This window comes from Oppia nitens, unplaced genomic scaffold (assembly GCF_028296485.1).
Source record: "Oppia nitens isolate AA-2021 unplaced genomic scaffold, nextdenovo-longstitch-racon4-pilon3 scaffold9_pilon_pilon_pilon, whole genome shotgun sequence".
NCBI lineage: Eukaryota > Metazoa > Arthropoda > Arachnida > Sarcoptiformes > Oppiidae > Oppia > Oppia nitens.
Genome location: NW_026533253.1, coordinates 3,060,702 through 3,126,992, shown reverse-complemented (window position 1 = coordinate 3,126,992; position 66,291 = coordinate 3,060,702). Strand labels below are relative to the sequence as shown.

The window sequence follows — 66,291 nt, the reverse complement described above, 5'->3', positions numbered from 1 at the left end:
CGGTGCTAGTGGTAAGTGTGTATGTCTCGCGTCAATGAATTCCTTGAGGTACAATCAATGGTTATGATAATAAAATTGAAACAAACAATACTGTAGTGTAAATACAGTATCAAATTGATATTTTACTATATATTCTCATATATAATATATAAATTAATATATGTATATATTTATATCACACTTGTACTACACTATACATCAATATTACTCTCTCTCTCTCTCTCTCTCTCTCTCTCTCTCTCTCTCTCTCTCTCTCTCTCTCTCTCTCTCTCTCTCCATCCCTCTAACATAAGCTTCAATATATAATAATACACAATAACTATAAAAATAATATAATATAATAATATATTTTATTATAAACTCAATTCAAATATTGAGAAATATCAGTAAATCTCTCTTTGCTTCTCTCACCCTCACTATATCCCTGTCCTCTCGGGCCAGTCGTGCACAATGACGCGAGTGTTTAGATATACTAACCGTAATGCATACTATAATGTCATTGTGTATACAATGTTTGATTGATTATTGGCATCGTTTAAACAAAGCTTTAATATTACTATTGTGTGTTCACTTATTGTTGACATATAATACAATTTGTAGAGTTGTTAAAAAGGAAATTTCTAGAAAGTTTATGAAATAAATTTTAGTTATGAAATTCTCATCTTAAATTTGTTTTCTTGATATTTGTTATCATGTAATAATCTATAATTATTAATATCAACTAAATATTATTACTCGTATTTTAATTAATTAATATTATAATTTGAAAAATTATTAAATATATATATTATATTTTTAAAAATTAAATTTATTCAAAAACTAAAATTTATATTTATAATAAAAATAATTTATATTAGTTTTACATTATATAATTTAGTATATCAATAATATAGTAGTTTACTGTTTAATATATACCCATAGAAAATAAAATTTTTATAGAAATTTAAATTTAAAATTTAAAAAGAATTTCTATTTGCCATTTCTCTAACTAAATGACATATTTTAATATTTTTTTTCGATTTATTGATTTAAATGACATTTTGTATGTTATATATTATACAATAATAACAATACCAAAAAATGTTAATTAATATAACGCTTAATCAGTCATATAATCATTTAATTACATTTCGATTTTCTAAACTCTAGTCATATATTTTCTAATTATATATTATATGATATTAATGCCGACATAAGCTGTGGCTAATGAAAGTGCTCGACAGTGGCTTTAATATTGTAGATAATGTGATAAAATAGTGATTAATTAAAAGACAAATTGCCACCAATGTATGTCCGATATACTGTATATACAGTATATACACTATAAAACCAAGATATTCACCAATACCTTAAATAAAGTTGTCATATCTTAAAATCTACATAATTATTGAATAATTATTAATTTTATTTTCTATATTAAATTAAATAGTAAACCAAATTAAAATATAGTATAAACAAAAATTAATAAATTAAAGTTTTTAAAACAAAGATAATTTTTAAATTTAATATTAGCTCAAATATATTTATTCAAAAATAATTTATACATTCATATAATAAAAGGCAAATATTAGGTTTAGTAAAAGCAATAAAATGAATATTTATTTGTATTTATAATAATATTAAGTTAATTATTTAAAATTACATAATTTATAAAAAGCAGAAAATACTTAAAACAAACTAAACATATTTAATATTATAATATTAATGATTTTCAGCATCAATAGATAATTTATATAATTAATTAAATAATAAGAGATTTTATATAAAAATTTCATTTTTGCTAACAATTTAGTTGACGTTATCATAATATTGTGCAAAACAAATGTGTTTTTATGTTTTGTCAAATAACAGCCGCCTATTCACTACACATTTAATTGACTTTTATTATAGGGTTGGACTAAAAACACCTATTTTCTTAAACAATTTAATTACAAATACTTTATATATCATATAACTTATGGTAACACTGATCTTACTTTTTATGATATCTTTTATTATTTGATATTCAGAGATGAAATGTTTTGATTTAGTCTTAAGTCAATTGTGAATGACTTTTATATTGTATGCAAACGCGTGTCTCTTTTAATATATATGTTATAACACATCGGACTAAAAGTATTTCAATAATAGAAGCACTCAATGGATACAACAATTTAGGGTTCACTTTGTATATATAAACTAAGTTTATAGCCCTGTATTGCCATAAAACCATTTACTAGAGTTAGCCACTCCTGTGCTACACAATTATTGTCATTTATTCCCTGTATTTTAAGTAAATGTTAGTTAAGTGGTGCCCAAAATTGTTTGATATTTTTATTGCAATTACCATCGCATTTATGTCAATCGCTATTATACTCTATTGTATATACAGTATATGTAAAGCATATATATATATATATAACTCATTTTTGTAGACTAATAGTTATTTTGAATGTATAGTTATCAATATTGTGTCCGCAAATATGAATTGCGGTATCATATCATTTGAGGCTTGTTTTGAGGTAAGGGCTGAGGTTTGACCACAAAATTCTGCAAAACTTAAATATAATATATTTCTCGACCCATTATCTCTTGTGTTGTATCGGTTATGACTGAAAAGCAAGAGAGCCGTCGGCAACATATTTATTAGTGGTTTTGACTTGAAAACCAAAAATTGTTAATATATTATATTTTGGTTATAACTATGCTATTAAAATGTTGTCATATTTGAAAAATGTCATCCAATCTCCTTACATATACTATATTTATTATAGAGTATACATTGTGTTATTATAACTGCAATAACAATAGAAAATACAATTATTTTGAGTGAACAACACTAACATAAATATGACTTATTCTCGCATTTGATGTTTCAAATCAATCCTCTATTGACATCGTTTTTATCTAATATAACTCATATTATCGTTTCATTGACAGCCAAAATGTCATATAAAATGTCAACAAAATTATTGAATTTTAAATATAGTTTTCAATTTTGTTTTGAAAATAATAAAATAAACTATGAATTAAAATTAACATCAAACTTTCAAACTTACAAATCAATAGCAATATACAGTATTTATAATATTACTGTATTTATATATATATTACTTATTGATTTGTATTTTAAAAATGATTGCGGATATTTTATTTTCGGTAATGTTAATGTTATTGGAAAACTTGAATTTTATAGTATTTAGTATTTATTGATAATATAATATTAAATACGCAAAAAAAATCGTGGATTTACTATTAATGATAAAGTATTAAATTAATTATGCAAACATTGTAGTGTTAGTGGTAGTACAGCTTTCACTGATCATTAAATATCTATTAAAGTCTATTAAACGATTATATTATAGTAATTTACACTAAAAACGTTAGCTAAATATGTTTACAACAAAACCTGTCAATTGATTAATGGGTTCATTCATTAATTAATTACCAAATTAATCTTAATTAATAATTTGCAATTATTTCATTAAAAATAATCTTTTTTTTTCATTACATAATTAAATTATACAATAAAACATTTATATAAGAATGTTGTATAAAACTATAAAAATGTTTAGTTTATATCACATATTCAATAGATTCTATTATTTACTTATATTATAAAATAATAGAAAAATATTCAATTTATTTTTAAAAAATTAATTTATTTATCTTGTTTACAATAAATATATGATTTATTTACATCATTAAAATTTTATAAATTTTTACATAACAAACTTTTAAAAATAGTTTAAAATATGATTAGGAATCAATTAAATGGTTTGTATTAACAGTTTGATTGACAGAATATATTCATTAAAATAAAGATCTTTTTCTCTTTGAAGAGCCGTCTGTCGTATCATAGATCTCATTGATGATGACAACTAGTTTTTAAGTTAATCAAAATAATTACAAATTATTTTTATACATATTTACTTGAATATGTTGTTTATTTTGACTATTTTAGTAATAAATTATTTAATAAATAAATAATATTGTTAAATGTTTGTATTGAAACAAAAAATTTGTTGCTTTATAATTGTAATCTAAAAAAATTGTAAAAAAACTAAACTTGTTTACCAACCATTCATTTTGTTTTTGTTTTTTATTATTACAATTGCAGTATTTTTTGGTAGCAATTCAGATATTAGGCCACAATAGTTGTCTTGTAAATGGTAACTATAATATACATATCGATAATTGATTTTTGAATAATGATTGAGTCTATTAGTATAAATTATCATCGATTGTTTGAATAAAATTAAATAAGTTTTTACATTTGTATGATTGATTTGTTTGCAATGTACAGTATTATGTAATAGAAAACATTTTGCTAATTTTTATATTAAAGTAAATTGTTATTTAACGCGATAAAAAATAAAGCATGAATTTTATCTGCTAACAATTGACTAATATATATATATATAATTCAAATTAAAAAACCAATTAATAAAATTACTATCAATTATTTAGATAGCATTTAATTTATGTTTGTTTGTCATATGTGATGTATAAATATTTGCCAATAATCACACATTAAATATATTATATTTATATACAATAATTTATACATTTGTGTATTTGTTTGGAGACAACCAGTGGTGATATAGTGATGGGTATGTGTTCCGTACCGGTAGTCTTCATCGACACCTATATGTTCTTATTTGCTTTGATTGTCTACTTTCTGGTTGGCGTTTATCTGCTCTTCATTGACCGTCAAAAACCTAAGACAACAAATAAACAAAAATTTGCTTAAAATGTTTAGTTTAGTCTATCAACTATAGTATCAATAAAAATTAGAAATCAATTAAATTCTATAAATTTGTTATTATTATCAGTAAATCATTTTCAAAAAACTTATATTAATTTTATTTTATGTGTAAAAAATCTTTAAATAAATAAAACAATTAAGATATTTACGATTTAATTAATTAATTAATTAAACTTTTTGTGTCTTTTCATTTATAGTATTTACTAAATATACAGATTTTATTGTTTAAAAGTTGCGTTTTTACTATTGATAAATAAAACCAAAATTTATATAAATAAAGAAATCTTATATCTATATTATAATAAATATTGTATAAATAAAATCCGTATAACACTTATGATTGAAATTCACGACAATATCCTCTCAACAAATCGTAGTCAAAATAAAATAAAAAATTTTGTGATATTATTATTATTATAAATATTGTATTATAAGAGTAAAACTCCGTTAAATGTTATACATAAACATTTATATTAATAAAAATATTTGTGATTATAATATACATCATTATTATTACAAACAGTATGTGTCGCAAACAATATTTATCTCATTTATATCATATAAAACCATTAGTATCTATTTTCAAATATAATATCAAATACCTCTAACGTAAGATTATAGAAATGCATTAAATATTATTGTATGGCTAATATAGCAGTAATATTTATAAGATATGTAATAAAAACAATGCCTAAATTTAATATATATTTTTGTTACCATTTATTACATTTATTTATAACAAATATAAATGTATAAAATTTATACTATAAAAACTAATACACTACATTATTGCACACAAACACACACACACACACACACACACACACACACACACACACACACACACACACACACACACACACAATGTTAACACAAGGCTTTCGGGGTATAGCATTAATATGATGATGTGTCGGTGCGCTTATGTATACGAGAAGACTACCGATTCATTTATAATATAGTTTTTTGTAAGAACTTCCGAATTGTGATAAATGAGTCGTTTTTATCCCAAACCAGTAAAAAATGTCTTCAAAAATACATAAATATAATATAATATAATATTATATTATATATATGGCAACAAAATTATTTTGAGGAGGAGTGAGTCTAACATGAGTAGTATTTACTAAAAAAGTTAATATAAAACTTATAGTAATTCAGTCCCTAATCTGTTTGTCACATACACTGTCTCTCCCTTTAATATAAAGCATATTATATTCAATATTATATTACAGTATATACTATGGATGTGTTGATGTGATGTTCGCTAACTATTTACCAGTTATTTTATTTTTCATAATAAGATCCCATTTTATATAAAAGTTAAAACACGACGGGACATCACCATATGCTACACCACTATATATATACTACCAGTCCTTCTAAGTATTGTTTATATTGATATTTAAGTAATATGTTTCTACATTGTATAATGTATTTATTAAATTTAATTTTTAAATATATAACTTATATCAGCTAACATTTTTACAGGTGGTAAAAATATGATATTTAAATTTAATATATTTTATATTAATGTTAAGGAAAATATAAATACAATTCTATTTATAAAAGATAAATGACTGTATAATATTAAATAAAAAATCTACTAAAAATTTTAATATAAAATGAATTATTTATTTATAAGATTTTAATGTCATATAATGTTTATATACTGTAAATACCGTATAATATTATAATGTTAAAAATTATTAATTTTAAACAGTATTTATTTATTTTCAAGTTGTTTAAAATCGTTTAGCGTATATTAAATAGTATTAAATTAAAAATTTAATGCTTTTTATATTGAATTATTAAATATAAATATCCAAAAGCAGTTTATATGTTTAGTTAATATTAATTAGTAAATATTAAACATATTATAAGTTCAGTTTTTGTAAAAATAATATATAATTTGTATTATAAATTTATATACTCTTTGTATACTCTATGATATTTATATAATATTCATATATTATTGTATTTAATTACATTGTATTAACTAAAAAGCAAATAACAAGAATTAAATTTTATATGAAATGAGAGGGAATGGGGGGATATATATGTAGTATTTGAATAGTGATATAATATAGTGTAAAATAAGCACAGAATTAATTATTGAACCCAAGTTTTCATTAGCTTTGGTGATACATAAACTATAGTCATTGTATATCTTATATGTGGAGCACTAGTAGTATATGTGCTAATAAAGCGCCCTATAGTGAAGTGCCACTGAATATGAGCTCAAATTTATCCGAAAGCTTGATATCGCATCCGCGACCTCATAAATGGCTCCGTTATTAAAGTCAATTTGTTGGGCACACCCGCTGTGCCGGGTATATATATATATATATATATATATATATATATATATATATATATATATATATATATGACTAGCAATGGTTTATTATATGGTAAAAGTTGATCGCCAGAAGTTTGTCCGTTTTCTAATAGACTGGGATCAAGACGTGAGTATCAAAACTTCCTTTCCTTAGCAACTGATCTCTCGTGAAAATTCAGTGAATATGACTGTCCACACAACACAAGTCTCACTGGAATAATGAATAAAAAAGGAAAGATCAACAAAATTATATTTATATCAAACTTTAAGTATTTTTCGCTTCTGTTTTCCATTAAATTACTATTACTATTATCATTGCTTTCAAAAACACTTTTTCTTATATAAAACTGAATTCTCATTTCATAATAGTCTAACGTATAGAGTATTAGTGGATGAAAACAAATATAGTAGTCATTACAATGGCTTAAGAAATAGCAAATAAAAAACAATTTTATTATTAGTTCGGTGTTTAATAATTGAAATCCAAAAAAGTGATAATACATTTAGTTAGAAATCTCGGAAAATTTTTAAACATTTATAAGTCATACATCACATCATATTATTTTATAATAGAGAGGAAATCAAAAAGATATTAAAAGCTTATTATATTTAATGGTTAGCCGACTAAACAAATAAAATATATAACAAATCATTGCAAAATATAGTATTAAATTATTTGGATTTTGTAACAAAAAATTATTTTTTATTGAAAAATGTATTATAAATAAAAAAAAAGTTTTTATTGTTTCAATCATTAAAATATCGGTTTTTCTTTATATTTTCTGAGAATTTCAAATTAATGTCTGATTTTAGATGTGTTTGTTGTCTATGGGAGGTCTATCATGCCATAGCACCGGCACTTTCTATGTATGAATATCATAGAAGAGAGGACTGACTGCCAACGCACTCATCATACTGTATATAAAGTCAATAAAATCGTGAATTGAATGCCTTATTAGTGGCAAAAAACATGATTTTATTTTAACACAAAAATAAACTAAGAATCGCTACCAAAGATATTAATAAAATAAAGTGATTATTAGTACTGAAAATACATTAAATAAAATTTTAAAATATAGTTTTGGGCTAAATTGGAGAAAAACAAAAAATCTAAACATATATTATACGACACAAGTGTGTGTGTGTTTAAGTTAAATGCATTAAATATACGGTAAATATAATACATAGACAGGCATTAAACGGCAAATTAGTTTCACTTTATAACTGGTAATTGAGATTATATTCCTCTTTTCCTAAGCAATGCTCTTCTAAATAATTTTACTGATATATCATATAATTTATATATAAAGTTAATTAAATAATTAAAATAGAGAGAAGAGACTGAATGAAAGATTGATTTTTTTGTGCTGATAAGCCAAACGGCAATTAAATCAATTTGCGCTCAAATGAAAACAATGAATTGTAATAATTAGCCTCATTTTAGGGTAAAATCAATGAAAACAGAGCTTTTGTTATTCAGACATCACATACCATTGAAAGTGATATTAGAAGCAAATGAAGAAAAATATATGTTTATATAGAAAAAGAAAGAGAGAAACGAAGGGATCAACTTAGCAATGAGTGAGACAAACATTGAAAAGACAATTATAGTAGCAATTAAAAGATACCATTAAGTCTACTAAAGATAAGGACACACATCCAATATATTCTGATCTATCCGTCCAACAGTTAATTTATTGTAAGGATAATTTTGCTTTCATCTCTCTCTCTCTCTCTCTCTCTCTCTCTCTCTYTCTTTCTTTCTCTTTCTCTTTCTCTCTATTTTTTCTCGATTGCTGTCTATATTAGCAACCAATGAATAGTTGCCAAAAATTAATTGAAGCGCACAATAATCAAGATTAGACAGCATTGGTGAGGCCACACACAAAAAATAGAAATGACTAAAATTGACTTTTATCTCATAAGGATATCACTGCCACACACTGTATATACATCCGACTCAGTAGGTCTCTCCCTATTTTCACTATATTTATTTATACAGTATATTGATATATATATATAGTATATATTTATGTCATTGTGAACACACTTTAAGTCCAATACGTTTAGTCCAATTGTCACTCTCTATCTTTCCTCTCTATTACCAACTGATAGGAACTCCTCACTCACTCATTCTCTCTCCGACTGACAAACGGTTTGTCAAAGTAATCGAAAATTTTTCATTTGTCTGATTGTGTGCTCATATATTCAGAATTATATGCGATTATATCTATTGATTATTGTATTGTATGTCTTACCAAAAATAAACCATTTTTATTTAATATATATATAGTGTATGTGTATATATGTGTGTGTTTTGTCAAATATGATAACTTATGGTATAATGCCATTAAACTGCCGATCCTTCATACTGTACACAAATCCAATACTATAATGTTGTCCATTATTTTAGTAGTTCTTTACGTAAGTCAAACACTCAGCAAAAAAATCAAAGGCATCACAAATAATATTATATTAGTAGACATATCGATAAATGGGATTAACAGTAATTTTAGTTTTGTTACCGACACTGACTGGCCTTAACTCTGTGGGTATTATTTAAGTCCTAACAGAAAAATAATAGTTGTATAGTATTGGTGGCATTGATTGTGAGCGATAGTAAAGAGGACATGAAATGCATTTTATTAAGTGATATCATATGTGATATTAGGATAAGTGATATTCAATATACAGTATACTTTATGTCTGTTACACATCGGTTAGAGATAATATTGTTTTCAATAATAAAGTGAAAGTGAGAATTGACTCCTAGTCTACAAACTTATGAGTTTAAGTCATTGAATGGATAACAAACTATGAGTGGTCTGTCAATGCTTAAGAAATATGAGACACTAAGAAAATGGTGTAATATATTATAACAATTTATAGATGTGATGGCAGGTATCTAAAGAAACACTAAATTGCTTTTCTTTGACATCATAACACATCCAATCATCACTATTATATACAAACCACTATATAGACTGTCATTAACTATCATAAGTTTCACTCATCCACTGAATTAATAATACTTTCTATTTTTATTGATAACTAATGTTTTTATCAATCAAACAATTGTTTGAACTGAAAGTAACCAAAAAAGGAGTGGCATACTGTATAAGTCAAATAAGTCATGGAGACTAGTCAGACAACATCATGAGAGAGAGAGAGAGAGAGAGAGATGTCATTTTTTGGATAAAGTTATCATTATTTTTTATATAAACCTCAACTCAATTCAAGTATTGTACGCCTAAACAACTTTGCCAACAACAGGACATGTGAGCACATATACCTCTATGAGCTCTGGAGCAACACTAGTATAGTGTCGGACAATGGTTGACAATATTTATCGCTATTATATTATTAGAGCTGTCTTTTGCCGGTATTGATGGTGCAAAACATAACATTATAATAACTTCTTATAGACAGCTCCGGGGGGAACACCACTGAATGACACTTTTCATAAATAATAATAAAATAAAACGCTTTTTATAGCTGATAACAAACATTAATTTAATTAATAATCTAAATGTATATACTCTTTAATCTTAGAATAAAATATTTTCAAATTAATATTATAAAAAACACCATTAAATTAATGACAGCTTAGAGTTTTTGTCAACCAATGAATGCATAAATCATTAGATACCGTGAATTATATCACAAATGACTTACTAAAAGATTATGTTTGTCTTTGAATGAATGAGTTTTAAAGAAAATATATATATAAGAGAAAAATAACATTTAATTTGCGATTCAAAATATTATTAATATTATGGTTTGAGATAAGACATGAATACATTTATTCATATTTTTAATATATTATTATTATTATTGCTATTATTAGTGGTGTTTATTATCAGCGCTTAAAAATCAATTTAAAATTTTTAATAATATTCTTAATAAATAGAAATTTTGAAAAAATTTTTATAACAAAAATTAATAATTGGAATTTTAAAATATTATTTATTCAAAAAGATAAACATATAATACTATATTTGTTATTATAGTTATATAAGGGTTAAACAAGGTTTTCGATTCTAAGGGGAGTATTGAGTAAAGTATAGTAAAGTATAATCATTATATGTATTGTGATATATACCGGTAATGGCAAAATTATTAAAAATGTTGGTGTGGGATATTGAGTGAGTATAGATTTATATTGAATTTTTAAACGATATTTTTTAAGATTTTCAAATTCAAAGGGAATTTATGTTTAGTTATATAAGAAAACCATTAGTAATAATACAAAAAAGGGGACAGGGTCTCCTAAAAGTGTACTATACATATATGTGACGTGCACTTTAAATCCTTATCCTTTTTTAAGATAACCAATATAAATCAATTAAAAATGTTAGATTTGACCAAAAAAAAACTAGAATTGACAAATTAATTGAGAACAGTATTTTGAATTTTGTTATAAAATGAAAAACAAAAATGCATATCTTATTATGTAATATTATACTTGATTTTGAATAAACTTTAAATGTTAACATAAAGTCTTTACCAAAAAAAAAATTAATACAATTTAATTAAATATTTATTTAAAAATTGTCAGTGAAAAATGTAAAAACATAGCTTAATACAAAATGCTAAATTTTTATTATTTTTATATAAGAGTTGAGTGTTACTAATTGATTAGTATTTTATGACTATTAATTGAATGCTAAATTTCAATCAATTATTGAATTAAATCAAATTTCTTTAGTTTAATTTCAGAGAATGTCTTTGCATTAGTAGTTAGTTAACATGTAATGTATTGAAATAAATAAATGATTAAATGATTTAAATGGCATTTAAATATATATGCAAAATGTTTGCTATTATTTGTCACTAATCACTGGTGACGGAAGTCAACCAGAATATCAAAATAGTGATATAGTCTGTCAATGTCTTCAAATGGTTGTCTGCAATAATACCGGTGCTATATATCTACATATTATATGAGATAAGTTGGTGTGCGCTCTCTTTCAATAAATTATAGATAATGTACTCGTGAGGGTTGGCAGGACACGTGTTGGTACCGAAAGTGTCGTTATTATTATTATTATTATTTACGGGTATTACTATCAATAATATAGTAAACTCAAAGTATGATTGTCCAGTAATACCATTGCAATCATCAGTTGACGTGACGTCACCGTAATTCCGGTCGTGTTATGCGATAGTAATCGGTTTTTTAGAGCAAGAATAGGGTGCATATAAGTGTATGAAAGCATTGATATAAGTAACACATATTTGATCTCTATTTAAGCCTATTTGGTGAGGCGTTTATCATATTATTTGGGGATCACTTGAATTCAATCCAAACCACATAATAAACTGCTAAAAGTGTGATTTTGGATAACTTTCGGTGCGCTAACAATGAATTGTTGCCAATAAAGGCTGCAAACTGTTTAGTAGTCATTCACTGTGATCCCAGTGCTCGGCATTGATTTGGTAGTTGTAATAGCAATCATACACTGACTATTCATATCAGAGAAAATTTTACTGATTATAGTGATTAGGATATACTCTCATAACTGTTTAGAGTTAGGATATTATAACAAAAATTATTGAATATTCACTCAACAATGACAATAGAGAGACAGTGTTAACATTTGAGAGAAAAAGTTAGTGAGTGAGTGAGTGAGTGAGTGAGAGAGAGAGAGAGAGAGAGAGAGAGAGAGAGAGAGAGAGAGAGAGAGAGAGAGAGAGAGAGAGAGAGAGAGAGAGAGAGAGAGAGAGAGAGAGAGAGAGAGAGAGAGAGAGAGAGAGAGAGAGAGAGAGAGAGAGAGAGAGAGAGAGAGAGAGAGAGAGAGAGAGAGAGAGAGACCTGATGGCTACATATAGTATTATATTATGGTTTTGTATAGTACAGTAGATTCAGTAGTTTATTGTATAGTTTATAATATGTGCAAAACAGGAGTTACTGTTTAAAATGATTGCATTTTGAATAGTAGTGAGTTTAGTATGTTATAGTATAGTATGGAGAGTGACTGCAATGATGTTTGGCTTTTGGAGAGTTGGTATTGATGTCCACTGAGACGAAAATACAATCACTGAATCGGTGACATATGCGAGATGTCAACACAATTGTGAACAGACTTTCCAATAGAGTGTATGTGCCATAAGTAGAGTCACTTTACTATCAATTCAAATGTTGAATACATGCAAAGTAAGCGCATAACAAGTTGACTGTTTAGTAAAGAGCAGTCACTGTTAGCTCACTATTTAGTTGACTTTTACACCTCTTTTTCATGTGTTTCCAGGCATTCATAGTTCTGACCAAAGGTACAAAAGGAACCGACAGAATAAGCAATGACTTTACAAACGCTTTATATGAACTTCAGAGTCAACTTCACTGACCAAAAGAGTGTCACCAATCATACAATACTAATGAAAAGGCAGTGCAACTCCTTTTATATGAGTGGCGCCTGTATTTGTCCACAAAACTACTTCTCCATTAATACTGTGGATCTAAACAATTGTTAACAATCCCGGCGACACTACAACTATAGTCTCATACCATTACACAGACATCACATCAGACAATAAAATAGTTTTTATTAATCGATTTTCATTGCCATTCAAATGCCAAACATTTTTCAAGATTATTGTATCACTCATTCAGTAAATTTTTTCAGTGAATAACAATTATTTATATCATTAGCTAATAGTTTCTTTTAATCTATATATCCGATAAATTCAAATAAAAATTTGAATCCAAATAATACTTTTATAAAAAAAATATTTCATAAAAATTGTATGAATCAAAAACATTAATATCATATCAAATGAATTACAATTTAGTCTTCGCTTTCATATAATAGCTAATGGTGTTATAATCCCAGTCTTATATCATCAATCATAATAAATATTATTATTATATTACATTATACTGTATATATGCTTGTAAAATATATTATATATAATATATATACTATGTATACATAGTTAAAATACAGTATATATATAAATGTATAATATTTATTAAAGTATATTAAAAGGCATTGCATGTGTTCTTAACAATTGACACGTTATATAACAAGTAATAAAATTAAACTCAAAATACTATCCAATAAAGCTATCGTAGACATACAATAAACTTATACAGTATATATATACTGTATTATTACTATAATTTTTGTTTATTATTAATATGTATTATTAGTGTACAATAAGGCACACATTAAAAACAGTTTAGACTCTGGGATTGTGGTCGCGGCCGTCACCCGCTGATAGCCTTCAAAAGAGTCACATAAATTGTATTATAAGAAAGTTTATTATGAAATAAAAGTTTTATGAAATAAAATCACTGACGGATAATGAAAGCCTAATGCTAATGATGGTGACTATAAACACATTGCTATAATACTAATTGATTGTTGTGTTAATTATATCATCAATTTCAGTCATATATTGTATTATATTCAATGACCTAACGCTTCCCAAACAATTAAACTGAAAGATATTTTCTAAATCTATTTTCTTCTATTTTTGAGTCAATCCTCTTATTAATTATGAATTAATCGCAAAAACATTTGCAAATAATTATAAGTCTTTTTTAAATTCATTTCTCGGCAAAATACCAAAGAATAGACCAATTTATTTAAAAACAAAATTAATTCATTAATACTGTAATTGTGTAAAATACTGTAAAAACTGTTTGTAAATTAAAAAATTTGTAAATTAAATTAAAATATATTTTTTAATGTGAAAAAATGTTTAATAAAAATAAATTGAATTATCGGCAGTTGTTTGATTGGTTGCTAAACTTCTATTTTATATCATAATTGTATTTGTTTTTGTTTGAAATATAATTTTATAAAAATTAATTGTTTGGTAAATTGATAAATTAATATACATTTATTGGATTAAATTATTGAATAGAAAATGTTTTTTTACATTGATTTTCAATATAATGTAATAAAACAGTACTTTTTAGTAACTATTTTATTAAAAATGCAGTAGTTATCTAATTTATATAGATTTACAAATATATTAAAAGCTTGAAATACATTTAGTAGTTTGACTACTAATTTAATATAAATCGTTGTACAGTATTATAATATTTGTGCAACAATTTAATTTTATTATTATTATTATGGATAACATTTGTTGAAAAGTGCATCCAATGACTGAAAATGACAGGACTTTTATTGAAGTGATTTCTAACTAACGATTTGGTCCATCGGTCAAGCGATACATGCATTACAATCATAATATGATTTGATATGTACTCAATACAGTACTCTCTCTCTCTCTCTCTCTCTCTCTCTCTCTCTCATCCTGATTCTGCCAATTGGTCTATTATGTTATATGTTAACCAGCATTTAAATGGTATAACTGGCGACAAATATAAGAGTTACTGAAAATTGTTATAAATGTTATGAAAGAAGAGAGAGAGAGAGAGAGAGAGAGAGAGAGAGAGAGAGAGAGAGAGAGAGAGAGAGAGAGAGAGAGAGAGAGAGAGAGTATACAATAGTTTTGGCAACAGTTTAGTTATCGGTTGACTGATTTGCGAATAAATTATGCGAAAAACGACACATTTTGGTCATTGAAATGAAGAGTGAGAAATATATTTGACAAAACACTACCACTTAATAGTCTATTTCACACTATTTTTCTATTATAATAGACACTCATTCTTCAGACGCATATTTTACTTATGAATTGCTGAAAAAATGACATTTTATTCAACGAAAATGCATACAAAGTAAATACATATCTAAATACAATTTTAAAATAGACATCACTTTTATAATATTCAATCTAAGTTTAAATATAGTCAAAAACAGTTTAATAATAGTAATCTAAGTTAATAAATAACAATCAGTTTTTTTTTGTTTTTTTCTCACTTTTGATCACTAATTTAAACGATAAGTTTCTAATACTTATTTATTTTTTAAAAAATACAATAATTGCAAATTTAATAGCGTTTGATAGCAAAAAATAGTAAAAAAAGAAATAAATATATATCGAATTCTTATTTTAACTATTATTGTCAAAAACCTATTAAATTATAGCCCAAATTGTATTACTAAAACAAGCATTTGATATATTATAGGCAATCATTTAAAAGGAAATAAAATAATTGTTTCTTTTTTAAACAAAATCAAAGGCAAAAAACAAATAAATAATTTTGTTGAGACAAATGTTTTGATATTTTAATTTAAAATAAAGAAATTAAGATTAATATAAATCAAATATTTATTTTACATGTTTAGTTTAAAATCAAATAAAATTAACGTTATTAAATATTTAAAAGAGTTAAGATCATTAATAAAATTATACCCAATTTTGGTCAGAATTACATATTTTTATAAACATAATTAAAAAATTATATTATTATTATAAATATTTAGTTTTTATTGTTGGTAAAAGAGATACAATAACATAAAAATAGTCTATAAATAATAGTTTTTATTTATTTTTTTATAAAAGTCCTGTTAAATTTTTTTATTTGCATTTATGTGTTATATTTTTAATGCAAAATACAATATATTGACTAAAATGAAAAATAGACATTTAAAATAGTTTATATCACTGAGAAAAATGGTTATATTAGATCTCAAATCAGATGAAACGGCAATAGTAATAATATTAAAGATGAAAAATCCATTTTTACGCATATTTAGATATTGAGCTCATGGATGCATCAATTTAGTACTAAAATATAAATACATTATATAATATACCAATAGTTTTCTCATTTTTAAAATCGTTATTTCTCTCTCTCTCTCTTTCTCTCTCTCTCTCTCTCTCTCTCTCTCTCTCTCTCTCTCTCTATTCTTTCTTTCTTAATCTCCTCCCGTCACCAAAAGATGCATTTTCTACTGTCTATTCAATTTTATTATAGTATTCATAAACAGAATTCACAGTTAGTTGATAGATATTATAGCTATATTTTTATTCAAAAATGCATAAAATCATAACAAACATGTTATATGACACCTACTATTTTATATATTTATATTAAAATAGAGAACTATTGACTTCACTGAGCTTTATAACCAATGGTTGTGACTGTAATTGAATATGCATTTAATGTTTTGATACTAAAAGTCATTTAGTACTGTTTTTTCAACAAAAGTGTATATATATAAAACTAGCTCCCCTTTTATTGAAGTGTAGATAAAGTTAATCGGAACTCTATAACGTTGTCTAACACTATGACTTTCCATCAAACAAACTATACTATAGTCATATATACTAAATATTATATAAATTATATTGTATATAATATTATATATATATAACGCCAAACCATTTACTTTTCTATTATAATAATGTTTAAATAACCGTCTATTTTTAAGTTTAATGTTATACAATTTAATATATATATATATATATATAGTAAATATATTCTAGTTTCTTATAAACAATTTTGTGTAATAATATCTCTATAGCCCCTTCTCTGTCATACCGTTCCCCTCAAAGAATAAAAAATGTCACTAAATGGGAACAGAAGTGATCAGAAAATGATTGCCATTATTACAAAAAAAAAGTTAAATTTAAAAAAAATATTTATATACAATAATCTAAATCACAATCTTTTTTTTCAATGTATTGCTTATAAATCTCTGTTTTTGTTAAACTGCAAACAATTTAATAGATTTTTTTGCTGAATAAAAGTGAAAATTCATTTGATTTAAATGACAACTAAATTTCAATATAAATATTTTAAACTAAAAATAAATTGCAAATGTATTATACGATAATATATTTAAAAGTAATTTTACATTATTTTTATTGAATGAATTCCAAGTTTTCAATTATTATCATATTTAGCTTTTATTTAATGTGTTTAAAGAAATGTAATTTAAATTTTAAATAAAATAATGACCGATAAGAAACAATAAAATAAAATGTAAATTATTTTAAAATATAATATATAAAAACACTTTTTCACAGTATATTAAACAGTGATTTTTGCAAATGTTTTAAATTGTAGTAAAACAAAGATATAGACTGTATTTACAGTATAATCTTAAGTATATAAATATATTCTTTTATTGTAAATATATAAGAAAAATAGCATATTATTAATGGCATAGGATTTACATAAACATACTCACAAAACGGTAAAATAATAATATTAAAGAATATTCAATGCAAATGCAAAATAGTGACATTAATTTGCTTTACCATCACTTTGACTACCCGTCCACTATATTGTCAAAAATAGATACTTATAAATGATTATATTGAAAGTGTCAGCATTTTGGGCAACCAAAACATTGACATTCATTAATATTCATAGGATTTATATAAGCGCTTTTGAATACTGGAGTTAAATAGTACCGGTAAATATTATCATATGTTATTATTATTATTTATTAAGCGCTATTATTATATTATAGTATGCTATATATTTATAGTACTGTATATACTGCTAGAAATATTATAATTTAATGATTGCCTGATGGATAGCATATTTCATAAAATGCATACAATCTTTATATCACATTTCTCAACTAAATTTATAGTTTATATGCATATATAATCATTTCTTATTTGACTACTTTAAACAAAATTTGCATAAAATCGATGGCATGCAAAACAATTTAAAACTGAAAAGCAGTGCCACATAGGAAATGCATTTTGTGCCGGAATTTAAGGCAAAATTACCATTTATTATATACACAAAAATGTAATTTTTAATATTTAATATGTTAAATATATTGGTATCAGTAATTCATTTTATATGTCATTTTCATATAAATACTTTTATAAAATGTATTTATTATACATGTATACTGAATATTCAATTAATTTTGCGATTCGTTTTCAATTATAATAAAATTATATCTTTAATCTCATATTCAACACTAAAAATATATAATAATTATAGTAATCTAATATCAATTAACACTGATTTTTATGAATATTTTATATTTGTATGTATTGTAATATTATTATTATTATTAAATTAAAATAAACTGTTTTAATGTGCATTTTATTATGCGATAAATTTGACTAAACGTTAAAAAATGTCAACCAAATGAGATTTGCAATGAAAAAGGTTTGTTTGTATTGTATAAAATCACCGGTATATACAGTACTAATCATAATATAAATTATACTATATATAAATATATATATATAGAGTAAATATAACTTTTAATATAACTAATACTGACTACCAATGAATTTTAATGGTATGTTGTTATCAGTTGATGATCTGATTGAGCAAAACGTCTCATCCATACGTAAATTACTTAAGCATTAGAGTTGACTAAAGAATGAAAAAATAGTGGCAAACATAGTATGTGTTTGACGGAAGTGCGGAAATTTGGAGGACCTCTACATTATATTACATACATTGGACTTAACTTCATGCATAAAACATAGGTTTCATGTCATCATTGCCTACCAGTGCAACCAATTTACATACAGTATTCACTTTTTTGCGCTTATATTTTGTTGCCGACTTAGAGTAGTACTCCGTTGACAACAACTCATTGARCGCTAAGATTGACGATTAAGTAAAGTCAGTGAATGAGAGAAATAGACATTTTCTATCCACTCCTTTACCACTCATATATTGGTTAGTTTTTTTTGCAGACATACAGACACTGTAAGTGATGATTGTGTTTTGGCTGTCAAATACATGTTTATATTTTTGCATAAATATATAACACATTAAATAACAGCTGAAAATCCTTTTATGTTAAAGAGGTGTTCAAAATCATTTCGCAAGAAATATATGAACTCTCTGTGTATTTCCTTCACTCTTAAACCATGTCTTAAAGTCCAACAAACAAAAATAAATACTAAAAAATGATACACTTTTAGCACATCAACTGCTACTTTACAAATGTCATAAATAATATAAGCAATAATTTATATTTGAATAAGTGTTATATTTATATATGAATATAATATATAGAATTTTGCGAAACTACTTGTTTATATAGTTTTCAATATACAGTATAACATTTTGAATACAAGTGTGACTGTAATTACTTTAAAAAAGGTATCATTTTTACACAGACTTAAAAAACTATTTTACTCTCTGTTTGTCTAACAAATAGATAGTTTGAGAAATACAAGTCAATGCTATAATATTTTATGAAATAAATATTATATCAATTATTTAGTTTCATAGCTTTGAGTCATCTGTTTCTTGTTTTGGTATTAATAGTTGTGTTGTCCAACACATCAGCTCTTTCTCTCTTTCTTTCTATTTTGAAAAGAGCTATCATTAATGACATTAACATTAATTATTAGTATTTTTGAATCCATCACATCATTTATAGTGACGGATATTATTATAGAGTGAGTGTATCAGAGACGACGACACCCACAGAGAGTTATAATGCATTTGTTGGATAGTTTTGCCGTCAACTCATTATTTGATGATTAAACTAACAATAAAAACAATGAGTTTCGGGTCAATTTGTTTTGTATATCTATTATATAATTTTATAGTAAATGACCATTAATTTTAAATGACTATAAATGCATTCATTTTGTAATGTTTTTTATAATTTAGTGTATTTAAAAAATAATACATCAAAAATAGTTTAATTACTCAATTTATGACAAAATAATTTTAAGCAACAATAAAAAATCTATTAGTATTACTTTTAATTAAAATTTAATTTGGATTGATATTGCAATTATTATTTGTTTAATATAGTTACTTTTATGATAAACTTTTAAATAATTATTGATTGTTAATGTGATAAAATAGTTGATATCTTAAAAAATAAACTATAATTTAAAATTATAAACATCAATATAATGAAAATTATTATAAAATGTTATATTTATATTAAAACTAATTTTCAATAAGTGTTTCATTTACAATCCAACCGATGGCTAAACTGATTTATAACCGGGTGTTTGGACTAATGTTTTGGGCTATTATTAAATTTCTGATCTGACGTCAAATAAAGTGGTGCCTAAACACAACCGATCCTCACTATGACTCTCAATCACTGCTGGAGATTATTACACAACTGATTCATTTCATATTAAATTAGATATTATTATATGATTTCGTATTAACAAAACAGTTAGTCAGTCAAACTACAAGTGATATACAAAACTTTATTTAATTCAATTGACTGACTCATAGACTTCTCACTGTTAACTTATTTCATATTGTAATGTAATTGTGTTTCATAACAGCAAATCAATAAAAACAGTAACCGTTTATATGCAATATTATATGTGTTATAATAACATTGTTATTATACATAATAGCATATATTCTTCTCTCAATTCATGTGACGGCAAACCTCTCAGTTTGATACCAGCGCTTAGTTTTCAGAGGCCGACTGTCGGTACATTGCCAAAGATGCCAAATATCAAATCCCCTATTTTTGGTATACATTTATTAATAATTATATATATATATGAGAGAGAGAGAGAGAGAGAGAGAGAGAGAGAGAGAGAGAGAGAGAGCACAGGGATCTTATCAAAATATGTGATCTTTATATGACATTAGAGTTTTGCATTGACAGACAGTTTGTCCGATAAATAAATTGTTGCAAATGGTGTGCAAAAACATATTAAGTCATATAAAAGATAATGAAAAGGGTTTTCATATTTATATTAAATATCAATATATGATAAACTAGTACTGTATATAAATACTGAGTCATTCACACATAACTCTCTATTATGTTAAGAGAAAAATCTCATTCAACTCTAATGTTATACACAATCATAACATATCTAATGTTAAACTAAAAAAATATTGATAATAATAATGATATGATAGTCTAACAACCCATTGAATAAAGTGTTTTGAAGGCAACGAATTTTAGTCAATCTTTTCACTTAAACTTAATGTTTTGATAATTTTCTTTATTGATATCATATTATGATTTTTAAGACACATTATATTTTGTTATATATTATAGTGCTTTATATTTATATTTACGATATTTATATAATTTTTTTAATGTCTCAAAAATATAGATATACTAAAATAATTTTCTAATTATTATTGCCTTACAGTATATCTAACTCATTAACAACAGGAAATTAGAGGCAAAATCCAATTAATTTGCCGCAAGATTTGCCTTTAATGCCATAAAAGTTTTGCTACAAAGAGTCATATAAGGGTAGTTGTGTTGGGATACATACTGTACGGTATGTTACGGTTTCATTAGAGATGGGCAAATAGAAAGTTTCTAGAAAGTTTCTCATGAATAAATTTCTATAGAACTTTAACTTTATTGTTATACTGTCCCATATCTATAGCTACTATAATGCTATAGTAATGAGACATAATAATACATATAATATTCTACTATACAAAATGGGATACCTTTATATATATAAAATAATTATTTAATAATAATCAGTTTTGTAAAGTTTTATTCATCATTTATATATATCATAGTTTAATATAATTAATTAATTAAATAAATAAATAAATAAATTTTTACTTTAAAATACTGATACTAATAATATTTAATTATTACTTGTAAAAACAATGTAATATTATAAGATAACAAATATCGAGAGAGAGTAAAATTAACACTTTCTAGAAATTTCTCTATTATTTTAAAAATTTTCTCTTTTTTGCCAACACTAGGTTTCATACAAGTTGTATGAATATAGGAATTGAAAGGTCTTTAGACTCAGATATAAAGTATTTTCTATATAATAAAAATATATAACCAATTGTAACCAAACTTATATACCGGGATTTATTAAACATAATAAAAAAGCAAACATTAAAAATGTTTAGCTCTTTTATTTTAATATAACTATTAAATAATATTTATAATAAATACTTTTAAGATTATATAAAATTAATGTGTTTAATATGTGTTGTTATTTTTTAATAAAACACAAAAACTAAAAAAGATCACAAATCTATGAGCATATAATTTTAATTTTGTAGTAACCTTTCATTATATTATCATTTCATTATATAACATATTATATAATTACTAATACACTGTTATTTATAAAGTTTTTGTCAATTTAACTTTTAAATATATAATGAATGAATTAAATAAACCTTACATTATGTATATTTTTCCCCTATCAATATATTTGTCATTTAAATGGAAAATTATGCAAATTATCTTAATTTTCACTGCTTTGCCATTGAGTTTACAAAAAAAATTATATTATTAAATAATATATGGTAATATAATTAATAAGTCTGATTTATTATTTAGATTATTTAATTTGTAAAGATATAAATATTAAAATATTAAAGTTTATAAATGTATTGTTAAATAAATAAGTTTTATAAAAAAATTTCAGCCTTTGATAAAAATAATATTTAACATTTTATTATTATTATAATAGAAGAGTAAACTAAACTCATGGCAAGTATATGTAATGGTCTTATGATTTGTAATAAATAATAATAATAGCAATGCTTATTGTACAGTAGTATTGCTGTTATTATTATATATTGTATTATTATTGTCATCAATGTTTGTGTGTTGTATTAGTGACCAAATCGTTGCTATTGAAGAATTGGCGTAAAAATTTAGTCATCACTCGAGTGAATACAACTTAATATTACATTTTCAGAGCTTTTATCTGCACTTCCAGTCAAATAAATCCACTTCGGAGTCGACGGTCCGGTCATTGGGAGTCCATTTTTGAGGGAAATTGCTATAAACGCTAATATAAATTGTATTTTCATCTAAAAAGCTAACCTCCCGAAGGGATACCAATGAATTAAATATATATATAATAAAAAGTCTTATATATCTGTATATACATAAATATATACGGTTTGTATTAGTAAGAGTAGTTCATCTCTCATCTCTATACGAATTACTGATTCCCTGACATCTCTTTTCTCTATTCGTCGCTCAGTTAGTCTATTATGTGAAGTACTCGCTTATCAGTTGACTTTCTCCCGTTTTCTCCCGTTTTCTCCTATTTTTCTCTCATATTCATCCAATTCTTACGTCAATACTATTGGATTATTCGCCAAAATATACACCGAAAGGCAATATCCTATCTCTTCTCTACTATTTCTTTGATGGCATTTTGTCTGCCAAACAACTAATAGTTAAACAGTTGACAAAATCATATCATCACATACTGTACTGACAAAAATATTGTTCATCTCATATATTGTATACTCAAATATTAACAAATATACGTTTCATGTGATAGAAGTAATAATATAATAATATATAATAAAAAATAATATAATAGAAGAGAGAAATAGTCTATTGAATTGGTGGACAATCATGAGTACAGTGAGAGTGACTTATATTTATATATTGAGGCAGTAATGGTGGGGATATCAACACTATAATATTGCCAATACTATTGCCCACTAATACCAGATTATTTGGTGTTTATTATATAAACGTTACTAAAGACATATTGCCAGTGCCTCTGATGCCTTCCAGTGCCGTAAGCATAGAGAGAAAAAAGAGTATTGGATTTTCCGGAAATGATGCTAACGGTGACTGGCATTCACAATGTATTTGTACACTACATATACACCAAACTGTCAGTCTTTCATTTTTGGTCTCCTTTTATCACAAAACGAGTGTTTGACTACCAGTGCCTCAACAAAACCAGTCAATGTCTCAAACAAAACGCTTTATTTATTATCATTAAAAGATTTTTGACTTCTATGCCATTATAAGAAGTGTTATTTTATGGTCATTTAATGTACAGTATATATATAAAACAAACATTTATAATAATATAATAAATTATTACTATGTATATAAATAATATATACTGTATTACTTTTTAATATACACAATATATAATAATTTTGTTTATGTAAAAAAAATTTAGCATATAATGCGTTAGTAAATACTGTAGAATATAGTGACATATAACCAGAAAACAACTCAAATATATTTAGTTTCCGTTTGAAGGATAACTCTATTACACTCACTATTTTCTATACATTATTTTTTCAGCTAAAATGATGATATAAATAATTTTTTCCAAATGAAAAAGCAATTGTAATGTTTTGGGTCTCAACCAGTCATAGCTTTCATCCTCACTTTCTTTCTTTCTCTCTCTCTCTCTCTCTCTCTCTCTCTCTCTTCTCTCTCTCTCTCTCTCTCTCTCTCATAACAATAAATAGTGTTATCAGCAAACATATTAGCAAATGTTGGCTATATTTAATGCCAACACTTTTTACGGACGGATAAACATAACGAACGGAAGCTTTACGGCTGAGCTCTGAATCTTTATCACAACCATTAACTCCCAATCAGAGTGAATGTAATTTTCTTTGGCAGATAAGGCGACTCCTAAATAGCTATTTGGCCTCATATTGAGCTCAATTGCCAGCAATCAATGTCTTTTACTTAAGTAATAATGTCTCACATAATTATATACTATACTACAGTCACACCATATCACTGACTGTCACTTTTCATACCATTACAATAGAGTTGCCAATAGAGACAACACATCACATCATAAATGAATGCAAGTGTTTGTGTGGATAGAGAGTCAGTCAGTGAGTAAAAAACAATTAATTTTAAATTACAACTAATTATGCACTAAAAAATCAATTTATAAATAATAATAATAATTGTAATAATAACAGAACGGCACTGGTAGTAATAAGCATCGTTGTCTATACTTTATCAGTGAATTTTGTTTTCATTAAGCAATTTTTATAAAATTAATTTTTTTATTCAAATACGATATGCTTATATGCTGTGAGCATAAAAAACAAATGAATAGAAAATATACATTTATATTAATTAATTAAATGAAAAAAATTGAATAAATTAGACAAAAATGTGTAATTAAGTGTAAATGAATTTATGTTAATATAGCACATATCTTATTTAACGATTATAATATGTTATATAATTTTTATGTAGATAAAGTTGAATTGTGTTTAAACTAAAAAATTATTATCACAAATTTTATAATAACAAATGAACAGTTTATAAATTCATATGCATTATTTATTTAGCTATTAAATTATTAAATTTGCAATTATATATACAGTATATATTGTATAAAGTGTATATTATAATATAAAGTTAAATTAGATTAAAAAATTAAGTTACATATTTGGTTAAACAATATTTATTTTGTATGTTTTAATCACTTTTAAACAGTGATTAAAGTGAAACACTCAGTATTTATTAGAGTTTTTGTTAAGAAATTGTTCGCTATTTCTTGGAAACGATCATTGATTTGAAGTGAAAACTACTTTTCAGTTGATATAAGTTTAGAGAAGTATACCTTTTATTAGGTACCTCTCAGTCTATAGTATACATAGCAGTTGCCTTATATACACCCGAAGCGATACCAATAATTTTAAACTGTTTTCAAGTGGTTTCTGCCTCCTTAAGGGTAGACAAAAATAGAGATAAGGGGCAGTTGTGATACCTAACTATCGCAATGAAAGCGCCGTTTTGAGTGTCGATGCAATTTTAAAGGCAACACAAGGCGTGACCAATGGTTACTCTTTTTGACGGACAATAACCGCACTAACAAAAAGTCAAATAAATTAACAAATGCTAAGATCTCTGCTTACTGTCGCTTAATTAGACACAAACACACAAAACTTGCGATCATTGCATAGATTGACAATGAAAACTACATAAGCCATTAAAAAGGTCTATGAGTTAGAGGCCCGACTACTGATCAAGACCTGTAACGAGAGGGTCCTCAGCATTGAGTGCAACCTATGATCACTTTACGAGTAGTTATTAAAGGCTCTCTTTCTTTATATATTTATCTTAAGAAAACATAATACGAAAGTAATTGAAGCGACAAAAAAGTGTATCTTAAAAGAGACTCACAGTTTGTATGTATCAATGTATGTATATATATGACAGACCAGACCTTAATTATAGCGTAAAGAGAGCTACGATTTTGTCAGCCAAAGACATTAAATGCCTGAACACAACACATAATAATGCAGTTTTGAATGTTTCAACCAAAACTAATCGTGAATTAGCCCTAAAGGTGTGCGCAAACAAAAATATATATCAATCTATAAAAAAAACTTCAACTATTTTTTCATCTGTTTTTTACTTTTTGATGGAAATTTGTTTATATATACATTATATATATATATTTGAAAGTCATTTAAATAGTTTATTTATTTATAGATTATGATTCTTACACCGCTTTTTTCTTCACATTACTAAATACTTAACAAAATTGTTTTAATGAAATCAAATTATTCACTCACTTGTCATGAGATACATGACATTGATTGCAAACAATGTAAGTAAGAATTGCTATTTGAAAAAAATATCGGTTCTCAACATACAAACAACAAATTAAAACTAGAATTTATTTTAAATATACAATATATTTATCATATATACTGTACAACATTTATAATTATAATTTATGTATTATACAATACTTTTTATTTATTTTCAATAAATCATATAATACTCTAAACAATTGTTTAAAAATACAAAAACAAAATTAACTTAAAAATAAGTAAAAATATTGTAATTAAAAATAACGGACACAAAGTCAAAGTCAAATCCAATATAAAATGTTTTTTCATTATTATAAACTATAATAAAAGTTTCGCAAATTTTTTTTATTTTGTTTTACAATATATTAATAATTTATATACAGTTAAATAGTTTTATCAATTGATATCAATAGTATTGAAATAAAATTCTATTTTACAATATATTTATAGTACTCTTAAAATCATATGAAAAAGCAAGAGTTAATCACATGACCAGTCAATCAGTCAAATAGTAGTGTATATAACAGTTAATTGAAAGACATAACACATTGATTGATTGATTGTCAGTCTCACTGTTTTCAAAGATAAGATACTCTTAAAAATGTTGTATTAAATTATAATTGAAAACTAAGAGTTTGTATTTAATTTTTTTTTCTCTATCGTAATATAATTGTTACGAATTATTTATTAATTGCTTTACTATATTTTTAGATGTATTTTGAGTAATAAATCATTGGATATCTTATCAAACTTCAAGCAAACGTCTATTTTATATATGTATAACTTTCTACTGTATATGTTTTATATACAGTACAATATGCTTTAGAGTATAAATTTATATCAATGGCAAATAGTCAGTTACCTTATATAATATAATATGTATAGTTTTTTGTATTAATAAGCAATAAAACCCAACTAAAAATAAATTGATAACTATTTAAAGAATTTTTTAATAAGATTTATATATATATATATATATATCTTAATTTAATTAAACAAATAAATCTCTATTTATAGTTTTACTAATTTTAGACAAATTTTAATTAAATGAATTAATACCATATTCTTGTGGTATTTGTTTATGTTTGTGATTACCAGTAATTATGAAATATATACATATATTATGCATTTTGAAATAATTAAAAATAAAACTTTTATAAATATTATATTTAAATTAGTTATAAATATTATCATATTTTTCTTGTAAACTATAATTGATATCAATGTGTGTGTAAACTATTGCCTTTAACACCATTTAAATTGCGTAAAATGAAGAGTTGATAAAATAGTTAAACAACACGTCTTTGTTGAAGTATATCACAGACTCTTTATCTCTAATTTCAAACAATTGGATCCAATTTTTTATCGGATTAAACAATACTTTAATAAAGATGTAACGCATACGCCATCTCTGGCCTCCTGAAGGATAGTTGCAATACATTTGCCGACAGTTAGTGTCGATAATGTTAAGTGTTTGCTACCATTTATAGGACAAATCTTTACTATAAAATCATAAATATAAACTAATTTTCAATCAACTTAGATGTTTCGTTATATGAAATCTATATGTGCGTCTGTCTGTCTGTCTGTCCGAGCAGTTTATTTTTTTACTTCGGATTCGGTTAGAACATCAAAAATGAAGTATAGTATAGGAGATTAACATAAAAATTAATTGATTGATAAAAATATCTAATCAGGAATATGAAGAAAATAGCAGACAAAGTATAAAAATTACAATTTATGTATTTTTTGACTTTGTATTCATAGAGCATTAAAATATAAAATATGTTTCTCTGAAAAAAGTATTGTCTTGTTATGAAAATGATATAAATGTCGGATAAATTATTTTATAGTTGGGAATTGATTTTAAGATGTTTATGTAAAATATACTATTAATCATAAATACAAATAATTAATAGCAATATTTTTTTCATATTGACTAATGAAAACTTATTAATGTTAGTAATGAATATTTAGGGATCAAAGGTTGGATGTAAACTTTTATTGCAATTATTATTTTTATTGCATTATTTTTAAACAGCACTTTTTTTAATCCAAAATCAAGGAGAGGGACTTAAGGGAAAATTTCATTAAATTCCCGAATATTCCCATGTAAATTCCATAGGGTTTCCAAAAGATCCCATGCAAATAGGTAAATTTCCCCAAAATATAAATATTTTTTTTTATTTTTTAAAAATTAATAAAAACTTAAATAATGTATTTAAAATTTAAAAATAGTTGATAAAAGCATTAATGATTCACTATGAGTTATATTTAATATTTTAATAATTTATAACTTTTAACATAATTAATTATATAAATAATAATTAATGTTTATAGTTTATAGATACATAATTTTATTTTTTAAATGTTATTTTTATATAAAAATTGACTGAATACTAATTATTTAACTTAATTTTTTGTTAAAGTTTTAGTTATAGTAATTATAAAATTGAATTTTTTTTTAACTTTATTTATCTTAAACTTCTATTTAAATTGTAATATGATTACTGTCTTTTCAACAAATAGGTAATTATTATTTGTGTTGTTTAATATTTTAATTATAATAATGTTATTTTCAGATGGGTTTTAACGTGATTTTAACTATTTTACTTATTAATCAATAATTATTCATATAAATTTTAAAAACATAATAACATTTACTAAAATAGTATCAATTAAAATAAAAATTTTTAAACTTCAAAAAATTTCTGTGCCTTCGGTCATTTCTCTTGGTTTTTAAGCCACAATTTTTTCATTTTGTCAAAAAGTCTCAAATCCCAAAATCTCGATCTTAGGAGGGGGTCATTTGTCTTGACCCCACCCTACCCCCCTTTTGCTTAACCTATATATATATAGCTGTATACAGAACCTGTATATAAAATATTTATTTAATATTAATAATTAATATTAAATGTAATTTTTTTAATAATAAACATTTGAAATAAAAATATATTATTAAATAAAATTTATAACAATTTGAATGTTTGTTCAATACATTTGAAATATAAATTATTAATACATTTAGTGATTACTAGATGTCAGTCACCAATCAATGTGTTGTTTACACACATTTGCGTTAATATGAAAACTGTTTGTTTGTATTGACTTTTTGTCATCAAATCAATTGTTTGTCAATAAATGTTTACTAAAGATGTTATTAACGACAACTAATCAGCTGTTAATCAGTCAATTGCGGTCACAATCACTGACCCGACAACGCATACAATTGTTGAACAATAGACCGATATATGGATATCAAGTGTTTAGTCGACAACACTGGTCAACAACAATCACAAACAGTGGCCACTTCTGGAACTCGTTTCGGGACACACTTTACGAAAGAGTGGATATCTTTGTCCGACTATTGAGACAACAGTCCAACGTTTATATGAGTTTAAGATTAAGAAGAATGGCTCAAATCTGCGGTCTTTATAATAGGATTTATTCGGAATCAACTGTCCATAAAATGATGTCCCAAATGCTGATCCGATTACGGATTCGGGCTTTAAGTACCTTAAGATGTCGTCTAAATAACTATAAGTCCAATGATTCAGTCAAATACTTGATGTCCGCCGTATGCGGACTATTCTGTTGGGATAATCAACGGATCACTGATTTTGATTTGAAACAAACTATTAATGACTTTGAATGCATTCAGAAGAATGAATTGAAGAGTTTTGCCAATAAGTTTAGTCATGACTTGAATAAAGATAATTGCGGTAAAAGTAATACATTTTCGGTTTCGGCCGAAACGAGTGAAGATAAGGAAAGTGATGGTCAGTGGGAACCCGTCATTATGAGAGACAACTTTAAACTGTGGCGAAGATCTTATCCAAACACTTCTCTATATCAGTACAAAGGTTTGTGATATTTGTTAAACTTATTATTTTTAAATATTTAATTTCTTTTTGGTATAGTTTACGGTACTTTTGATGACATACCGGCGCGAACTTTCTTTAGAGTTCAAATGGATACCGAGTATCGCAAGAAATGGGATAAATTGGTTATTAAATTAGATATTGTCGACAAAGAATCGTTTATTAAAGATAAAGATCACATGAATAACGAAGACTCAGGCAATGAAGTGTTGCATTGGATTATGAAATATCCAGTAAATGATTTATTTTTAATTAAATCGCATTATTTTAATTAATTATTTTATTTGTTAGTATCCGATGAGTACTAGAGATTACGTGTATTTACGGCGATCTCGAGTGGACGTCAAGAACAATGTAATGGTATTGATGTCCAAATCGATTGAATATCCGAAACTACCGGAAACATCACAACACGTACGTGTGGTTAACTATTCTTCGCAAATGGTTATCAAACCTCACACGACATTTGATGAATGCGGGTTTGATTATTTGCTCACTTATTTTGATGACCCGAGAGCTGCCTTTCCGATGCCGGCCTATAACTGGATGGCCGTCAGTGGTGTTCCCGAATTTGTAAACAAATTACATTCAGCAGCCTTTCAGTTGTTTCAATCTAATAATTATAAGTCAAACAAATACCAGAAACAGAATTGTTTTAATACAACAACTCATTCGACGGAATTATACGCCTAAACTGTAAACTAAGTTTTTTTTTTTAATTTTAGATCAAATTGACTGACATTCAGTCTATTGGTTGACAACTCATTTATTTTAATAAAGTTTAAGATCTAATTATTGCTAACATTATTAATATCTTATTTATTCAATTACCGGTAAAATAAACTGCAATTTCTATAAAACCATACTTAATATTATTGTTAACATATTAATGACAATTTATTGTGTAATTAAAGGCAAATATATATATTTATGTTAGGGTACATTATTTTTATTTTAAAATAGCTATATTTAAGTATAAAAATCTTTATACTGTATAAATAATCTTTTAAAAAAATATAATATAAATTGTATCGGTTTTTATTTCTATTATCGATAATTTTTTATTATACATTATGTAGTAATAAATTAGTAAAGTAAAACAGCATTTCTAGTTAGTGTAATTAAATTTCCATATTTAACTAATCCTATAATCATTTATAAAATATGACAAATGATCTTATTATGCATTTGGCATTACGTCCAGAATCGGCACATAACTTACCAAAACTTATTGTTTGTGACTGAAACCCAATTTGTTAGCAAATACTCCACTTATATGAATGGTATTGCCGTTAGTGGTGTCTCCGCACCAACTCATCAACACTTCTTCTTTAACCTCATCTTCACATTTCAATGATTTGATCCGAAAGACATATATTCTGTAATCAAATAAATTGATGACAAATACAAATGGTTTTTTCAAACTTCATATCTAACCTCATTTGGTCTTAAGTTCCAAGTCTTGGGAATCGATATAAAACACGACTTTCTGGCCGTAAACTTAATTTCCGAGACGTCAACAAAAGTCATTGTCGATTACCAAATGATTGTCCAATGAGTAAACGGGTGGCAATTGTCATCATAAATCGGTGACATTTAGCTAATTATTGTTTCTAATATTTTGTCCAAAAATTTACAAAAAAAATGTATACAATGAATGAAATATACATATACTTAATTTATATACTGTATATACATCTATTATTAATATAGTAATAGTAATCTCTAATAGTACTAATACAGTATTTATCGGTAAGTTTAACCATTTTTTTCCCCTATCTCGCCATACATTCTGATGAGTCGTCCTGCGTAACAATAGAGGACGAAATAGTGTTATTAGTATTAATTGTACCGCAGTTTGCGGTCAGGTGTCGTAAATGTTTGCCGATTAAGCAGCAAAAACATAGAGGAAATGGCAATCATCAGAAAATTTTATAATAATTATAAATTATATATAATTATTATATTATTAAGTGTCTGATCACAGGTCATGTGTCACCAATAGATATATTAATATTAATATACTGGTATAATACACACTGTATTAAAAAAAAAAAATTCTGTAATTTAGTATATTATATATAGTAGTTATAATTGTATAATTGTCATTTAACATATACTATAATACTATGTTTTATACTACATAACAATTATCTTAAATTATCAAAGTTGACAAATAATTGTAATAACAATCCAATTGTTATGTCAAACAATCAGTTATGACTTTTAGTTATACTTCTTGTGGTAAATGAGTGAACACTAACTCATTGATTACTTCACAGACATTTTGATAGTTTGTGTAAAAAGTTTTTGAAAAAATCAAATTCATATTAGATTTTAAATATCAAATGACTTTTAGTTTAAAACTTTAATAAATTATTTATCTATTTATTTATTCATAAAATAACTTTAAATAACAATTAATTTAATATTCAAATATTTTCATTTATATTTTCATTTGTATTATTTTTTTAATTACCAATTTATTAATTTTTTAGAATAAAAAGATTAAAAATATAAACTAAAAATTAATAAAAATTATTTAATGAAAAATATTTATATTATTTTAAATGAAATTTAGTCATTAAATAAATGCATTTTTAAATAATTATTAAATAATCAATTAAATTATTATATTATATTTTATTTATATGTATTTTTAAAAAATTATTTTTCATTTTATTGTTTTGTAAATCAATAAGTATTTAATTAGAAAATATGATTTGTTAGTTTAATTAATAACAAAATTTATTTTTACTTTTAATATTATAAATTTATGAATAATTATAACATTTTTTAGTTTATTGTCAACTAAATTATTGCTAACTAGTTTAATAACTATAATAATAAAACAAAATAATTTTAATCTTATAATTTATAACTCAAAATAATAAATTTTTTCGAAATTATTATACCAATCATGATGACAAACTAATTAAATAGTTTACTCAATTTTTGCATTACATTTTTTGCATAATTATAATTTAACTTAATAATAAGATGATAATTTTTTCAATTTGATTTTAATTTAATATTTTAATTAAAAATAGTAATAATTATAACATTAAAAATAAAGCTTTGATTGATATTTATTATTGAAAATAGTTTTTGACCATTATATTTGTAGACACTATAAACTAATTACTGTATTATATGATTTGCTATTAATTAAGAAAAAACAATTAAATTATAATAATAAAATTTTTAATAAAAAAATAATATTAAATTAATCAATTTAATATTAAAACAATTTTATCAAAAATAGTGAATTTTATTACCGGTATTTGATAATTATTTTAAACATAACAAAATTATTATTTTAATGCAATTAATGTAAAAATTATAAATTACTATAATGTATATTCAAAAATAACAATTACTATAAAATTTATTTATATAAATCATTACTTAGTAATTGATTACAAAAATGAAAATAATTAATTTTCATGATTTGTTTAAATAATTTTGAATTTATCATCTCAACCGAGTTTCGGGTCTCTATCTAATATTATATATGCTTTCAATATATTATAAAATTAAAAATAATTTAATACATTTTTCTTAGTTTATTGTTAACTAATAATTATATTAAATATAAAACTTTAAATAATAAATTTTATAAAAATTATTTTACCAATCATGATGACAAACTAATTAAAGCTAAATTGTTTAATCAATTTTTGTATTACATTTTCTACATAATTATAATTTAACCTAAAAATATAATATTTTTTACAATTCAATTTACATTTTATTTATAAATATTAATAATTGGGTTATCAATAACTAGAGGTCTTTTGAAACTTTTTATTGAAAATTGTTTTATAGTTATTTTTATAGACATCACAAACAATTCAATTATTATGTGATTATTTCTTAATTAACTGATAATTAAAAGAATGACAATTAAATAATTATAATTAAATTATCAATAAAAAGTTTAATTAAGAAATTTAATATTAAATAATTTTATCGAAAATAATGAATAGATATTATTATAATTTAATAATTATTCTGACATTTTATATATTATAATTATTTTATACAAAATACATTTATTATTTTAATGTAATTAATGTAATAATCATAAAATTAATCACATAACTATAAGACAGCAAATATTTATAAAATTTGTATACTGTTTATTTAAAAATAACAATTACTATTATATAAAAATTGTTTTAATATAAATCATTACTTTGTAATTGATTATAAAAATGAAAATCATTATTTTCAACATTTTGTTAATAACATTTTGAATTTATTGCTTTATTTATTTTATTTATATTTTTATTTTATATGATTCACGTAATGAATGTTTGCAATAAAGTGATTATAATAGTGGCATAAGTTTATCAACAAAATAAAAAATAAAACAAACTTATAATTTAATTAATTATAACTTTGAATCAATAGCACAAGTTTATATATATTATATTGTATAAATATATTACATAAATATAAAACTAAATGACTATTAAACTAAAAATTAATGCATAATAAATTGGATAAATTGTTTTTATGCTTTTAGATAATGATTATTATTGTTATTACTTATAAGTTTTATACCGTATATATAATTATTATTATACAATAATACCATCGAAATAATCAATTTTGTCATAAAGTGTTGGTTTCAAAATGTTAGACATTTGTTTCTTAAGGAAATACATGAAATAATCGACAATTTCTAAAGATTTTTATCGATTAATATTATTATTTTATTCATATATTATATAATATATATATACTATATAGAATTTTTCAAAGTATATATTTTTATGATTTACTTTATTGATATTATAGTGGTTAATAATCGATAGATTAATGCTTAGAGATTTTTTGTTAAATTATAGATAATTAACGTTTTTATGTTAATTTGTGTTCCCAAAAATGTTTTCAATATAAATGTTTTAGTATATTTTGCACATATTTTTCATATATAAATAAAGACTACAAATTTTATGCAGATATCAATATATATATATATATAGTAAAACGAGAATTTATAGTACAAACATTCACAAAATATTTGAAAAATTAAAAAATATATATATTTAAGTTTATATTACTTTAACATGATTTTAGACTATGTAATACCTGTAATATATAAATATATCAACAAATATAATAAAACAAATAATTAATAAACATTTGATAGTAGTTTTTGATTCAATAAAATTTAATGTTAGTATTTTACATACAAATTTAGAGAGTGATTTTATAGTTATTTTTATTATATAGTCATATAATATATTCTTCTAATTTTATATATTTAATAATAAATATTGCAATAATAATTTATTATTATAGTTATTATTTAATAAAAAATAAGTTTATGCCAGAGTTGACTATTATCATAACTGTCAATCAGTTTTACAATAATAACAATTTCTAATACAATTAGATTACTTTATTGATTATTTTAGTGTATTTTTATTATTGCTATAAATATTTCTAATACAGTGCTTATTATCAAATCAATAGCAATATAATAGAAAAAAATAAGAGAGTAATTAATTCAATTCATTTCTTATTATAATTAAGTTTTATATAAAGTATATTATATTAATAATATGATTAATTAAATAATGATTAATTATTTTTTAAAATAATAATTTAATGATATTTTATATTTAATACAGTACTGTATTTTGTTTAAACAAATTTGTTTGTTTTGTCACTAATTTTAAGCTACAAATTGAATGCAAGTATTGATAAATAGAGTAAATTTGAGGATTAAATAAAAAATTTGTTGTCATTTCTTCATTTGATTTTTTTGAAGGCCGAGTTGTGTCCACCAATTGTAAGACTAGCGCCACCACTAGTGGCGACTGAGGTCAAGTTGTCGACGTGTCTGCGTGTCGGTGACGGTGAGCCATGTGGTGTACCGCTTCGGGAACTATGATTACTGGTCAAAGTGTGGTGTTTGTCCGATGAGATCGTGTCAAACGAGTCACGGGATGCACACGAATCCCTTGAGTCCATGTCAATGGTCGGCGAGTCAGCCGAGTCTCGGGAACCAATCATAGAATACTTTGAACTGTTCGAGTGGGACATCCTCTGGTGTCGGCGCCATTTTGCCCGTCGGTTACTAAACCATACCTAAAATATTAATTTAAAAATTAAATATTTTTTTTTATAAATGATGTAATTATTGAAAACATATGCTTATTATTCATATAATTTCTTTTAGCTTTTTAAACCAAAACTAATTAATGTTTTGATTATTAGATTATATTAGTGTCGCCAGTAATATAAAAACCAAATGCTTTGAGACTATATTAGAGGCGATAGAAAATTATCACTAAATTGTGTCTAAACTTCAAGAGTCAAATCAAATGCATAACAATTCTTTACAAAACCTATAATTTGTTTATGAAATTCAATGTTTTTAATGTATAATCGTTAGCTTTAGTGCACTCTTGTAATGCTATAATTTATATCATATACCGTACATACAAACTATAATATTAACTAAATTATGTTTTTATTTTATTGATATTCAATTGAATGTCATTAAGCGTTTTGTGGTAACCGTTTGCACAAAATGTTAACTATATATATATTTCCCACTCGTTTAATGACATTAATACTGTACAGTATATATAATAGCAATGGCATTAGTATTGAGCTATTAGTTGTGTATGTATTTATAGACACAAAGTCACTGTATATTCATTAAACAAGTTTTTATGGACTCAAAGAGAGAAAGAGAGCACTGGTAGTCAACACTAATGTTTTTGCGGGTAAACGATCTGTTAGTCACACAATCAATGGCTAACAAAAATCAAATCGATTTTATTAATAATTATCATAAAAATATATAAAGTTATATAACTTTTTTTTAATCACACGTTGCTATTATAAACATATTTAAAAACATTCATTAGTTGCAATGCAATGACTTTAGTGTATGTGTTAGTGATAATTATTTACAGAAAAATTGTATTATCATAATAACATAAAAGACAGTTATCATTGTATGTCATATTAAGTTACTGTATATGAGTACATAAAAAGTTAACTTTTTATATTGTATAGGATTAACGTTTTACATAAAAATTATTAAATAATAATAATAATTGTTTTTATGTTTCTATTCCTGTTCTGAACATATTTATATAAAACAGCAACAAATTTAAACAAATAAAATATAATAATATATTGACGTAATTGTAAATAAATGAATTTATTAATTCATTTTTTCAATTAAAAACTAATTAAATAACACAAATGCTGTTAAATATCATGTTTACTAAATTATCATAAATATAAATTTAATTAATTAGCATTAAAAAAATAAATTAAGTAAATGATTAATTTTGTATCTAATTGTTGATATTTTATAACCTATATATTAAATTAATTATTTGTTTTATTATATAAAATGATTACAATTTTAATAATGATTATTATAAAGTAAATAAATCAATTAAATGATCGAACAGAAAAAATATATAAATATATAATTTTTTTTATTAAAATCACATAAAATATGTTATATGAAAATCTTTATATCAATATATATCAGGTATATTAAAATTTCAATTAAAGTGCCGCTAAATTATTTTGTAATACATACTATTACATGAATTGCTAAATGTTAAATATATTATAAATCTATATTATATATATATATATAATATTTTATTTAACAAACAATTTAAGCTAAATTTGAATTTTCATTTCCTTTCATTTCTCTCTCTCTCTCTCTCTCTCTCTCTCTCTCTCTTTCATTCAGTAAATCGATTTTTAATGAAAACTTGAATTTCATTTATTAAATAATAATATAATTATAAATACAAAAGATTGTTGTTGTTATTCATTAATGAAATCTACTTGAAATAAACACGATATCGAATACAAATTTTTGTTGTATATTAAAAGTATAGTATTTATAAATAAATTGCATTAATATTGTATAGAATTAACAATTATTAGAAATTCAAGTAATTTATTCAATCAATAAATACTGCAAACAATGGCTTAATTGAAGAAATATATATTATATGTAGTATTTCAAACAGAAAAATATATATTTTATTAATATATACACACATAAAAAATATGTTTTATATAAAAAGCAAATTATTTGTATTATTATTAAATTTTTTATTTGTCTAATTTTTATGGTGAATGAAATTGCATGAATGGCACCAACAAATAGTTTAGAAGTGAACAAAAAAAAACTAATAATGATTTGTATGTCTACACTATTATTTATATTAAACATATTTATTTTAAATATATATATTGTAGATTAATTTTTTTTTCAAAAATTGATTTGTTTATCTATCATATAACCAATTGCTTACATTTTTATGTGATACCTAAGCAGACACCGGCTGATAGACACACCACACATACAGACACACACACGCGTTGCCATTAAATGCCAAATGAAGAGACACCGATCAGAGAGTGGTAGGTATTGTCGCCCTATCTCTCACTTTGCTAAACAGCAAAAAACATTGAGGGACTGGTATTTTAAGTCTCTTTTGCATAACATTATTGTCACGCAAATGCTATTTTAATAGCAAAATTTATATAACTTGGTATTAGTGTATTATATATTTATTACTAGTATAACAACTCATAACTAGAAACTCAATAATACTGTATTAATCAAAATTACAATAATATCGTAGTTGTAATAATAAAACTGCTATAAAATATATGGCAATTGTCTATATCAGGCAACCTTACTATTGACTGCTTGTGATAGCGAGCTACTGGTGCAATGTTGTAGAAATATTATATATATAAACTTTATTATACACCAACAGTAGTGAACATTTGTGAGCAAACCGACCAACCAATGCATAGCCAATTAATTTGTTAGACTTTGTATTGATTTTGCAATCAATGCTTTTTCATTGCTTCCCATATTTTTATAAATATATATACAATCTATAGATTATAAATATATAACAGAATTATAATTTTTTTCCAATGCATTCATTATTATTACATAATATTTAATATTCTTTTCTTTAATAATGAATTAATAAGTAATAAATTGTCGGCAAAGCAATTGTGCTTTTATTTTGATTATTATTATCAATACTATTACTACAAACAACTACTTTATTATTATTTATTAGTTATGATTGCATAACATTTTTTTGAAGTAATCAAATGACAAACCACTCATTGCCAGTTCATTTGCATCATTCAAATCAATTCAAAGCTTATCATTATTACAATTATTGAAAAAAATCAATTCAATTGGTAACATATATAACATTTTTACTTCAATTCAATGATCATATCGCATGTGATGATCAATTGGGATATTATTTTTCTTTTTATACAATAATACTACTATCGGACTATTATTTTCAAAATAGATTTGTAGTTTAGAAACCTTTATAAATATGCAATTATTTTCACCACATTATAATATACAGTAATCACTATAAGTAAATGTTATATATTAGTAAAATTTACTGTATTTTATAGTACAGATATTTTCTTAGTAAAACAAAATAAATTTATTTACCAAAGTTTTTATGTAAAAATAAAATTAAGTAAAACTTATATTTTATGCATTATTTTACAATACATTGGAGTCTAAATTGAAAATATATTTATAAATATTGTATTACATGTCGTTAGCTTAAAACATGATAAAATAAATTATTGTAAAATAACAAATATATAAATATAAATTATTTTAATAGTCTTTTATAGAAAAATAAAATCTAACTTTTACATGAAATCAATTTTAATAAAAATAAATTTTGTTGTTTTGTTATTATTATTATTTCTTTAGATTTATAATCATTTCAATTCAATTTGATAATCACTAAAATAATGTTATACTATTAATATCATATACTGTATGATATAAAATGATATATAAATAAATTGAATACTATTTTATTGTTTTGTTCTATTAATATCCAATTATAGTATATAAATGGATAATTTTTTTGTTCACTTTATGGTATCGTTAAAAATTATATAAACTATTTATTATCCATTATAATGATAATCATTATTATAATTAAGATTATTAAAAATTAAAAAAAAACACTACAATTTCAATACAATAAATATATTTTTTAAATATGCTAAATATGTGATATTCGTTATCACATTAAATTAATTAATAGAAAACAGTTATATTTGAAGGAACGGTCGCTCACCTGAACTCTGGCCTCAGACAAACTGGTGATCTGTGCGAGTCTTTCTCTTGTAGTAACACATGGATAGTGTGTTCTTTCAAACTCTTCTTCGAGCACTTCCAGCTGTTGGTGTGAAAATGTGGTTCTGTTTCGGCGAAATTTGGCGGAACTAGAGTTGGGATCAAACGTGAGGTGCGGATCAAATGGTAACTGTTGTTGTGACAGTACGGCTGATTGATTACTATGATTAGGTGATGAAGAGTTGCTATGATTACTGCTATGATTGCTATTGTTGTGCTTAATGTCGTCCTTATCTATGTCTCTATCGTCTAAAAGATTTGACACAAACTTCATTGCATTACTTAACTAAATTTATGGCCATATTTTGGTCATTTTGTGCTCACCTCTTGGGCTACTGTTATCCAATTCATCGCGACTATTGTTATGTTGTTGTTGAAGAAGAGCTGCGTGTGTTAGTGGTGTCGGCGGCCAGAAATGTCCGGTCTGTCCGTGTGGGTGCTGGTGTGAGGCCAAAGCTGCGGCAGTGGCAGCTGCAGCCCACGCGGCGTATAGTTGATGGGCGTGTCCTGAGTTGGATCCTATATTAACATACACTATCAGATTAAATCTAATTAATACTATAGTATAATGAATACTGACCGGCATAAGGATGCGGTTGATGTGCTGATGGGTGGTGTGGATGAGGTGCTAAAGGATAGTGTACTGAGGCAGCGGTGGCCGCCGCAGCCAATTGATAATTACGGGCAAACTCAGCGGCCGCGCGTTCGGCCGCTCTATTCCTTAGTATACGATTGATTGATGAGACAGAGGGTGCGGTGCCATTGGTACAGACACCTGGAGATGAAGTGTTTAACAAATTTAATTAACGTTACATATTAATAGACAATCTATTTATTTTAAATTAATTATCGCATTCATTGAATTTGATATCACTTAATGTAATCTCATTTTTGGTACTTATATTCAAAGGCAAACTTTCGTTAAAAGTCTAGTTATTCTCTACGCTCTCTCTCTCTCTCTTTCTCTCTCTCTCTCTCTCTCTTCTCTCTCTCTCTTCTCTCTCTCTCTCTCTCTTCTCTCTCTCTCTCTCTTTCTTTCTTTCTCTTGTCTTTAGATTTAATAATTAATTGCATTAAAACAAAGTTATGCAAAAAATATATTTTCATAAATAGGTTTTTATTTTACTTTATACTAAGTTATATACATTTTTTAAGCTTTACAACTATGAACTAAAAATCAATAATACATTCAGTGGTTTAAGATTTACGCATTTGTGATGTTAGTATCTCTCTTTCTCTCTCTCACAATCACTCACTCACTCACTCACTCACTCACTCACTCACTCACTCACTCACTCACTCACTCACTCACTCACTCACTCACTCACTCACTCACTCACTCACTCACTCACTCACTCTATCTCTCTAGTTTGATGGCAATCATTCACTTTATGTTAATTAAGGTTATCTATTAGATTATGGGTATGACTATAACTAAGAGGTATGGGTGCAACCTCTGATCACTTGCCACCGCTTTATATAATACAATACTGTAGTGTACTGTATATACAATATAGTTATAGATGTAATCTTTAAATTAGATGCTAAAGAATCTGTTAGGAGAAGCGCTCCCTTTACTCGTCAGAAGCCATATATTCGACGGTTTATTTAAGTGACTCTGAAATACCAAAATGTCATATGTTTTTCACTCAAAAGTTAATTAAGTTGTTGTTTGCGTCCGTCGCGCGTAAACCTAAACAAAATCTCAACACAGAAATGACAACCAAAACAAACCTTAAGAGTAATGTGTTTCTTGATTTCACAAAAATAAATATTAAAAAAACGATTTCTACCTCTAAATACCTTTCCGCAAATGTATTGATAACAAGCATATATATAATGCTCTATAATCTGATTATTAAATCAGGTATTTTTGCTCTCTCTCTCCCTTTAAAACAAAAATTTCATACACTTTTCCACTCATTACTTAAGGTTTGCACAATTATCAGTTAAATTCCCAAAATATGTTTCGTATAAATTGCATTAAAAATATTTTTTTTTGTGAAAACCACTGCCCCTACAGGTGTCTCCTCACATACAATCAAAAGGAAAGTCAGAGAAAAATTATGGTATACTCTCATACTTTCATCGAGTGATAAGATTTAGGTCTTAAACGACTCTATAAATCAAATGATGTCGTTGTAAGACATTGACGACAAACGACATTGTTTTGATCACAGGTTAGGCATTTATGGTACGTTAAGCTACAAGAGCTATGATTACTAACAAATATATTTATGGTATGCATTACAATGCAATTACCTGTAATATCGCTAACCATTAATTTTATATTATCACAAAAGTCTTAATTCATACAATTATGAGATGCATTTGTGTTGTCTTTCCTTAATATAATGATTTGCTTCAAACACTGAGCCAAATATAATTTACTATAATATAAAAAATTGTTGATTTCTCTTAATGTTGATATCATTTTACTGTCTTATTATTGTAAATGTGTTGCCGTTTTTGGGTAAACACAATCAAAACGTGAGATTCTAATATCAAGGATAGATAGATATGTGGACAGGGATGGTATGTAACAATTATATACAAGGGAGACGATACATAATATAAGTGGGCAGACATACAAAAAGTCATTAGTATTGTATATCATATATATATATATATATATATATATATATATATATATATATATCTTATATGTGAAAAATTCAAATAAAATGAAAGTTATAGTCAGTGAGTAAAAGTTAAATAAAAAAAAATTGAGTCAATCTTTGAAGTGAATATAAGACGAGTCAAATAATAATACTTTTACATATCATATATCAGAGGAAAAACATTTTTGATTCACTTATATTTGACAATGAATTGAATTATACTATGGATTGCCGGAAACGCCAACACTATAATCAAGTGCTCCGAGGAATACTACCAGAGCTTCCTGTGCTTTCTGTATAAGCAATGATGGTTAGGCACGAGTGAACAGTACAGAAACATATAGAAACATACAAAGACATACAAAAGAGTCACTCAATTGTCTATAACTCTATATATCCCAAGAGATTTATTTATTATATTTCTATTATATTTATTATTACAGAAGCAGTCTGTGATAAACACAAGATTTTTCAATGACTGCCACCGAAAAACAATTCATAGGAAATGAAGTTATATATATCCAGTATATATATATATATATATGTATACTGTAACGTATATAATGCAAACCTGTTGGGTGTGTGTGCGCACAGGTCTTTAATTCAAGCGAGTAATTGTGTTGTCTTGTGGCCAATTTCACACATTACTACCTAAGCCGACCTAAGCATTAGGCTAAGCAATCATTCATTCATATATTCACTCAATCAAGTTACGGTATAAGCCAAAAAACACCCGGTGCTCATTGAAATTGGATATCAAGAATCAATTTTAAAAAAGCTATTTTGTCACAACTGTTATGTTTGTATCATATTATATATAAAATGTTTATAATTTTATACTCATCACTTGTTTAATACGATACACACTTTACATGTCTGTTCACATAAATTTGGGTTTGGATGGTATTTTGGGATAACTTATTTGAAAATAGCATTAATTAATTATATTTAATTAATTCGCACAGCATTTTATAATAGCTATCATTTATTATATACGAGTTATATCTGAAACAGTATAGACTAAAGTATAAGTTATGGTTTATCTGACAATATCTCACAACAAGTTTGTATTTAATAGGGAGAGTCATATACTAGAGAAAGAGAAAAAGAGACGACTATTTTGATTAGTGAGAGATTTATTTGACTTTAAAAGTCACAGAAAATGTGCAAAAATAAAATTATTGCAAAAATAAAGTATAAAATGTTGTCGCAATTTTTTTGAAATAAATTATTTTTATTATGATTTTTTGTTGTTATGTTTCAAATTAATATCATATCACATATATTTCATAGACAAACTAAAACTTAATTATGCCCGAAGCTATATAATAAATCACTTGTCCATTAAGCTATCAGTTAATAATAATAAAAAAACAACGACTAAAAGATAGACAATTGATTGCCATTTAACTGATTCACTAGTCTTTTGACATTATATTTATCAAAAAAGATATTTTCTATGTTATCATAAATTTAAGGGTACATTACCTTCGCTGATGAGTCGTTCCCTGATCTCCCAGGCAAATATAGTCGGGTTCTCACGTTTGTATTGTTCAATTTTGTTGACCACTACAGGTGTGGCCACTTTGGGTTTCGAGCCACCGATCACTGTCGAGTGATTGGGCGATCGGAACAGTGCTGCGGCTGACGCACCACCCGATGCTTCATAATAACGACCTAATCATAAACATAATCATATCTTAACATATAAGTAGTCAGTTATGTCATAAAAAGCTAATACTAAACAATTTATTTGATTATTATTTTGTACACCAATTCTTTACTGTCTTTTGTTATGTTTATTCTGTGCTTTTGTTGTTTTAGGCATTAATTGTATATTTTATTTAACGATTGGTTTGTTAGTCATTTAGCTAAAAGAATCGCTGCTTTGAATATTATAAATCTCACGTATTTGACGAATAAAAGCTTCAATTATTATTTATATTTTTATTGTGTGTATGTGTGTGTGTGTATGTATGTGTGTGTGTGTGTGTGTGTGTGTGTGTGTGTGTGTGTGTGTGTGTGTGTGTGTGTGTGTGTGTGTGTGTGTGTGATTGTGTGTGTTGAGCAATTTTGTAAAGTTTGTAGTCAAAACAAAGTAAAATAATATTAGTATCACTATTATTATTATTATTATGATTAGCATTAGTATTATTATAATTCTCAAACAAAACATTATATAACAAAAAATTCAAAAGAAAAGTATTTAGTTTTGTTAGCAAATGACTTAAAAATTAGAGAAATGCAATAAACAGTGAATTGAAAGGCAAACAAATACAGACACATATAGTGGGCAACACTTAAAAATAGGCATTTCTTTATAAAGATGATCATCACCTGACGTCAAATAAATTTAAATACTTTATATAACTATTTATAAGTTTTATGACAAGTAATGAAAGAGTTGCCAATTATAGTCGCCACATATGTATGTGCCGGATACAGGTGCTATTGTCAGTGCCGACCCAATGCTTAAACTTTATAATCATTATTAAAGTGTTTGAACGTTTTGTTTTATCTAATCTAAGTTAAGTCGTCTATTATATTAAGACAGATATAATTTGCATTTGAATTGCACTATAATTTGTTGTTCAAAATGAATTTCAAAATGATTATACAATATTAATATATTTAAAAAAAAACTGCTATCAATTGTAATGATTAGCCATAGATGTGCTGTCAAACAGAATGATAACTACAAAATAGTTTATATAACAATAGATATTAATATATCATAAATATAATGATAAAAATGATACAAAAGTCATGATTAAGAAGCACACAATATAGTCATATAATAGTAGTAATAGTATTATGAATCTATAATTGGGGAACTGTTAGCAGAAAAACGGAACTCCGCTTTAATAAAAACAAATGAGTAATCATGTAGTCCAAGAACTGTGTCTTATATTAAATATAAATTATATATAATATACAGTATATGAATACACATGTTTTTTTAAATGTGATATCGCTATTAGTTATTGCTATTATTCAGTTATTAATATATATTAGTAATTGACTATTGTGTGTACACAATGTGATAATATGAAGCGATGATGACTTTACCTAATAATTTATTGACAGCTGCCGTTTGAAAAGGTGAAAAGGGACCCATATGTGACATTGCGGCCGGACTTAGCATTGAATGTGGCAGTGGATGACTACTGAGCTGAGAGATGCCCGTCTGCGGGGGCGTACCGTTGCCAACACCACTACCATTGTTGGTGTTGTTGAGGTGATGATGATGCAGATGATGAAGGGGTGATGTGGTGGTTGTCGGTGTCGGCTCACGAGTGCTACCTGTAAATGATTATTACAAAATTATTACAAAATATATAAAATAAATAATATAATAATGTGATAAGTGATGACAATCAGCATCAATAATATGCAATATTACAGTGCAAAATAGCACAACACATATATAATATATCTAAATAAATCAATGATTAAGCGATAATCATTACCGATATTTAGGTTGAATTTATTTTATTATTATTGCTTTTTTATATGTGTTTGCAATGATTTTGTGATTTTATGAGAGCTCTCAATCACACACATACAGGCATTAAGCAAATTGTAATACAATTGAGAACTCAATAGATATTAACAACTTATTTTACATAACCTATAGTATAGACATTAAACATTTGAGATTTAGACTATGTATAAAAACTAAATTAAGTTTTTAATTGTTAAGCGATGAGAAAGTAATTTTTTATTTGTTATAATTATATTTCAAAATGTCATTATATTATTCAATTTGCAAATTTTTTTATACATTGATTATTTTTATTGTTGTGTAAATTTAAACATATTTAATATTTTTATAAATTTCATGTATTTAATGAGTACACCAAAAGTAGAATAAATAACTGCTTATTGTGTAATAATAATAATAATAATAATAATAATAAGTGGTTACAAGAATCAGCTATAATATAAACAATATGTTCAATAATAATTATAATATGATTAATACTATAGTTTATACTAATATATATTTATTTGAAACTCTAATTATATCATTGAAAGTTAATGCTGATAAACAATACAATAAACAAACATTGGATAAACAATTAAATAACTTTTATTTCATTATTTAGTAAAAACATTTGATTTGAATCATATTATAACAATAATTATTTTCTAGATTCATAATAAATAGTATAATATATAATTATATAGGTGTATAATTTTTACTTAAAATATATACATTATATAATAAATGCTAAATACCTGAGTTATTATGTGATGCTATGAGTCCGTCGATATTAAACTTAATTTTTTCATTGTTTTCCAATTTTCCCAATTTTTCTATCTTTTCGATACCAGTTGTCGTCCGAGAGTTTGTCCGCAAATCCATATTTTTGTTGTGTTTGTTGTTTGACACCAACTATAATAACCAACAAAAATATGTCAATGAAAGCTATTCTGTGAATGTTTTTTAAGTGATAAAAGTTTTTTTGGGCACAAAATTATAAGGTTTTGATTTCCGGTTTTTCTCACTATTCGCTATTTATTTGTCTGTCTATTTGAAACAAAATTATCACAACTCCGGAAAGGAAATCTTTTTTGCACAACCATTCATATATAGTAACAGTAATAATAATAATAATAATAATATCATCGCACAGCCATCCTTGGTTAGTGTCAGTCAGTCAGTCAGTAAGATTGGAGGACAGTTGGACGTGTAATAAGTGAGTTTCACATTACTTAAGATACCCTTGTCATAGATAGGAATAGGAAATCTATTTGATCTAATAATGAGCTATAATATACTGTACTTTTCATACCTTTCCTTTCAGACAAATATATGAAATGTTTGATAAAACTATGTCAGAGACATGCGCTCCAAAATTGCACAGTTATCTTATAAGATGATTGTATATAAATTTAATACTATTTTGATGTTTTAAAGTAACAACTTTCTCTTTTCATTGAGTCTAATCTCAAGACATGTGATAATCATAAAATGACACGAATTGTGGCAATAATATCATATTAATAGCAAAACCTGTGAAACTATTGACTCAGTGAATGTCCAACAATACAATGTGTTATTTCAAATCCTAAATATAATTTATATAAAATTATATGTATTTTCTGTATAATAATATTGTATATACAAATTATTTTTTGGCAAATTTTTACCAAAAATATAAAATTGCTGTCTTAGTCTATAGGATATGTGACTAGTTGTGGTGCACCTGGCAATCAAACGGTGCTAACCTTCACTTTTCACAACTTATTTGTTGTCTGCATAATGTGTTGGCTGACACACAATATACTACAATAATTGTAACATTTAATCCAAGCATATTCACATTTATATATACAATATATATTGTATATATATATATATATGATACCATGGATATTTAGTTATAATAGCCGATATGTTTGAATAAATTATGATATGTAAATTACACACACTCTGTAAAGTAATTTACAACTACACTAATTATTACTTAAATTTATAATAAAACAAAAAACAACTGAAAATAACTCAATTCATAAGTGCCGACAAATGATGAGCTAATGAATAATTAAAATTCAGTTAAACAACAATTTTAAAGGCAATTTGAAACCTTAATTGTCGGACAAAACGCTAATTACTTGAGGCATAAATTGATTTTCATTTTTTGGACACATTTTCATTGTCATTATGATTTACTAAATGATTAAATTCACTAAACATACAGTAGTAAACAATTTTACACAAATGTATTATACAAATTTATAATATCTATTTCTATATATTCAAATGTTGGGAATTTAGTTTGCAAAATAAGTGAGAAAGAGTGGGAAACAAATTTATGTGTTTATTATTAAACTTTTGTTATTATTATAATTATATACTAGAGATGAGTACACACATAGAAAGATAGAGAAAACAACAAACTTTTTATTTTATTGTAAATTTGTTTTACAAAATATTAAAAACTAAATTTGGTTGTAATTGTTGAGCAAAACAAAAGTTTTTGTATTATTCAGTCAGATGTGTGTGTAGTGAAAGACAGGTAAATAATAATAATAAATATAAATAATAATAAATTTGAATCCTCCCCTTTAAAATTAATAACAGGGTTGTTTTAAACACTTATCATTTAAAATATAGTATATAACGTATAAAAATTAGTTTGCTTTTGAAATATTTTATTTTAAGTGCAAATATGTGCTCCATATACTGTATATTAACTTTCATTATATTTTATAGTATATTTGGTCTCATAATTCATGACTAAACCTCATCACCATTTGATGATCCGTTAATAAAATCGACCAAAACTTGGCTCCGGATATGATTTTTACACCGATTATTGTTCTGCACTAACTATATATTACATGTATATACTGTATATACAAATATATAAAAATGGCATACATATACAGTATGTCTATGAAGTGTAGCATTTTTATCATTATATCATATGATTATGGCTCAGGAATTATAGTTATGATTATAGTATATATAAACGTATGATTCTCTGAATATATAATAGTATTGTATTAAATAAAGAGGTCTCACAACTGAAAAATAGTTGCGATTGTGTCGTTCAGCAACTAATTTATGTTTCATTACCGGCGCTCAGGAAATGCCACTAAAATATAAATAAAAGAAATGCCACTGACATGTATATGACTGGTATATATATATATATAATAATAATAATAATAATAATAATAATAATAAAAATAATATTTAAAAAGTGAAAAAACATTGTTCGCCTCCAAAATGTCTTTTATATTAAAGCATTTTTTAGAAGTTAAACATTAAATCATAGCTTTAATAATAGACAATTTACTATTACTATAAAACAACTACTACTAAAAGCGCTTATATTTGATATGTTTTTAAATATTTAATATTGTAGTTTATGCTTTATATTTATTGTTTTGTTTGTTAAGCCCATTAAAACATTCACATATATACAAAACATAGTGTGTTCACATAATATTATAATTGTGGAGAAAAAGCATTAAAATATTATTTATAATACAGTATATGATTTTGTTTAATAATATTATATTAGTAGTGATATAAATGCATTAAAAGTGGATATTAAATTTTCCAAACAAAAAATAAAACACTATTAAAATCAATGGAAAGTTAGTTAACATTTGCTTTTTGGAAAAAATACTGTTGACTAAAAGCAAATAAAAAAATATATTTATAATTAATTTAATGTAAAATGATATGCAAAAATAAATGAAAATACTTTATAAAAATACAATATATTATTTGTTGCTTAATTACAACTGAAAGCTGAATTATAAGCAATTTATTAATTAAATGTTGTATTAGACAATTTATAAATTAATTAAATGATTTTTATTACTGATAATTATTAATGTATGTATTTGCATATGTGTTGTTACTATTATTATTAATAGTCAATGTTTGGTCAGCCAGTCGTCTAAATAGATACACATATGCTTGTAATGCAATATCATGTTAAAGAGGAACCCTAACATACATAAGCGCATGATATAACCATTTAATGATCGCACCGGGAGAATAGGAAATTATACACATATGTACACAATGACTATTTAGTTTTATAGACTAATTAATTAGATAATTTAAATGCATATTTGTTTGAGTGCTGAGTAATATGTAATGGACTGTTGTTATGAACAAACAGCTGGCAAAATATGATACAAAACTGTTTGTTTCGTAAAACAAACTGATTTTTTTGACAACTGCTACCAGAAAAAAGACATTAAATTTGTTGGTGTGATTAGTCTTTAATTTGTTTATAGATGCGCTCACACACACAGTAATTTCAAGTCTTATTTATACAGTATATAAATTTTATATATATCTTAGAGAGAGAGAGAGAGAGAGAGAGAGAGAGAGAGAGAGAGAGAGAGAGAGAGAGAGAGAGAGAGCTAAGTCATCAAACAAAATAAAAGAGAAAGAATAAATAGCAAGAAATGATAGTCACCTGTAAAATGATAGGATGTGCTTAACTATGAAATAAAAAAAAGTTAGGCAATTGTGATATGCATTAGTAGTGCTAACCGTCTAAATGAGCTACACTTTTGCATCTCCTAATAGACATATAGACACACATGTATATGATATAACAATTTGATGCAACCGTGCACTCGAAGCAAACATTAATGTATATAATATATATAAAAAGTCTCTTACATTAAATGTAACGCTTTGGGGCAATAAATCATTGCATTTTGCATTCAAATTGTCGACTCTTTTTTTAAAGGGCCCGCCGGGCAATGCTATACAAAAGTCACGGCGCCGGCCATCCATTCCATACTAATAATCAATTGTCGCCATATTATGGGTGAAGATATAGCATACCTGTGCGCACACATACTAATACATGAAAGCGGGTGACAACTCTTAATTAAAATCACATTCTCATTGAATATTTGCATAATATGTATATAATATTATACCTGTATTTTGTTTGTAGCCAAACGTCGGCTCATATTATTCAATATAATATACTATTATATATACAGGTATAAAATATCTATAATATAATATATTATATATAAATATATTATTGTCTCTATGTATACAAACATCAGATATGCTTAATATATATTTTTCATTATTATGCTAACATATGTTTACGCAATGTTTAATAAGATTTGTTGAACTATTGGCCTCAACATTGCGTGTCATAATTTTTGGACTTTTAATTAAAATGATTGACAAATTACTTGTTACTTGAGTGTGGAGTGTTAGGTATCGACACTCCAAAAACATTAATGCCATATAAAAAAAGATTAGATAATTTGCTAATAAATTGAGAAATTGATTGAGAATTTTATTGTACAATGAATTACATTATAAAATATTTTGTCTGTTTGTAGATTGAGAGAGACTAGAGGTATGATGAGAGTCGGCACAGGTATGACTATATCTTTTCAAATGCTTTGGTACATACAGTATATAAATATAAGTTTTATATTTCATTAAGTAGTTTATAGCAAAGTTTTTAATACAATCAAACAAGTAATGTGTATTTGAATGATAATAACAACAATACGATTGTATGTTAGGGTATATATTAGTGATTACGAGAAGAGGGGAAGTCAACAGAATTTGATTGACGAATGACTTTATGGCGAGAAATAGTTATATAAAAGTCTACTTGTGCTGCACCCATACCTGTGCTGATCAGTCAGGCTCTGACTTTAATATTGCCATAACATATCATAGATTAGTCTAAATAATAGTGATGTGAAAAATCTAACTTTTGAGCTCATTATAAAAAACTATATGTTGTTATTATTATGAATTATAATTATAATCAACAAAAATATTATATAATATATTAAATGCAAGTTTTCAACTCAAAGATCTTAAACAATTCAAAAGTCTATGAATTGGTGAACAGTATTAACACAACATAACATCTCTCAAACACATCAGCACTCAAACCAAAAAAGCAAACTTTAATATCAATATATCAATCAATTTGGTTGCCATTGATTGCCACTCGAGAAATGCAATTAGACTTAATTATTGGCAAATTATCTGTTTTGCTCTCAATTTTTCTCTTCAATCGTCAATCAAATGGCTTTCATTGAACAACTAAAAAACCATTGCTTCTTATAGTCCACTCTTATCTCGCAATAAGTAATATAAACTCAATCATCGGCTACAATGTCTAATCAAATAGTGATTTGATTTTTAATAATAATTATAATATGAAAAATATTGTTTAGTATTTTAAGCGTTCACTGACTGCTTGAGTGTGTATTTTATTAACTTATTTGACTAAAAAATTAAACTATCATTTATTTTGTTTCCTAAACAAACATCAAATATGTTAAGTTCACATAACATGATAACAATGTTAAAGGCAATGATTGAGTGACATTTGGGTTTCACACAAACTTTAGATTTTGCAAAATTGATTATACACTATAAAAATCAATGAGTTTTTTATTATTATATAATCATATCATATAATATAGTTAAAAATATTTAACATTATTATTAGTTTACGATAAATTTCATCGCCAAAAATGTCAAAAATTTTCTAATGTGTTTAATCTTGAAATTTTGAAAACTTGTATCTTATATTAAAAAGTCTCAATTTTCAAATGCTATAATTAAGAAAATGTGCATGGTGATCTAGTGGTAGTGGTGCCACTTTTCAAATACGTTTATTTCTATATACTGTAATTTAAGGTCGAAATGCATTTTGACAAAAACCTTGATTTAATATTTAATCAAATTGTTGAGTCAGTAATCATTTTTTTGTTGGTAGTCTCGTCTCGTTTAGTCAACTCTTATCAATTCAAATGATTTAGCACTCAATCTCAGAGGAAATATATAATAAATATATTGAAAAACAAAAAAGTATATATATATGACTTATGTGTGTATGTGTGTGTGAGAGAGAGAGAGAGAGAGAGAGAGAGAGATAGAGAGAATAATTGGACAAAATGTGATTTCTTATGACATACCATAAAGTGAATGATATGAATTCAAAAAACAACAAAAAAGTAGTTTCAATAAAAAATACATCAAATATTATATCAATCTTTTTCATTAATAGTTTTCAGTCTCACATTCAAATAAAAACCACATACTATTATATATTTTTTACACATAGAATATATCATAAACTATTGATGATATTTATTATCATATTTTTACATTATAAATAGTTTTATATTGTATATTCAAAATGAAAAATAACAATTTATAACAATAATTTTGTTGCTTTTCTTTTGTATTAAGTTTGTGAACACTTTGCAAGGAAATACCTGTTGAGAGAAAGAGAGAGAGAGAGAGAGAGAGAGTATTTGTGTGTGAGTGTGAGTGTATTGTCTAACAGTGCTCTCTCTTTCTCTCTCTCTCTCTCTCTTTCTCTTTCTCCTCTTTTAGTATAAGTATTGCATATTTTCACAAATTGGTCTTCAAAATAGTGTTTTTTTATTTACAAGCCATTTCAATAACAGGTATGATATATCATAAACATATATGAGTTGCTTATAAGTAATATAATGTCTATTAAGTAATGCTCTGCTACTTGAATAGCCTATAATAAACTATACTAAAGTATAGGTTTTGATGTTGTGATGAATAACCTGTGAAAATAAGCAGTCATTGGATATATGATGAGCACAATTGACTTGAGAGAGAGAGAGAGAGAGAGAGAGAGAGTAAGTGAGAGAGAGAGAGAGGAGATGCTCACCTCATTTAGTGTACACGTCTTATATATTTTTGTGAAATTCAAAATAAAGCCTTTATTTAAGTTAACATTTGCTAAACAATAATTTCAATATTTTTAGAGACTAATATATTTTTGATTGTGGTTATAGTTATTGGAAATAAAATATATATCAATACCATAATTAAAGAGTACTTCACGTCAGTGATTGACAGACAAATAAAATCCGAGTCATAATAGGGTGAGAAAGCATTCAATATCTATAGTTATAACTATTGGTACTTACAGTACAATATATTGTATATACAGCAATAAATTGGGGGAACAGTTGGCCACTTGTTTGACATAAATAATATTATAATTTAATTTAATGCTATAATTTAGTGCTTTCGATATGAGAGTGGCATTAGATATCTGATGGCAAATAATGAGAAAGAAAGAAAGAGAGAGGAAAAAAATTGTATAATAGTAGGACAGAGAGGTATAAACAGAGAATTATAAGGAGAGAGAGAGGGAGAGAGAGAGAGAGAGAGAGAGAGAGAGAGAGAGAGAGAGAGAGAGAGTCAGACATACAAACAAATAAATAGAAAAAAGTGAAACAAATGTTAAGAAATGTATCAATAATAGTGTATTGCATTGGTATTGGCATTAAGTTTGTGTATGTGTTCACTCATAAACTGCTAATTTTTGGGAAATGCATATTTCATTCACCAGTAGCCATAGATTTTGTGACACACATATAGTATATTTATTGGTAATCTATGGTTAAAGTGCACAGTTTGGTAACCCACCCGTTGCGATACCCAACTGTTTATCTCACAGAATGCACTTAACCCCTGACACCCATCCGAATACCACTTAATATATAAAACATTTAAATGTATTTATATATTGCAAAAAATGCCAATTGATTTGTGAGAAAGAGAAAGCACTCATTGGCCTCAAAATCAATTGGCAATAAACTACAGGTGCCGTTGTATTTCACATATACATCATTTAATAATAGCTAATAAATTATAGATATTTTGAATAAATTAAATATATAAATATATATATTGTATGTGTGTGTGTATGTGTGTATCTTGATGTCTTGAATAATATTATTTGTATATGTGCTTCAATCAACAACATAATTAAAAAATAATATAATATTTTTTTATACAATTCAGTACAAGTAATAAAATTATTAAAATATATTTTCAAAAAGTGAGAAAAATTAAATTTTAATCACATATTGTTTTGCTGTAACAAAAACAAATTCACGTTTTATATGCTATCAAATTAATATTTCAATAATAATAAAACTAATAATTAAAAAGAAAGAGAGAAATCAATGCGAATATAAAGCTTTGTCTCATAATTTCAATTTTTGTTTAAATTTAAGCATTTTGTGTAATAAAACATTTAATAGTTATTACTTTTTAATAATAATATTTTGTATAATTATTAGATATATGTTAAGATATTATTGTTAGTAATGGGTGTATTGGCCATAATGAATAACCTGGTCAATTTATTGTGCATGATCAAACAATAATGGCTTTAAATCAGCCGCTTTCACATTAATTATCAATTAATGTAAATTTGTATATAAAAAACTTATATAAATAAATTTATAGATACAGAGCCCACCCACACATTGATTTGCAATAATTTTATAATTAATTTGTGGGCAATTTATCGCGTGATTGCTATGGAGGCGAACAAGTATTGCCCATACAATTAATGTTTAGATAGTCAAGTGGTGGTGTTTGGAGGGATGTGCCGTATGGTTGTACTTATAGTGATCCCGGACACAAGTGCGCAAACTTCTATAATATTGCGATAGCCCTGTGCGGCAAACAACTTATTTCTGTGAATCACTGATTGTAATCCATGACTAAATCCAAATTAAATAATACAATAATAAAGTAATTATACCAACACTACACTCACAATGTATTAATATAAACGGCAATAGTATTAGAGTATTTCAATAGTATATAATATTGAATGAGAGGATGTAATGAAAAAATTAATTAACAAAAGGTTTAGTTCAGAGAAGGCTTTTATTCAATGGTTCAGCCGTTTCTTCATTTGTAACTATTATATAACTTATATATATATATTTCGGTATTTTATAATTATAAACAGACAAGTTTTGAGAGAGAGAGAGAGAGAGAGAGAGAGAGAGAGAGAGAGAGAGAGAGAGAGAGAGAGAGAGCTATAAGGTCAGACTAATTCATAAGATTTTTATTTTGAATTAAATAAGCGAAGTGCGAAAAATTGTATATATCTTTGTATCGTTTCATGGATTTAATCGGGAATTTATAATTAACTTATTTGTAAAACAAATGCCTGAACTTTTCACAAAAAACATATTAGACTACATATAAAATATTTTATTTTTACATTCAGTTAAACTTTATATACTAAATATATTTTATTACATTATTATTGCAATTGTTGTTTTTATTGTTGTTTTGTGTTGTTCTCATTCAATTGGTGTTCAAACTTCAAATTAAAATAAAATATATAATGTTTTTTATTTGTTAGCACAACAGAGAACACATTATACATTATATACACATACCATTCCCCAGCAATCAATGGCAATGCCGGTGCAATTGCGGGCAGGAATGCTCAGAGCTTTTCAATTACAGATATTCAATGATAACAAAATATAATACATAATAAATAGTGAATGAATGGCTAAGAGAGAAAAATCATTTTATAATGAGTTCACTTAATACTAAGTATATACACTATACACCTATAATAGCCACACATACAAGTGTTATTAAGAGAGAGAGAGAGAGAGAGAGAGAGAGAGAGAGAGAGAGAGAATTGATAGAAGAGAGCAAACAATTTTCGGCAATTGATTTGCCATTCAATTGTTATCTACGGATCAAAACCGAGTGATTAATTATATTTGAAAACAAATTGTGTGCAACACTTCTAAGGCTTGTGTAGTTTGAAAGTTAGCACTAAAAACTATGTATGTTATATAAATCAGAGCTCATCCAATATACACATATATACACAATAAGCACTGGGCTTTATTATGATCATATTATGCCATAACAAGTGCACATATAAAAAAAGACTATTATCGGAGTTATGTATGTTTGCTCTTCAATCAAAAATCAAGGCAATTGTCTGCCAGAATCAATGAGGGTGGCCAATAGTTACCGGTGCTGCATTAGATCCACAAGTAGTAGACCCACAAAAAACACATAAGCAATCATTGATGGTTTGTGTGAAGCATTTTTTTGCTGCATCCCTATCCCTATTTCGCAATTTCGGCGCTTAATCACAAAAACCATACATACATATAATATAAATAATAATTTCTATGATGTGATCAATGCTTACATCAAATATAAAATAACATGTGTTTTCTTAAGTGCTGTTTGATTGACATGTAATTTGTTCAATAGTTTTTCAATCCATAAGTTTCTCCATTGGTGGTCGCAATTTGCGATATGAATCGCGCACTAGATATCAATGTGCCATCGCACAGGTATCTTAGCTCAGTTATGTGTAAGCTTAGGGTCTCAAATGCAAACACCACTGTGCAGACAACAAAACTCTTAATTGCATTTATAAATTGAAATATAAAAATATATAACAAAAGTTCACTATTGTATTGTATAACAATTTCTAACAAATAATGGCAAATATTTAAATTATTTTTTTAGTTAAAATTGGTGGACATAATCAAAAATTTATATAACAAAACTATGTCTATAATATCTCTATATTATAAATTATAAGATCATATTTATATGCAAACAATTTGCATACATTTAAAGATTTTTCATTATAGTTTTAAATAAATTTTACAAAAGTAAATTAAATACATTATATTGCAATTTAAAAGAAATAAATTTTTTAAATTGCGTTATAAACAAAAGTAAAATAATAATTACATTACTATTAATAATAAAGTAATTTGAAATATTTGAAAAGTTACTCATTTGTATTTAGATTCAAACATGAGTTAACTTCATTAAAAAAACTTTTACGAGACAATCAATAAAAAATAGTCTAATATAGTGTTAAAAATAATAATAAAAATAAAGTTATATTTAACTATAAGCTTACCTTTGATTCAGTGGTTTATGGGTTGACTAATGATTGCTTTATGTATAGTGTGTTTACTAGTGTTGTTGTTGGCGTTGGTTTCAAAGTAATAACAATTTAATCGATTGGTTGTCGCGTAATATTATAGTGAAAAAACAGAGACCCGTTTGTCGCCTCAATATATCTAATAAACAGTGAGCGACCACTTGTGCTAATGTAAGCCCATTGAAAGCCCAATCTCTCTCCCAGTGCTCCTCTCGTTATTCACATAATAGTTGTCCAATAAGACTGCCAGTGCTATAGAGCATGAGCGTCAATACCAACTAAAAAGGCAACTCTAGCTTGACTTGCGACTGGAGTTTGGCTAACATTGCTCGACAATGTAATCATAATTTTCACATATACTTCAATACACTTATTATTATTATTATTATTATTATATTAACTTATTTTTTTATTATAAATAATATATTAATACATATTTTATATATACATGACGTTTGTCACGAAATGATTAAATTTGATCGACACTCTTTAGTCAACTTCCCCTCTCTCTCTCATACCATTCCCTCAAATCTCCATATAATCTCAATTTAGCAAAAAAATGATCAAATTATAAAAGTGAATGTGCTTGTTTGTCACCAGTCAATAAGCTATAGTTGTTTATAATAACAATATTATTACTACCATTATGTGATATACACAATACAATCATTCAATATACAGTATATATATATATATATATACTGTACTGTACTTTATTATGTGTTATGAGGTTTATTAAAGTCAAAAGAATATAGCAGTTATCGTATAATTTAGTTGTAGTTACAGTAATAGTGGTGATGCCTAATATTGCCCTGTGCTGGGCACCACCCCATTCAATGATAATTATGACAAATTCATTGATTTAGAATCTTAATATATTTATTATATATATATATAAAATAATATTAGATATAATTTTTTGTGCTATAATTTAATGTAGTATTGTTTGGATGGGAGAGAATATAATATTTAATAATATAGTTTAGCCTTTTGTATCATTTAATGTCATTTTGTTTGGCAATATGTACAGTATATTACAAACAGTGTTTTTTCACAGACATAATTCAATTGAATTGTCAATCGATTGCATTATACAACACAACTGGAGTTAAAACAAAATTACTATTATATTATAAATTTTATATTATATTATTTTGTTGTAAATAATTTGTGATTTAATAGAGAGTGTATGGGATATACAATAATATACGAGTGTTGGCTTTTAAATACTAATATTGTCTGACAATTGTCACAACAAACTAATTAATGATAACTAATTTATTAAATGGTTGATTACCCATCAAAATAGTGGTAAAACACACATTTATCTATCAGTGCTTTATAGTGCCTATTGAATCAAACACTAAAACTTATTGGTTGTCTTCTCTCATTTATGTCAAACATATTATTATTATTATATCAATAGATAATTAAACGGCTTTTATTATAGCAATTAGAAACAAGGGCTGAATATTATGAATAATAACAGAATAATAACTATAATAATAATAATGGCATAAAAATTGGTGTGCAATACAAGTGATGTCTCGATTGTTGTCATTCAGGTGTGATTCCCTGATCAGTATTGATGATAACACAAACAGCAAATTTTGACAAAACTGTTTGCTATCATTATATGAAAATGTTTGGCCAATAGATTTTGGCTTTTATTGTCCAATAAATCGTTATCTTTATTTTCTAATAAAACATAAACTAAAGTGAAACAAATAAATAATTGTGTGTAGGAAGTGACCGCACCGGGCGGTCGTCTCTCTCTATATCCACTCAATACCTAAATGCTCTATAGATCTGTAGCCACAAAATAAAGAGTCAATAAGTTTATTCATATTATATGTGAATATATTTCATATGAAAAGTGTATTTCACTTCACATAAACACATTACCAGTCATTATGATTGAGAAGGCATCGCATCCTCACAACTGTAACAATGATTGAGTGGGGCTGAGCCTCATCAGTGACTTACCAATTGCCTACCAGTGCTGTACCAATCGATTCACACACATAAACACACACTGGTGCTGGCATATACAGTAAAGTAAAAAGCATAACAAATATATTTAAATGATTAGTAATAGTAATAATAAAAAATTTTGGTTTGGATTTGGGATTCGCATCAATTTTCTTACTAATTAACTGTCATTTCAAAGGTATCACAAACAACAACTTAATAATTATCGCACACACTATAGCCATACCTTTCCCAATAAGCGCATATTGTTTCTATAGCTAATACTGTTAACTATCGCCCATTGCAATAGACTTTTCCCAAACACACAATTATCTTACTGTAACACAAAAGATGACTTCTTATAAGTTTTTATAAACTTTTGTTTTAATAAGTTTAGAAAAATAGGATATTATAAAAATAATGTATATATTTGTAGAACTATTTAAGTGATGCCAAACATAAATGCCAAACAGTGTTGAAAAGCTGACTGATATAAAAATATTTTTATAATCAAAGATTATTTTTTAAAGCAATATAATAAGATAGTACAGTACTAATCACATACAGTATACTAATAATATTGTTTTGAAATTTAATAGAGAATTAAAAAAGAAATTGAGATTCTTGTTAAAAGATCAATAACTTTAATACAGTAATCATAACAATAATATAAATATTAATAGGTATAAAAAAATTCTCACAAAATTACTGGAATTTCTCAATTTAATTACATTAAGTGTATTAAAAAGTTAAAAATAAAGTTGTTAAACATTTTTGTGTTTAAGTGAACATAATTTAATTTTAATTAAATATTTTATACTTATCTTTTTTATAATTATATGTAAATTTAATAAACATTTGCATATTTTTTACTGAAACCAAACACAGATTACAATTTCTTGAGAAATATTTATTTAAATTTTTAAAGATTACTGCACTTAAAAATTATGGTTTTCTCCACACAACTACAAATTGCTTATGAATTTTATTAATAAATTGATTATATATTTATAGTCTCCAAATTGTAATTTCTTAATGAATACAATTATAAAATTAAAATATTTTTCAATTAATCACGCCGTGAGTCTTTAATGTAAATTATTTTATTAAACATCTTTAATATTTGCATTTATATTTGGTATAGTTATTTGATTATAAAAATAAGTAAATTATCTGTAAATAAATTAATTATAAGTTTTAAATAATTATATATATCATACAAAAGTTTTGTTAATTTACATTGACATATTTTATTAATTTTATTATTGTGTAATATACTGTATAATATAATGTTTAATTATAATCCAGAAAATTAATAATAATTTTTGTTTTTAGAAATATGACTAAGATTTTTAAATTATAATTTTTAATACTAAACTAATTGTTATGAATAATATTATTACATGCAAAGTTTAAATCCATATAAATATTTTGATAAAGTAATTTTAATTTATACAGTATTTACAAAATGTTTGTTTTCAAAAATTAATTAATTATTTTATTATATATAATATAGTATACTATAATACTTAAACAATAAACTTATTTATCTTTTTTAGACAAAGATGTTATGTGTATATATATATACTAATCAAATATCAGTTATATTTCTGAATTTAAATTGTGATCACTTGGTTCACATCAAAGCACATGTATATCTATAACAGCAAACACTTAGAAAGTCTAAAGTTTTTAAAAAGTTATAATGCTTTATATTGTAGCTATTGATATGAACTCTAAAAACTCTTAATTTTTTATATTAGTTATATATCTAATTATACCTTATAGTTATTATAAACATTTGTAAATATTAATAAATAACATTTTTGTAATTCTAATAATATATAAATCTATATATATATATAAATTATATATGTAGTTTACTGTATTATATTTTACATATGTAAGTTATATATAACTTATATATTATGTTTAATATTACAGTATTATCATATATAATAGTTAAAGAGTTAGCATTTTTTAATTAATTAATTTTTTAGTAATAAAAGCACTTGCTTATAAATTACATTATTAAGTAAAATTTTATATTGAATATTTTATATTAAAATATATTAAATAAATACTGTAACATCAAAAAATAGCGACCATTCAAAAAATGATTTATATGTGTTTTTAAATGTTGTAATCAATTAAAAAATATTAGACAATGAGCTATTAAATAATTATACATTGAGGGCTTATATAATGTATAGTTAACACTACACAAGAAAATGATTAAAAATTATTTTTGAGATTTATATGTGGTATCATATGATATGTTTAAAGGGCTTAAAGTACACATAATATAAAAGAGGTCCGGTAGGTATCAATGATGGGTAGTGGTATCACTTCCTTAATTATTTGGCGTTACCATCTAAATGAGCTATTCATGAGTTTGTGTCTATAAGTATTAAATTAATTTATTTATAAATATTGAGGCAATGCTGTTGTTATCGGATCTAATTATCTAAGACAAGGGCCACAAAACCCCCCCCCCCCCCCCCCCCCCCCCCCCCCCCCCCCCCCCCCCCCCCCCCCCCCCCCCCCCCCCCCCCCCCCCCCCCCCCCCCCCCCCCCCCCCCCCCCCCCCTTTATAATCACTTATCACTGCTTTTTATTTTAAGAGCACAAGTGTTTTGTTGTGTAAAACAATTATTCGCTTGTTTTGCAACCGAATACGCGATTTTTTAAACATATAGTTAATAATAATAGAGTCTAACAGTTATTAAATATTAAATTAATTATTTTTTCAAGACATCAAATTTATACAGAAAAACATTTACCATAAAATAGATAAGCTATTGAGAGGTTGAGGTGCGGTCATATACACCACACATACACACACACGCATACTATAGCGACTGAGTGTGTTGTGTGTAAATGAGTGAGTAAGTGAGAGAGAGAGAGAGAGAGAGAGAGAGAGAGAGAGAGAGAGAGAGAGAGAGAGAGAGAGAGAGAGAGAGAGCTTGTGGTAATAGTGTTCAGTTTGTGCAGCCAAATCATCATTAATTGTAATAACGAGGATATATCAGYTCAAGGGATGTAATAGATTTTTGTGGTGAAAATATATTTAACACGAATTCACTTATTATTGTTACCATATATAATATATATCAAATAAAATATATAATACCTGTATATAAGCACCTCTTGTTGTTGTTTGTTATTATATATCGGCGAAAGTATGAGGTAATGGTTATTAAGTGAACCGCAAAAACATATTATCATTATATTAATATTAATATCATATTATTATTATTATTATTATTATTATTATTGAGATATAGTTTGCGGTATAAAAGACCATTCGCTCAGTGACTCTTAAAATATATTCATTTAAGTTGCTATCGGAGCACAAAAATTTCAATATTTTATAAGATTTTGTGGACAATGACCCGATAGTTAGTCATAGGTATCCATTTATGGGCACACATTTGCTTCAATTATATAAATTTATATCTATACTGAATTATATATATTATACAATAAATACATTTTCTTATTGTAACTTATGATAAGTGATCTGCAAATGAGGCGGAGGTGTTGGTGATTATGTAGTGTTTTTTTGTGTGTGTCGGGGGTGTGATTAAGGTTTATAAAAGCTTGCCTTCAATTGCTTTATGCGCTTTTAACAATCGATACCATTGTTTGGCCGCAAATACATATATATTTTGATAAAAATGATGAGCAAATGCTTTGTAATTTATTGTGCAAACTCTGATCCGACGATAACACTTGATATTGGATGTGTTGGACAGTGAGGATCACTCATTTGCCAATTCAAAAACATTAAAATATCATTACCATTGAACTACATATAAAGGTGTCTGGGCGCTAGAGCTAATGGTTCAAACTATACTATATAAGTAATGCCAATCTCTCAAAATTACTATTAAGTAATAATAGATACATGAAAATGAATAAAAACGTTTGTGCCGTTTGTTGTAATTATTAAACAGACATATATTTGTGGTCTAATCGTGACCTTACAATCTCTCACTTTGATTAGCTTTATATGTGAAATAAAAAGGCAACCAATGTTTAAGACACGATTTGTGGCTACAATTCAATCGTCAAAATTTCTACTATTAAGTTGTCTTTATATCTATCTTTTACATTATTTCCATTACTTCCATGTCTTATTTTTTATGCCAATAAATTTCCCATTTTTCAAATAACTGATATTTTATCTATATATTATTCATGTTTATAAGTTACACATATGTACAGTATATAGTTATAACTAAATTTATGTTTACTCATTAACTCTAACTATTATAATTTATAAATATGTTTGAAGTATGAATACCACCAAACAATTTACTACATATATGATCTGTATATAATGTATTGATATGTGTTGTAATACTAAATTTATGTTAAAACATAATATGTTTTTATTTGTATGTTTACTATGTTTACAATGTATTGGTTGGTCATTACATGGTTGACTCTCAGATTGTTAGGGTATCAATCATTGACTGACCAGAGCATCACCTGCTCGTGGCCTCAATTCACGCTTGAGGTGCGAAACAGCCGCCGGCTATTTCTATAGCCTTAGTTACCAGTGCTCCACTCATACCGTATATCTATATAATAAAAAACAATCCCATTTGAGGAGACAAAGACCACAAATTAACAATATGTTTGGCAACACTTGAAACACCCATTCAAGTGATAGATTGGCGCTCAATAAGATGGTCACACAGTTTTTAGGCACCAATTTATAGATTTAAATTAAATACAAATTAGAGACAAACACAACAAACTTGTTTCACACAACCAAATACTTACTACTGTTTCTCATCAAATAAAACTTTTTCTACTAATCTCTCAGTCGTTTACAATAATTCTATATATATATTGATAGTACAGTACATACTGTACTAAATTACAGTATTTGTTTGAGTCGACCACTACTTGTGTTTAACATTTTGTGTTATTTTTGTTGCAATTTGTATTTGGTTTTAACAAAAAAAAATTAGTGATAAATAGTTTTATGCAAAATTATCAGTTTTTTTGAGGGTTAGTCACTCGTTATATAGTTAATACACGTCCAAATTGAATTGATAACATTTTAGTAACTTTTATTTTGATTTAATTAA

At 25.3% G+C, this 66,291-nt stretch overlaps 2 protein-coding genes across 2 annotated transcripts; one reads left to right on the top strand and one right to left on the bottom strand.

Moving 5' to 3' along the window:
- The first annotated feature begins 30,250 nt into the window (after window positions 1–30,250).
- Window positions 30,251–31,933, top strand: LOC128964529 (stAR-related lipid transfer protein 7, mitochondrial-like). The gene is made up of 3 exons (XM_054311149.1): window positions 30,251–31,085; window positions 31,143–31,336; window positions 31,395–31,933. The coding sequence occupies exons 1-3, from the start codon at window positions 30,377–30,379 to the stop codon at window positions 31,794–31,796; spliced, it is 1,305 nt and encodes a 434-aa protein (XP_054167124.1). The 5' UTR covers window positions 30,251–30,376; the 3' UTR covers window positions 31,797–31,933.
- A 4,859-nt stretch (window positions 31,934–36,792) lies between these two features.
- Window positions 36,793–59,204, bottom strand: LOC128964528 (paired box protein Pax-6-like). The gene is made up of 8 exons (XM_054311148.1): window positions 59,192–59,204; window positions 48,180–48,336; window positions 47,007–47,240; window positions 45,426–45,614; window positions 41,897–42,091; window positions 41,641–41,835; window positions 41,258–41,565; window positions 36,793–37,208 (listed from the first exon to the last, which is right to left on the bottom strand). The coding sequence occupies exons 2-8, from the start codon at window positions 48,304–48,306 to the stop codon at window positions 36,870–36,872; spliced, it is 1,587 nt and encodes a 528-aa protein (XP_054167123.1). The 5' UTR covers window positions 48,307–48,336; window positions 59,192–59,204; the 3' UTR covers window positions 36,793–36,869.
- Between the last annotated feature and the right edge of the window lie 7,087 nt (window positions 59,205–66,291).

Bases quoted from the DNA above. Each gene is read 5' to 3' on its own strand.
- LOC128964529 (XM_054311149.1), top strand. From the start codon at position 30,377: ATGTTATTAACGACAACTAATCAGCTGTTAATCAGTCAATTGCGGTCA. The intron at 31,086-31,142 runs GTTTGTGATATT...TTTTTGGTATAG, and splicing joins TTCTCTATATCAGTACAAAG to TTTACGGTACTTTTGATGAC. The intron at 31,337-31,394 runs GTAAATGATTTA...TTTATTTGTTAG, and splicing joins ATTGGATTATGAAATATCCA to TATCCGATGAGTACTAGAGA.
- LOC128964528 (XM_054311148.1), bottom strand. From the start codon at position 48,306: ATGGATTTGCGGACAAACTCTCGGACGACAACTGGTATCGAAAAGATA. The intron at 47,241-48,179 runs GTATTTAGCATT...AATCATTTACAG, and splicing joins AGCATCACATAATAACTCAG to GTAGCACTCGTGAGCCGACA. The intron at 45,615-47,006 runs GTAAAGTCATCA...GTTTATGATTAG, and splicing joins AGCTGTCAATAAATTATTAG to GTCGTTATTATGAAGCATCG.